General features: G+C 39.9%; 2 protein-coding genes across 2 annotated transcripts; both read right to left on the reverse strand.

Moving 5' to 3' along the window:
- Positions 1-720: 720 nt before the first annotated feature.
- On the reverse strand, positions 721-18,718 carry LOC147331212 (potassium voltage-gated channel subfamily A member 2). Its single transcript, XM_086293379.1, has 2 exons — positions 17,967-18,718; positions 721-17,003 (listed from the first exon to the last, which is right to left on the reverse strand). Exon 2 carries the CDS (start codon positions 16,864-16,866, stop codon positions 15,370-15,372), a length of 1,497 nt encoding a protein of 498 aa, XP_086149505.1. The 5' UTR covers positions 16,867-17,003; positions 17,967-18,718; the 3' UTR covers positions 721-15,369.
- Positions 18,719-26,470: 7,752 nt separating this feature from the next.
- On the reverse strand, positions 26,471-32,734 carry LOC147331213 (potassium voltage-gated channel subfamily A member 3-like). Its single transcript, XM_086293378.1, has 2 exons — positions 29,410-32,734; positions 26,471-29,309 (listed from the first exon to the last, which is right to left on the reverse strand). Exon 1 carries the CDS (start codon positions 32,072-32,074, stop codon positions 30,524-30,526), a length of 1,551 nt encoding a protein of 516 aa, XP_086149504.1. The 5' UTR covers positions 32,075-32,734; the 3' UTR covers positions 26,471-29,309; positions 29,410-30,523.
- Positions 32,735-52,380: the final 19,646 nt, after the last annotated feature.

Consider the following 52,380-nt stretch of genomic DNA (forward strand, 5'->3'; position numbering starts at 1 on the left):
ACAAGCAAAAACGTGTCAGTCCAAATATGTCGCCCTATAGTTGCCCTAATACATTTTTCTAAGCTATAAAACAAGAATTACTAAGTTACCCAGGAAACTAAGCTACAAAATAATCTTAGAATTATGTTTTTTGTGCTACTTCATTCCAAAAATAGTACAAAGTCTTCTTATATTAATAACTGTGTAATAGTAACGCACTTTTTCAGTGAAATGTAAAGCCTCTATTTAATTTACCTCTTCATCCAGCCGTGAAAGAAGCTTGTCTGCACTCCGTCACGCACAGAGTTTGATTAAATATCTGACCGGGCATTTGCAGAGTCTTAAGGAGCAGTTGTAAATCTCTCCAAAGCGTGAGGTTTCGACAGAAGGGAGGGCAGTTACAGTTAAATATACAAGACAGATGTTTTGAACAACAACAAAATTCGAGTCATTTAGTCTTGTGCAGCATGCAAAAATAAACACAGTAAACGTTATCTCATGTTGATAACGTTCATTAAGCTTTTTGCACAGGAAATGCACAGTGTGTAGGGAGATATCAGTGAATGTAACACTGTAGTAATCAGCAATAGCAACAAAATTACTGCACACAGGGACAGTAGATGTCACTGTAAAACTTCTTTGTGAGTTCTTAGTGGAAGCTTCTTCTTTTCAGTCGTTTGTCTTGTCCATCTGTCCTCCCGTCGTCAGTATAACAAGCCTGAAAGGAAAGCACACCTGTGTTTATGCAGCACTGGGATCGTTTTTCTCATTGCTAGTAAAGTCCTGAACCTGTCTGTCTGCCTGCCAGGTGCTCTTGTGTGGCTCACTATCAAATTTCACACCCGTGCGTAGGATTCACTGGTCACATGCCAGTGTTTTTTCTCTGCGCGCTCACCTTTTTGCCCTCACTTTGGTCCATTTAATGGTTTTTTTGAAAGTCAGTTGGGGTTGATAGACTTAAGGGAGAAAAAGAAAATAAAACAAATGAAACTGAAATTTTATTTATTTATTTTTTGTTTTATTTTCATGTCTATCTGTGTGGGTTGAGCCACTACACAGACACAGGTTCATTTCGTATCATTTAATCTTGATTTTATATGACTAAAAATTGCTTTTAACTCTTAGCTGTGCTAACCTTTTTGCTCTAGTAATAGTAATTTTGTTTTATTAGTCATTTGCCCAGCCTAGGAACCCCATAGTGTAGTGGGTTACACATTTGCCTAATGAGCACCCTGGTTCAGTTCCACATGGTGACACAAAAGCCCTTGTGATTTGCGTCAGGAAGGGTATCCTGTGCAAAAAATCTGCCAAATCAAATACACAATGCTGCTTACTGTGCTTACAAAAGCATCTCTCTCTCTTTCTCATTTTGGATCAGGTCTGTGTTAACACAACTTCACAATGTTTCCAGGAGAGGACATCCTTGCAAATTTCCCCCAAGGTCAAGCTGTGTAATGCTCAGAGACACTGCAATAAAAACCCAAGTGCTTCATCACAGACTTTACAGGCCTCAATTATCATGTTCAGGGCTAAAGTTCATGACAGTACACTTAGAAAAGGACTGAACATGTATGGGTTGTTTGGACGTATTGCCAGCAAGACTGGAATGTACAACACCTCTTGCCATCTGTCAAGCATGGTGATGGAGGAGTGATGATTTTGCAGCCACATGATAGAACAGAGCATGACTTTCTCTGTATTAAGTCAAATGTGAGGCAATTTGTCTGACAGCTAAAGCCAAAACTGGGTCATGCAACTGAACAATGATCTCAAGCACAGCTGCAAATTAACAAGAGAATGGCTGAAAGAGAAAAGTATCAAAGTGTTGCAATAACCCAGTCAAAGTCCAGGCCTCAATCCAATGGAAATTCTGTTTGGCACACCACTGGGACAAAGTTACAATGATTTCATGGCCTGAGATATCATGCATTCATATTCAATATTCTAATAACTTGGGTTCAGTGATGGGGAGCAGTGAACTAGTAATTTAACTATATTTTGTCATAGCTTAGTAATTCAGATAATTGACACCAATGACTGAATTTCTTTCATTTTTTTATTTTTATATAGTTAAATGCAGAAAAAACATTTTTGTTGGAAAGGGGATGTTTTTTAATGTTAACCTGGTAAAAATAAGACACAATATCTAATAATATTATCAAAACTGAAGCTTAATAAAATAATTTCACCTAGTCTCAGATACTGCGTTTGGACACTTTAAAACAGCTTAACTTAATAATACAGACAAAACTGTACCATACGACTTTTTGCTTAGCGATTTATTCTTCTAGAATGTTTTTTTTTTAATAAATCCACTCTGATCATGCTCTGTTTTTCATCACATTTCAGTGTAAACATTGCAATGCAGTAAACTGTTCTATCCCTAATAAACGTGATTAACATTCAGCACCTGTCTTCCACATAATGCAGGTTCTTGTCTCTGAAGCCAACATAGGCCTTATCACCACAGTACAGCTCTAAAACTCACACAATATGCACGGTGCAATCCTCTGCTTCTAATTCACTCTCCTGGAATACCACTTCTGTTTGGCTTATAAAATATTTCTGTACCAAACTCTTGTCTTTAATCCTCGTGAGGTCTCTGGTTGCTTTGTTCAGCCTCCGTGTATTCGTATGTGTAGGAATTAGATACCTCAGCATGTGTGACAGAGGTGCTGAAAAGCCCTGCTTGCGGCCATGTTGGTGGGGACAGATGGACAGGTATTCAACTCTAAACACTGGGTATCTTCTTATCCAGTGGAAAGCTGTTGGCCATTGTTGCCATGGTGTGGCTGCATGGGCTGCTGCTTCAGGAGAATAGAGAAGCTAGCCTATAAATCTTTCAGCCTGCAGAAGTCAAAGCGGTGGTTTTCACACACCACTGTGGTTCTAATAATGAAAAACTAGCTAATGGCAGTTTATTGAGAAGTGCTGTGTTTACACTTCTATACTTTCCTTTATAAATGACTGAAAAACATCCCAGTTTAACCTCTACGTATCAATGGTATTGAAGTACCATCCATCATAAAACACAATTTCACCCTACTATTATGACTTTGCATTCCTCAGTGGTACTTGATCACTCTCTTTGATCAAACATGAATAATGAATGAAGGCAACCTTCTTGCACCTGACATGAATGCTCCACCCTGGAACTCAGCTCCAATTTCTCAAATGATAATAAGCCATTTAGGGTCAGAAGGCATAGAAAATACTTCTCTGCCTTATAGTTCACTGCATTAATTGCTTATTTTTCAGCAATCAGCAATCAAATCAGTTGATTGCTGATTGCTTCGGGGTTTTAACATATTTAGTCACTCTTACCTTTTACTACTAATTATTCTGCTGCCTCAAGTGGCAAATAGCTGGTACTGGCTTAAGGGATAATCCAGTTGTTTTGAGTATTTTCAAGTGTCGAACTGGACACCTTGGCAATATTTGACAGTCTATTGGTTATGTGCTCTGAAAGCATTATGCCTAGAAATCAGCAATGAGGTGAATTCATTTTTTATCCAGATTATCTGCACTATTAGATTTGGCACTATATCTGTGGCCTGATTGCACTGGAAGAGTGTACACATATAGCAACATACAATACAATGGGTTGAAAGATAGTGAAGAAGTTGGTTTATACATAGATAACACTGTGTGTTTACCACAGATAGTTATGTAACTGTTGTACCTTTAAACTTCATTTTCCCTACATTTTGTTTACAATAAGTGTAAATGTAGGCTGCCTTCTTCATTTGTAAGATAAAATGAACTTGATGATTAACATCTTTTACAAGCAGTGTAAAGCAGTAAAGGTTGTTATTAATCTGAGTTATCTTTTATAGAAAACCTATGAGTATTTTTAACTGCCACTGCTGTTGAAACCCCTCACATTTCATTAAACTCCATAAAAACAAGTAGTGTTGTCGGAGTGTTTCTGGGCAAAGAAGCACCAGCAGTGCCATCTGTACAATGAAGATGATGCTTTGTTTCAGGCCCCTTCATCAAGTGATCATTGCATACATAATGAATAAGCTCAGTGGATGCAGTGGGACACACTGAACCACACATGGAGCTGCCTTCATTCTGCTGCTCAGCCCGTTTTCTGTTTGCAACTCTAAATTAGATTGCCTATTAAGCACATTTGAATGCCCCCTTTTCATCAAGATTTAATTTCCTTCAAATGATTCCTCTCTGTTTGATTCGATGTGATAGAAATCGTATGTGCCGAGATAAGACAACCAACATTTTCTATAAGGGAAAGGTTTGCATTTGCAAACCCAATAGCAGGAAAATGCATTTTTGTTGAAAAATAGAAAGTGCACAAGCTGTGAGAATGTGAAGGGAAGACAGTGAGAAAAAGCTGGTAGGTTTAACCTCCTAAGACCCAAACTCTTTCATGGGATGCATTTTTTATTTCTCTTTGCTATTTGGTTGATTGGGACCTGATGAATGTAAAAACAAAGAATTACCAGATTTTTTTTTTCCACATATGAGGACATTCGTTTTAAACTTTGATAGAAGTGATTTTGATAGTGTAATGTCCTCGTAAGTGGATATCAGGCCCTGTAGAGCAAAATTTAGCATATTGGTCTAGACAACCTAAAATGTGATGTCCACATATGTGGACGACAGGGCCTAGGCGTTTAAAACAAAAAGTATACCGTTCCTGCTTTGTAAATGGTAAATGGCCTGCATTTGTATAGCGCTTTTCTAGTCCCTAAGGACCCCAAAGCGCTTCACACTACATTCAGTCATTCACCCATTCACACACACATTCACACACTGGCGATGGCAAGCTACATTGTAGCCACAGCTGCCCTGGGGCGCACTGACAGAGGCGAGGCTGCCGGACACTGGCGCCACCGGGCCCTCTGACCACCACCAGTAGGCAAACATGGGGTTAGTATCTTGCCCAAGGATATTTGGCATGCAGCCAGGAGGGGATTGAACCACCGACCTTCTGATTAGTGGCTGACCTGCTCTGCCACCTGAGCTACAGTCACCCTTTGTGCACAATCTCAGAGTTGGATGTGGGATGTAAAAGGGGGAAGAGGCCTAGGGACTGAGATGTTGATAAAATATTAACTCACACAGGATATTTAAAGCCTCTGACATTCTTTCATTGCTCAACATGTTAGAAATGGCCTCCACAAGATGTGTACACAGCCAGCAGTAGGGATGGACTTTTCCCCTTAGGTTAAGTAATCAAGAAAGATCAGCGATTGATCAGAGTGGACTGGACTGATTAACAAGGGGTGACAGCAAGTTTAATGAACCTACAGTTTAAATGAAAACTGCTAATTTAGATCATTGATATCTGCCATTTTAATTACAATTAAGCAATGCTGAGCATACTGTGTTCACTTATTGCATTCAGTGAGTTTTATTTCTCAACTTCGATTAACATTCACTGAATTGCAGTGACTGCATAAATGTTTTATGGACACATTGTGTGGTGCATTTATAGCATTTATTGGTGCTCCATTCTTGATCATGGCTCACTCCAATGGCAACTGTAGTTCAGATACATCACACATATTTGTACATGAATTACTTTTTGTTTTTGCCATTTACAGAGAAATAATTTTGGTAACTAAATGGAAAATATATATATAAAAAAAAATATTAATCTAAACTCAGACTTGGTGAAAGTGATTGGACAGGGATTTGTGCCAGTCTGTTTTATACTGTTAAATATTAAGTAATTGCATGGATAGCTTTAAAAACAAACAAACAAGTAATTAAATTTTTTGAGAAACAAATCTATCACTAGATGTCACCCATTAGTCAGCGAGCTCCTGTTTTAAAGCCTTTGACATTAAACCCCAATGTGATGAGCAATGGGCAACTCCAAGAAACTGCAGGATCCCCATTCGGTAATCAGTTATAGTAGACCCTAAAACACAATCTTCTTTATTTTCACTATCAATTTGAACATTATTTGAAAAATAAACATTATTATGGAATAATCATTCGATTATGTCTTAAGATAGACTTTAAACTAGCAAATAACACAATAAACTCAGCAAAACTTCACTTTTCAGACTTTGAAGCTACACCCATCCTGTCTGTATAGTTCATGGGGGGTAACAACATTCCTAGCTCTGCCCAAAAGTTAGAAATATCCAAAAGAAAAACTGGAGTTTTAAATTTAACTACATGGAAGAAAGCGATTAACCATCTTCTCTTGAAAAGTGACTGATGGATTCCATTTAAAAAAATTTTTAGAGTTGCACAAACTCTTGATAAATGATTTTTTTTTTAAATTTAGATTATGTAACTGAAAAATATATAGATATAGTTAGTGAAAAAGCACACATTAAAGAGCCATTAGTTACAGTTTATAAGCTGTGACATATTTCTGGCACATTTACCTCCCTCTGTCTCTTACATTGTGCCTCTGCTCTTTCAATGATAACTTTGGCCTCTTCAGACCGTCTTCGGACAATCTAACAGTGTTGGGAAGGTTACTTTTAAAATGTATTCCATTACAGAATACATGCCCCAAAATGTATTCTGTAACGTATTCCGTTACGTTACTCAATGACAGTAACGTATTCTGAATACTTTGGATTACTTAATATATTATCATGCTTTTTACAACAACGTGAATGTACTATTGCTGTGTGATTTATTACTATTACTGAAGGTCCGCGACTCCGAACTGTAGTAAAGGGACCTCTGGCTAATACGGCGGGGTCCCTGTAGGCTCGTAGCCGAAAAATAGCTTTACTTTGTTGTGTGGGTCAACTTTTCTTGCGAGAGACAGAGAGAGGCGTTGAAAGACTGCTCCAACGGAACTTATTGTTTTCGGAGGAAAACACGAACACGGTGTACAGTCGAGTCTTAATAGCTTACTTACAACTGGGCTCGTCAGGCACTCTTCTCGGCTGCAGTGGTTATTATTATATTTACATGCTTCCAGCTCCCGTTTTTCCTCGATGACAACTCGTACCTTTCCACTCCCCTTTTTCTCCCTCCTCGCGCTCACAGACAGATAACGTGTATGGCAGTCCATTCTCCCTGCAACATGGACTACACTGCCCATGATGCTACATTCTTTAGAGCTATGCTTGTAGCATTCTGCCTGTTAGCTTAGCACAACAACAACAACACCCAGGAAACACACAGTCGCAGAGAGAGAGAGCGTCGCCCTGTAACCATGGCAACCGTAACAACAGAACGTAGCTGTCAAACAAACCCAAACAGTCCTGACCCACGACAAAATGAAACAGGAAAGTACCGCAGTGTAATCCATTTATTTCAACAAAGTAACTGTATTCTAAATACCACCCTTTTTAAACGGTAACTGTAACGGAATACAGTTACTCATATTTTATATTTTAAATACGTAACAGCGGTACATGTATTCCGTTACTCCCCAACACTGCAATCTAACATTAAGATATAAACAGCTCAGAGCTCCTAAACATCAACTTCCTTTAGCTGTCACTGCCTCAAATGATAGACTGCAAAACCAACTTGTACAAAGATTAAACATACAGTAGTCTACCGTGTTTAACTGTTCTGGTGTATCTCAAGTTTGTGGGTTGTTGTGCATGCCCCCAGCACAATACACAACAAACTGAAATTTATCAAGGCCATTAATCACTGGTTTCTATGTGACCTACACCCCCGTTCTTCATTATGTAAAATCTTCTTTTTTTAATTGAACACAGGTTTGTTGAGTTTGTTTAAATCAGTTGACTTCAGAGTATCTGGCCATCAGTAGGATGTTTTTAACCCAGCCCATCTGTTATCCCAGATAAGTGGAATGTGCGGTCTAGTGTATGAATGTATTGATTCTCCATTGACTATGAAGGAGAACGGTTAGACGGTCCTACTCCATCTAAACTCCCAGGGCTACATTATGTATCTCATTAGACTCAATTACTGATTAGACAATCAAGAGTGTTTATGCAGAGAACAGCCTAGTATTTTTTTTTTCAAGCAGCTGTTTAAGCAAGCTCAAGTCTAATCTTGAGCTACTTAGATTTTACACTTTTTATTTCTCTATTTACCTTTTTTGTTATCTCTAGTTTCCAGATGTCAGATGTAGGGACGTGAAAGATTGCACATAAAACAAAACAATGTTTTATATTTTATTTTAATATAGAGTGTATATAAAAGCTTAATCAGGGCCTTCCAGCCTTTATCTCTCTTAAAATTTACAGAAAAGCATTTCCCACTGCTACTTCAGTTGTTCAAGGGCAAAACTAAATTTGAAAAGTTTGAAATATTTGGTATATGTGAGAAAACAATAAATTTTGATTTTTTTACTGGCTTTGATCATCTCATGATCCTTCAGAGGGAGGCTGACCCTTCAGAGGGAGCTGTGAACCACTAGTCCACTTTCCTTAAGCCTGACACACTGTTTGTGCCCAATTTGACACATTTTGAGAATTGACAACAGTATAAATTACCTAAAATGTTACTTTTCAGTCAGAAATTTGATTACTTTTCCTAAAGTGACCCAAAATGTACAAAACGAAAAACATATTGAACCTGTTACAGATGAAATAGACCTTATATCTATTCAGATGGACTTTAGACCCACCATTGTGAGTCAAATGAAGGAAAATGGTAGTTTTAGGGAAATCCTGAAACTGTCAAAATATAAAAGGCATGTCTGTGTGTATTCCTATGGGGCAGTGGTGATAGAGTTAATATGGGACCTTCATATTGTCACAAGAGCTGTCTGTCTTTCCACCACATTTGCTCAGGTTCCTGCAGAAACAAGCACTTGCTGTTCTTTGGAACAGTGAAACAGTGAAGTACAGGAATGATCATATATGGGGCACAGAAGGAAGTCAGATTCAGAAGGTGTCTTGACAGAGACACGAGATCTGCACCTTGACCAAAGACCTATGATCTATGATAGACACGTGATATTGTTTGATATTACAAGTTTTTCCTTAAAAGCAAGTATCCTCCCTGCTCACTGGAACATTTTTTAAGACTTAATCATCCATTTATAAATGTCAGGCTATTTATGCATTTTGAGTTTAAAAATATAGCATAGAATTTAATGCATTCTTGCATTAAATTCTTCTTTGTATAGATTATACATGGAGTTAACTTTGTACAATGTATACAGTTAGGTCCATATGTTTTTGAACAAAGACACCATTTTTGCACACCACCACAGTGAGTTTTATATAAAGAAGGAATAAAATATTAAAATGAAATAAAAAAAATTAAAAAAATGTGCTTGTAAGAATGGCTTCGGGCTTTAATTCAAGGAGTTTTACAAAAACATTGCTTTAACTGTTTAGGAATTAGATTAAACAGAGCTGCCATTCTCAGAGGCTTGAAATTTTCTAATATGATATAATCATATTTTACATCACTCACAGAGGTATTCATCTGCTAAATTAATATTTAACTTTTAAATCTTTGGAATTCAATCTCAATGCTTCTTCCACAAGGTGTTTTTAACAAATTGATTACAATTACAGACTTTGTGTAGTTTCAGCAATGCCACCCTAGAGGGCAGTAATCATTTCTTCCATCGCTAAATCGTTCTACAACTAAAACTGAATGCAAAAAACCCTTCATTAAAAAAAAAAAAAGCTAAAATATAATAAAATGAAATAAAATAAGCATGTGTCTTGTACACTGCTCTAAACAGCTAAATTTAACAATTTCAAAACTCATGACACTATTTCCAGGACTGGATTTAATTAGAATAAAGCTTAACACCTTGTAATAACAGGGTGTGGTCTGATGCTGGGCAGCCCTGTTGGATTAGCTCCAAGTCCCACAGCACTCGTCTCCTAATTACAAGCTGGTAAGCACAGTGCAAGCCTGTATGACTACTCATCCATGCTCCTGTGGGTATGCTACCATCCCTGACAAACAACACACAGTCTCACTCGTTGCTCCCTCACAACAGTTCTGTGGCAGTGGCAGCAACCTGCAGCAGGGCTTTGTTCCTGCTGCCTGTGTCCTTGCTCAGGCTGCTCTGTCCCATCTGCCTGTCACTGTTTGCCCCGGTTTCAGCAAAGAGGCTGCAGAGAGCTGCACTGCATCGCTGGATCAAAGCAAGACTAATGACTAAAGCAGAGCTGTAGCTACAGCACCAAGGCCCCAAGTGCTCCTGTTCACAATGCATTGCTGTAGTTAAAGCACAAGTGGACTAAAGATAGAAGAGCACAAGGCAGCAGCTTGCAAAACCACTCAGGTGTAGATGTGTCTGGTGAGAAGATAACACAAGATATCATAAGAACTCAAGAATAAAAGAGTACTTCATAGATATATAGGAAATTTCAACGGCACATTTTATGGATCTAAACGAAAAAAACCTCAAATAAATAAATAAAAAAACCTTTATTTAACTGCATACAAAACAAGCTGCTTTTATTAGTACATTTTTTTTCCTAGTATGGATTTTTACATTTGGATGTCAAGACCAGAGATCCACAGAAAGTTCACTGAATGATTGAAGGATTTCTTTAAAATTCTTTCTTTCTCTTCACCTTTCTGTGTCTCTGCTCACATTCTCCTCCTTCTCCTATCTCTTCCACCAACAAAAAGCTATTAATAGAACACCCTGCTCTCTCTTTTAAACTGCAGGGAGCATATTCCGTGCACTTAAAGGGAGGCAGAAACTGAAGATACCAGGAGGCATCTGAAAATGTCCTCTACACTGCCCGTGGCTACAAAGATGCCGGCTGTCCTAAGAATAACAACAAAGAAGCTTTTGATCGATTTACGGCATTTTGTATCAGCACAGATGCTCTTCAGCTAAAATTAGCACCTCAAATCATTTTCAGACTAAATACCTTGTTAACATTGTGACGTGTGGGGAAAAAAGGGTGGATAAACAGTTAAAAAACACCTCTGCTTGTACTGTGTTCATGCCAAAGTCAATAAAACACATGATTTTATGACCAAAAAGGGGCAGAAATGACACACAATAAACACACACAACACAATTTCAAATGAGTTATTATTGGCTTCATTATTGATATTACTTTTTCATGGTTATGATCATTTGGAAGGATTATATGCCTTTTTTAAAATTCTGCATGTTTTTCTTGTCCATAGATTGTCCTTTTTGTTGTAAAGTGATAGATAGATAGATTATTATCTATTATCTATTATCTATAGATAGATAGATTATTGCAGATAATACTATGTTTTAAATTCAGACTTCACATACAGTATATAGTACATGGTTTTTACTCCATCATCCATTGGTTACTATTTACATTATTCTGTCATAGTTCATTTCATAGAAAGAAAATCCATTATCCACTGTATCAACATTGATGGATGTTTTCAGGCCTCTATGAAATGGGGAGGACAAGGGAAGAGGGGGGGGGGGGGGGGGGGTGAAGTGAACAACTGTACAAATTTCAGTGGATGCCACACTATCAGGCTCTGGGGTCAAAAGAAAAAAAAAGTCTTAAACACACACATGCATTAAGATTGCATATTGACTGTATTGTTTCCTGTATGTATGAGCCTTGTCACACAGAGCTGACATCGCGGTTCAAACAAACCCCAAAGATCAGAGAGCTCATATTCACATTCAGCTAACATGTGAGTGTTTGACATACAGCAGCAGAATATTGCAAAAGTGTTTCATTTTTGCTTTGAGGTTTCTTTCAAATGCTTTGTCAGCTCTTGGGATCGACATGGAATTTATGCCCGATAAAACAGAAAAAATGTACTGAACCTTCTTTCCCCCCCAAACTACCAGCTAATAACAAATCTCTGCATAGATTTCTCAGTGTATTCACTGTTGGGCACCCTTCTCATGGAGTGGATTTGCTGGTGGGTCCCTCAGCAGGTGAGAGATGAAACTCTTAGAGGCTGTGGTGCTCCCCATAAAACAACACAACTTCATGTATAATTGACTTTGTTTAGACTGAAAATTTAAAAAAAACAAACAAACATTGTGCAGATTAAATCTGTAGGTTTACAGATAAGCATGATTCTACTTGTCTTTGTGCTTTAAGCAGAAATAATTGCTGATATACAACTACAACATTGTGAACTCCAGTAAATGAGTTGCTACAGTGAAGTTGGCTGAGGTACAATAGCATGCCTACTGTCAAACAAATAGTTAAATGCTAACGTGTAACATTTATGTTAAATTTCTGTCCAACAAAATGGTAAAAACAAAGAAATGACAATAGGATTTGACGCATTGGCATGCATAGACATATTTTTTGGTCAGACTGTGAGTGTTTTCTCTTTTCCCCACATACAAAGATATGCAAATGGCTGTTGCATAAATGCAGCTATACAACCAGGCTAATACACTGACATTCAGCAGTTCTCCTTCTCTCTCCCTCTCAGACTCACAGAGACACACTCACACACACACATGCACACAACTCAAACACCCAAACCAATACTCAACTATTGATCAATAAGCTCTTGGTTAAATTGTGGAGCTCCAAAGAGGTTAATTCTTTCTTTCTTTGCGTTTTTTTAAGAGATAGCGTGTATGCTTTTCACACCACCACCTCTACCATATGATCTTGAGAATGTTGCTAATCAGCTGGTTTTTGTTTTCGGTCCTACTTTGAGTTATGACCTTTTCAGGATCTCAGTCCACCTTCAAGCTACTCTTAAAAAAGCAACACATGCAGTTTACTTACTAAAATTCCCTAAAAATGTTTTGAAGATACAGAAAAACAGATTTGGACAAAGAGAGGATGTCAGAAGCCTCGGGTCAGGCAGTTGGACGAGCACATATTGGCAGCGATGTTGTTAAATCACTTTGCTCCTGCAGTTTGAAACTGCAGTGAGCAGAATGAAACCCTTAGAACAGGGCTGCCCAATCCCGGTCCTCGAGAGCTACCATCCTGCAGCTTTTAGATGCATCCCTACTCCAACACAACTGAATCAAATGAATGGCTTGTTATCAGGCCTTTGCCAAACACGATGGCATGCTGAAGAGGTAATCAAACCATTTGATTCAGCTGTGTTGGAGTAGGGATGCATCTAAAAGCTGCAGGACGGTAGCTCTCGAGGACTGGGATTGGGCACCCCTGCCTTAGAATAAAGATGTACATCCTGACATGACAGAATTCATCAAGACAGTTCTTGCTACAGACCTCCTCCTAATCCATCACCTTTCTAATTACAGAAGACATCCGTGAAAAGATGTAGAAAGGCAAGAGACTCGGATATGAAGTCCGAGGACCCTTGGGTTAGACAGTATCTGCTACACTACTGCTAATTATCACTTCCCATATTGATGTTACTGCCTTTGACTGTTACCTTGGCAGTGTTGAGCAAACAGTGGAAAATCTTACCTGAAAACAAGAATCAGAACCTAATTCACATTTGATGGTAACTTTTAAAGACAGATTGTGCTTCTGGCATCAGAGTGTTTTCAGTGGACAGCCAGACTCTATTTAGATTCTGGCCAATTTAATGTCAATAAAGGCTTTCTGAGAAAAGATTCTGGTTAGGGATGACACAGTTCAGTACCACACTGCGTCTTTCAACAACTACTTCACAAAAGGCAGTTTTGTATAAAGTGAAGCAAACGTCTAGTGTCTAAATCCAGGACGTGTATCAGGTTTGCTGAGAACTCACCAGCAAAGAAAATGGCTAGTGGAAGTGTGTCTTTGGCACAGGCTCCGACACAGGTGAACAACAGTGTTCATAATTATCATTTAAAAAAAAAAAACATGGCAATGATCTGCACATTGTGGAAAGACTCTTGCTTTCTCTTAAAAGTTTGATATTTTAGGGTTTTTTTTAATTCTCATAAAAGTATATGAGCATTATATATATGTGTGTGTTTTGTCTGTATACATTTACTGTTTTATACATAAGAAATAAATATGTCTATTGTAATAATTATACTCTTTTTGTCTTAGAGGCTTCTTCTTTGAGCTTAAACACATGCTAGGAATGTTTCTGAGGTCATGCAACACTAGGAGAGTAGCGTAAACCCAGATACAAGGCAGTTTGGGGGAAGCATTTTTCTATACACTAGTCCTTAAAAGTTAGTATTTTGATCGTGAGGACGTGATCATGTGACAAACCTGTGAGAAAAAACACCACTGCAAGTCTATCACATCTGCAATTGCGATAAATGTCCAAAACTAGGGTGTGAGTTAACGCTCAAAATCACAGCTCGTAGCTCAGTTTACAGCGACCTGGCAAAAGTTAATTGGTAATGACTTCTACGTGGAATGTTAATATTGACAAGGATACCATATCCTGTTACATGTAGGATTTGGCTTTATGATTATTTCTTAAGAAATCCTCTGACATAGAGTTTTAGGTTCTTGTAACAGCTACCTGCAGGCATCCTTTTAAAAGTGTGGATTTGTACAGAAGGCAGTGTGCAAACAAATATACAGTGGTGTGATGAAGCAAGTGGCAGTCGAGAAACAAGTGGAAATTTCTCAGTCAGATAAAAATGTCATGCAATTATCTACTGACTACGTTTACTAATAACAGCACCTACCTACTGGCTATCAGATAAGTCACAGTTAGTCTACCCATCTATATATGAATAAGTACTTTATGTGTGAAACTGTGGAAAACAAACAAAACAAGAAGAAACATTCAAGTTGTCCTCAAAGCTCTGCAGTAAGACCAGTTTGGGTGAATGGAGGGAGAAAGCTTGCATTGCAATACGTACAGTACATGTAAGACCAAAGCAGTGAAAATTCAAGGCCATTCTCAGTCATTCATCAGATACTGATGTCTACTGGGAACAAAGGTGTCAAACCATGAGCTTAGTGCTGATGGCTGTCATTCATCCTTGAAATTATGTGGTGTACTTAACCACCAACCTCGTCACAAGTCACCCACAGGCCGTGCCAGCGCTGGACTGGGCTTGCTTTATGCTCGCACGTCCTTTTTATCTCTAAATAGTGTAGCATAGGACAGTTTTGTTTCACTGGCTCCAGGAAGCAGCATATGTAGCGCACAAGTAGGGCTCTTCAGAAGCGCATGGCAGAGCAGTGTGCCTTGGGAAATGAGGGATCAAGGGACAGGGGACTTAAGCGGGACTTGTGTGACTTTTTTTTTTTTCATTTTGAAAGCGATTCTTTTCTCACTGTGTTTTCTCCACTTTCTTTTTGTGCACTACTACTGTGAGCGGGAAATTTGTAGGTCTTATCATTTACTTTTCAAAACAGTCACACAGAAAAAAGCCAACTCCATGCAGAAATGCTAAATTTTCAATTTCCACTCATTAATGAGGAGTTTTAAGGACAAGCTGTGACGAGTGAAGACAGGATGGGCGTAGAAGAAGTGAATGGTATTTGCAATATTTTTCAGTCAATCATCAACAGCATGAATTCTATTGCCTTGATATTTTCAGCACACATAAGATGGGAGGATGTATGCCTGTCCCACCCAGATGCTCAGCTCCACATTTCCCACTGTGACAGGGAGGAAAATATAAGATGACTACACATCTGTAAGCATTTTGGTGATGTTTACATAGTTTGTGTTGGCCAGCGTGCAGTTGGCTGTCTTTAGGTTCTCCTCCTGAAAGTCCTCGTTGCTGTTGTTCACAGCCTCCTGGATCTCCATATAGTCCGATTTACTGATGGTGGAGCCACTCCGACTCTTTTTCAGCTCCTCCGCTGAATCAGCTTTGGTCACGTTGACCTGCAGATACTGCGCCTGTTCTTCACCTTCAGTCTCACGGTGATAGAAGTAGTTAAAATTTGACACAATGACAGGCACGGGCAAGGCAATGGTCAGCACACCTGCAATGGCACAGAGGGAGCCCACAATCTTGCCACCAATCGTGGTTGGGACCATATCACCGTAGCCGACTGTTGTCATTGAGACCACAGCCCACCAAAACGCATCTGGGATGCTTTCAAACTGTGACTCTGGCTCATCTGCTTCAGCAAAGTAGACAGCGCTTGAGAATAGGATGACTCCTATGAAGAGGAAAAAAATGAGGAGGCCAAGCTCTCTCATGCTGGCTTTCAGGGTCTGACCCAAAATCTGAAGCCCCTTAGAGTGACGAGAGAGCTTAAATATTCTGAAGACTCGCACCAAGCGGATGACCCTGAGAATGGCTAAAGACATGGCTTGCTGACCTGCTTGACCATCCTCTGGTCTGTCTGCTAGCTCTGTGCCAAGAGTGATGAAGTAAGGGATGATGGCAACAATATCAATAATGTTCATTATATTACCAAAAAATCCTGCTTTGCTGGGGCAGGCAAAGAAGCGCACTAGAAACTCAAAGGAGAACCATATAATGCAAAGAGTCTCTAGGATAAAGAAGGGGTCAGTGAAGTAAGTGGCTGTGTAGCTGATGATTGTGGTGTTGGTCTCAGGCGAAAAGACTTCTGCTTGAGACTTATGCATTTCCTCTTCATCATTACGGAAAATGGGCAGTGTCTCCAAGCAGAAGCTGACTATAGATATGAGGATGACCATGACAGAGATTATGGCAATAATCCTTGCAGGACCTGAGCTCTCTGGGTACTCAAACAGTAGCCATACTTGTCTCTGAAACTCGTTGTCAGGAAGAGGGCGCTCCTCCTCCTTGATAAAACCCTCGTCTTCTCTGAACATCTCAATTGCCTCCTCACCCAGCTCATAAAAGCGAATCTCCTCTGAGAAAATATCTACGGTGACATTGACTGGCCTTCTTAGTCGGCCTCCTGATTGGTAATAATACAATATGGCATCAAAGCTGGGTCGATTTCTGTCGAAAAAGTATTCGTTCCTTAGTGGGTCAAAGTACCGCATCCTTTTTTTGGGGTCCCCCAGCAGAGTCTCTGGAAATTGGGAGAGCGTTTTAAGTTGTGTCTCAAAGCGCAGCCCTGAGATGTTGATGACCACCCTCTCACAACACTCATGGTCAGCCTCTGGGTCGTAGTCCTGCGGGTGACCCGGGTGCGCCGCCGCCTCGTCAGAGGGGTCGGCTGTGGCAACAGTCATTCTGCGGGGGGAGGAGGCCTGCACTTTTCAGTGAGTCTGGGTCCTGCAGCCTGAAGAACTGCAGGCGGAGGCCAGGAGAGGGAGGGGGCTCAACACTGTAAAGACCTGACGGCCACAGGATGTCACCTAGGATCTGACTGCATATAGAACAGAGAAAGCAAAGACAGACAGCAAGGTCAGGTAAACCTGAGACATGATTCAGCACTCAATACTTTTTACATTTAGTGCAGAGATGTAAGGAGTTTGCGTAAGCCTGAAGATCAAACAACTCAAAATAGAAGAAAATGAAGCCACCCTCTAAAAACTGTCATAAGATCCGATATGAAATTATGTAAAGTTAGACTGTCATGAGAAAACTGTCAGAGCTAAAATGAACAAGTGGAAACTTGAGGATGTCACTCCTGCTCTTGACTTTGGAAAATTAATATGTAAATAAGCAACCCGCCTTGCATATAAATTACTTCAATGCAGGTAAATGCAGGGGCTAAGGGGCAAATAACACTTACAGGAGCTCATAAATTAGGACACTAATCTGCTGCAATGAACAATATGTGTTGAAATGAATGGGAATACCTTTTCTAGTGAAGCCAAGCATGAATATGGCAATGCAGCAGACACCAAATTCATACAGACAGCTTCCTGTCTAGAATATCATCGAAAACCACTGCAGTCTAAACACCAATGTATGTGACATGCTTAAGATTCACTGTTGTGCCAAACAAATGCAATACACAGCTGCAACATAGACATGACTTCAGTCTAGTTTTGATGGAGCATTTTAGTCTTGAAATGGTGCCTGTTACTGAAATATTCAAAAACATCTATAAATAATTTATCCATAGAAGGAAAAAGGTTCCAAGAGAAAAAACTGTATCTCTCCTCTGCATCATCTCCACTCACAAAGTAGGAGCACAGTTTTATAAAATAAAATAATAACGCTTATGACACACACAGCAAATACATAACTACAGGTTTACTGGTCACTATACATTCTTCTGCTGCAGCGCAAATCATTCCGCCAACTACAAAATGCTACGACTCGTGTTCACATTTAATGGAAATGGAAATGATAGGTAAAGCTGCTTTAATTTCATACATACGTGCAGACATCTTTTTTCCCATCTGGATGTGATTTGATGCTCCTGCTGGACGCTGGTATTAGGGAAGTGAATAACCAGCTGCGCTCACCGGGCGATCTGATTCCAGTGCAGGTATAAAATGAATTTCCAATTTGGGACAGTCGATGATATTCACCTCATGTTGTCTGCGGCATCCTTGCCGTGTACACCGGGTACAGTATGTGCGGGTGTGTCCTCGCTTTCCCCTCCCCGACTCCTTTCCTCCGGGTACGCTGTCGTGGGATGGCGATTGGCAAAAAAAAAAAGAAAAAGAAAAAAGAAAGGAAGAAAAAAAAAAGGAGGAGGGAACCGATCAAGGAGGTGCTGGTGCTTCCCTTAATAACCAAAGGTGCTGGGATCAGCAGAAAAAATCTTCCACCACTGTTCTCCTCCAAGCATGTATGACTGTGTGACGAGCTGATGGCTGCAGACAGCCTCAAAGGTAAATAGTCCCCATAAGGTGCTCAGAAAGGCAACATCTGCAAAGGGGGGGACAAGGCGAGGCGCGGGGGAGGAAGGGAGCTTAAAAATATAATCTTATTACCACGATTTAATAATTTGAAGGCGTGTGAAAATAATTTGGTTGCTCAGAAGAGTTAATCTATGCATGCGTCAGACAGTCAATTTACATTTTTATTTATAATTTAGGCATAAATTAGCATCTCCACCAGATTCCAGACTGAGATGCAGACATGCTCAGGCAGTGCATCCCAGTATCTAATGCAGAGACAGTTCTGAGAATCTCCTAATAGCCTACATGGTGAGCAGAGCAGCCTCCTCAGACACTGACTTGAAACGACATGCGTGAAAGAACCGCCCTACGTAGTGGGCTAGAAGATTATGCAATTTCACTGAGCAGGAGACCCACGCACACACGTGAACACACATGTAAAGTGGCCTTTATGGCCCCTGCATGGTGTCAGCACGGTGGGAGGCGAGAGATTTTTACATGAAGAAAAAAAAACTTTCTGGGCAAAATATCTCTGTTGTCAGCTTCGGCCGCAGGACTGGTATATAAAGCTTAGTCAAACCTGCAGTCAGGCATTGCTATGCATACCAAGAGACGGGCTGGTGATGGAGAAAGGCAAGGGCGGAAAAACGCGCTCCCCATCTGCACTATAGCTTAGCGCTCACCTTATCTGCAGTATGGGCAATTTAAAGGGGTACGCAGCTCCACCACTATTCAGCTGATGGTTAAAAGATGCGATCTTCTCAAATTGCAATGGCAAAATTAAGAGTAAAAAAAATAAATTTCATTTCTGCATATTTAGTTTATCTTCGAGAAGTTTTCAGGCATTTGATAAAAAGCTGATATATCAACCTGTGGCTACTGTTTTAGGAAATATGTGAGCATGTTCATGCATGACTGTTATTGCAGAAACAACATAAATGCTTGTGGGAGGAGCTTTTTTGATAATCTTTGTTCTCTTGTGCGTTATTAGTATAGTGGAAGTAATAACAGCTTTACTTCTTTTTTAATGCCTGTTCATGGCAGTTACACTCGCAGTCTTTCCTGGCAACACAATTCATGAATAATAGATAGAACAGAGGGACTAAAATAGAGCAAATCCTCCATCATTGCCCCTTGCTATATTCAGAATAAAGAACAAACTCTGTCCTTTCATCACTATTGATGATCACTACCCTCACGGCCCCCCTCCTGGACCCCCTGCAGTTTGCATATAGAGCCAACAGGTCTGTAGACGACGCCATCAACATGGCCCTACACTTGATCCTGCAGCATCTGGACTCCCCAGGAACCTACGCCAGGATCCTGTTTGTGGACTTCAGCTCTGCCTTCAACACCATCCTTCCAGACCATCTCCGAGACAAGCTTTCCCAGATGAATGTGCCTGATCCCATCTGCCGGTGGATCACTGACTTCCTGACGGACAGGAAGCAGCATGTGAGGCTGGGAAAGAATGTCTCGGACTCCCGGACCATCAGCACCGGCTCCCCTCAGGGCTGTGTTCTTTCTCCTCTGCTCTTCTCCCTGTACACCAACTGCTGCACCTCCACCCACCAGTCTGTCAAGCTAATCAAGTTTGCAGATGACACCACCGTTATTGGACTCATCTCGGACGGGGATGAGTCTGCCTACAGGAGGGAGGTTGAACGTCTGGTGTCCTGGTGCAGCCACAACAACCTGGTGCTGAATGCCCAGAAGACAGTGGAGATTATTGTGGACTTCAGGAAGCACACAGCCCCACTCCCCCCCATCATCCTGACTGACACCCCCATCACCTCTGTGGACTCATTCCGCTTCCTGGGTACCACCATCACCCAGGACCTGAAGTGGGAGCCCACCATCACCTCCGTCATTAAGAAAGCCCAGCAGAGGATGTACTTCCTGAGGCAGCTGAAGAAATTCAACCTGCCAACACGGACGATGATGCAGTTCTACACTGCAATCATCGAGTCCATCCTCACCTCCTCCATCACCGTGTGGTACGCTGGAGCCACTATCAGGGACAAACAGAGACTGCAGCGTGTTGTGCGCTCTGCTGAGAAGGTGATTGGCTGCAGACTCCCATCTTTGCAGGACCTGTACACCTCCAGGACATTGCGGCGTGCAGCTCGGATCTCAGCTGACCCTTCTCACCCTGGACACAGTCTGTTTGACCTGCTCCCCTCAGGCAGGAGGCTCCGGTCCATTCGCACCAGAACCTCTCGCCATAAGAACAGTTTCTTCCCCTCTGCTGTTGGACACATGAACAATAACCATATGACTGTTCCCGCTACTAACACATGACCCTACGCTGTGTTCACTGCATCATTCCATGATTGGCACTGATCACCACCTGCACTCATGTATATATCTTTCAACGTAGCACTCTTAATTCTTATTCTCATGTATATATCTCATGTATAGCTCATGCACATATCTTTCTACGTAGCACTTTTAATTCTTATCCCTACTTTTATTTTTTCATGTCTATTTAAGTGCTATTTATGACACTATGTTTGCACTGAAGCACCGCAGCAATTTCCTAATGTTGTAAACCTGCTCAACATTTGGCAATAAACCCCTTTCTGATTCTGATTCTGATTCTGATTCTGATTCTGATACCTGAGCTGGGAATCAATACTGGAGCTGGGAATGAAAGCGCCGTGGCCAGAAGTGACCTCCTCAGAAGCCAAAGGTCAGTGGGATTCCCTTGGATGAGCAAGGGAGGGAGGTGATTCAGGAGAAACAGGCAGTGGGGCAGACAGCAGGATGATTTGTGTGAGACCTGACTCTGCCAAGGCTTGTCCTGCCAGACCCCGAGACCATCATGGCTCCCAACCTCTTCCCTGCTGTCTGTCTGCATGCCTTCCTGCTGCCACACAAGCTGATACCTCTCTGTATCTCATAATGGCTTTCCCAGGTTAGTTATGACAGCATGGTCATTATTTATGAGCTGGGGGCCTGTTAGAAAGACTGCAAATGCTGTCTTTGAAACTCATTTTCTTACTATTAGGTGTTTTTCTTAAATTAAAAAGTGAAGGTTGTCTACACTCTAAATGCTCTGTGTGCCTTAATCATATGGGGATGTTCAAATGGCTGGCTGGTTGTATAAGTTGGCAGGCGAGGGTGTCAAGAATGAATTTGTTACCAAGAGGTATTGATTTCAGCATCTCCATCAGATGTTTTTTTTGGCTCACTGACATGCAGAAGAGAAAATAAACCTGAGAACTGAGAGACTGAAGGGTCATTCTCACTGATGGATTAGAGGACCAATATGTATATATACATTTGTATATATATATATATATATATATATATATATATATATATATATATATATATATGTACACCAACAAAAAATATATACCTACAAAAAATGTTTTTTAATGTTTGTAATGTTTTTTTAAGAAAGGTAGGTAGCTTCAGAAATACTGGAAAATCACTGGAGGATTAGCTGTATTTAGTGTTTCCAGGTGACACAAAAGTGAGCTTACAGTGTAGCAATTGGTACTGCCATTTAGCCGGTACAGTCCCTGGAGTGCAGTGGTCTTTTTATTGATGCTGGAGGTCTGTGATGCCGCCTTACTCCTTCATACTGCATTGCAGCAGCCACAGGTTTCCAGCACACACACAGACACACACAGGAACAAGGTTTTAAACATAGGGTCCACCATGGATCTCTTCAAAACCCTGGCCTGCCTATTACAAGCTCCATAATAACCAACATAATGTGATAAGATAGAAAACAGGAGAACAGACGAGATCGGGCGTGTTCAGGGTGGTATGGCCGTAAGCCGTAAAAAAAAAAGATAGAAAACAGGAGGCTGCATATCGCATTCATGTTTGGATTTTCTGCTGCATTAATACAGATTTTCTGCTTCCAGATATGATGATGCAACACTCTCCTGTGTAATTCCTCATTAACAAATTCTGTCATGCAAAATCATCAACAAGACTCCTAGAACAAGAACCTTGCACTAAATCTTATCCTATATATTTTGTGAATTTTCTCCTGATTCTTTTCACTCCTTGGGCTATAGAGCAGTCCAACAATTTTGCTGCTAAAGACATTTTTCCAGTGCATCTTCAGTGAGACTCAATTTATTTGGCCCTCTGGGAGATGAGTCATTTCAGCATTGCTGCTCAGGAACTGAGTTGCCCTGCAAAAGAGGCAGGTTACACATACAAATATGGGACCAGGAATGTGGACACAATAAATAAGTGGCTATGGTACATGGCTATAAAGCAATATAGCCCCTTTTGTCCTTAGTGTCCCCTGGAGCTAACAGTACATCTGAGGTAGAAATGGAGAAAGGGAGGATAGGGAGGACGGAGGACTCTGTAAAGAGAGGGAGGAGAAGAAAAAGGGAGGGAAGGAGAGAGTCATGCTCGTCAGATTGAGGCCCAGCAGGAAGAGGGCAGATGCTGGAAAAGAGCCAGACAACAGGAGAGAGACAAGGACACTGGCCCACTGCGGTATACTGCCAAGCTCCAGCACTCTTAGCCAGATCTCAGAAATATGCACATACGGCCACTACACAAGTTAATTTCTCAAAACTTACAGGCTTGTAGATTACCTGTAGAAGTTTGTAACGTAACAAAGCATGTATACTGCATGAGTTATGTTTCTGTCATGCAAGACAAAAGTTAGTACATGCATCATTTTGCATACACAAGAACACCTGCAGAAATGACAGCAGTATGGTCCTGATGCCGTAGGCCCCGGTCTGTATGGGCCTGGGCTCCCTTGCCTTGGTGGGTGCCGAAGGACAGGCGTGCCTACTGGGGTCAGCGGGGGAGTTGGCCCCAGGTAGGGGCATCTTGCTCCTCCCTTCTTTTCCTCCACATCCCCGGCTGCCTCCCTCTTCCCGCTCCAACACACCCACCCACACAAGTAGGGCCTTGGGGTGCGGGTGTGTCACCAGGGTGCAGGGGAGGCATCCCCCCCCCTCTGGCCCCTTCTGGCCACCTGTCCCTCAATTTTATTCCACAACTTAGACATACACATTACTGACACTCTCATAACACATACATATAGGGCCTTGAGGGTGGGCACGTTAACGGTGTCCAGTGGACGGTCTGTGTATTTAACCCCACCTCTAGCACCAGTGCCCACCTCTCAATTTTAAATCCATGTAGACATTGAGGATTCTCGGGAGGGGCCGTGCTAACACCTTCTGCTCTCTGGCAGCAGCACCATGCTCTCCCGTGTTTTAAATGCACCTTAGAACAACACGACGCAACACTACACATGAGCGAGAGGAGGGAGGTTGGGGTCTTCACACACCCCTGTTCTCTGCTGGCCATTGGGGCGGGGGGGCTGGGAGGAGGTGTTGGCCATCCGATTGGGATCTGGGATTCGGGGCCTCCCTGCTGCTGCGGAGCCTGGGGTGGTCTGCTTGCCTCCACCCCGGGGGAAAGGGTAACATCTCCTGGGTCTAGGTGCCGTTTCCCCCTCCAGCGGCAAGGGTACCTGGACCCGGGGTATAGAGTTTGTTTGGGGAGTGTGATTGTGTGTAGAGTGTCCATGTATGTCTATCCCTACATTGGGTGAGTGCTGAGTATTTGTATATGTGTGCATGAGGGTGGGAATGCATGATTGTGTCTGTGTGTGTTTTTCTCTTCTTTCTCTTTTTAAGTGCCCTTTCTCACTGTCCCTCTTCCCTTCTGTTTTTCTTTTCCTTCATCTTTCTTTCTCCCCTTCCCATCCCTCAGTCATGTCTGTCCCGTCTGTAACAACTGAAAATAAAATAAAATAAATAATAACAACAAAGGTCGATCAAATGGACCAATACGGCAAGGCCGTGATGATCCATTTGGCAAAGTAAATCCACTGGGTATCCTTGTTGGTCTCCAGACAACAATTCTGACGGCTAAAGAACCAAATGGGACAGGCAAAAAAAAAAGAAAGAAAAAAAAAAGAAATGACAGCAGTAAACTGCCCAAAACATTTTGACTCCATTCAGTTCTGTAAGCCACCCTGCTGCTGAAAGGAAGGTCTATGAGTCAGTAAATGAGTGAGTCAGTGTCACTGTTGCAGGATACTCTGATGTTGCATTATACAATGCTTCTGTATGACAAAGTGAAATTTAAGTCAAGGTAAGAGCTTGCAGGAGCACTAGGTTATATTACACCAAGGTCAGAGAAGAAATAAGATACTCTGTGTATCGGGGTAAGAGGGTAAAAATAAAACTTTATGTCAGTAAATGTAAGCTTTCTTTTACATGCACAGGAAGGCTCTGTAAATCAAAGTCATTACTTTGTTATCCACCCTTGAATATTTTGCTAAAGTGAGGTTTTGCATCCTTTTTGTAAAAGTTGAAACGGTGCATGAAAGAATTTGCTTTTTAAAAAACATGTGTATTAATGTCTGACTTCCAGTGCTTGACAAAAAGTGCAGCACAGGTGACCATTATCAGATGTGTGGGATTTACAGTGACAGCTACTATGTCACTGATGATGCAATGCCCTGGTTTTTGTTTGCAAGTGAACCAAAACATGTGCCCCTGCCTTAAGCAGGAGTCTGGTCTGCAGTCGACAATGCTGCTGAGGGATGCAGCAGCCACTCTGAGTCACAGGACACCTGAGCGGTGAGTCAGGGCTGCACAGTTTCCAGGGTCACAGTGCTTCAAACTTCGAACCTCACTCAGACGTGACTATTCTTTGTTGATCTAATTCATCATAGATATGTTGAGATAAGGACAATCCTAGAAATAGTATCAATACCAGAAGAAATTGTCCCAAGTCAGCATTGTCGCTGTAGCTGGGTGAATCGTTTGCACAGCCTCCTACGGTTGCTACAGAAACCATTTCTAGGGGCAGCAGAGGGAGGATTTGGACTGTGACATCACTACAGCATTTTTGGTGCCAACAAGATATTTCAGGTAAAGTTACAGCATGATGACAAAGCACATTTTATCCGCTTGCAGTCAGGTGGATTAGTTAAATATAAATGTGTTTAGGAAAAGTGTGAAGTCTGTATTTTCCATCTTTCCTGTTTCACACTTTCACATCTGGTGCATGTTTTACAGCATATGGTGCAGTACCCTACATTACACTACAGTACTTTGACTCCTAGCTTTCTGTGTGGCCTGTGGGGGGATGGATATACGTATGCTTTCTCTAATATGCTTTCTGGGCTTTTCCTTGTCTCACTGAAAGCTCTGAACACTGAGTCTTGATGCAGAAGAGTGAACTTTATGAATAGCCCCCAGAGTGCCATTATGTGTTCTCAAAAGAGCAGATGGATGAATGGCACCGAGAGAAACAATGGCAATATGTCTCATAGTTTCTATTTTTGGCAACACTGAGTTACAGTTTTAGGGCAAATACCGTACTATAAAAAACATATCATCAGCGCAGGAAGGAAAATGTCCAGTGCTATGAGTAATTGTACCGGACACCGCCATTTCTCATCTGGGTGCTTCTATAAAGTTCAAGGATGACATGAGGCAGCTCTCCTGGCAGACACTCCCCATGTTGGCATGCTGGGTATCATCAGAGGTAGCACGCTGCTGTGAGGCATGACTCCTCTCATGTGGAGAATGTTGGCATGATGAGGGCAGCAAAGAGATGAGAGAAAAGGGAAAGCTCCAAACAGGTCTCCTCCAAACCCCCCACCCAGAACTGAACACAATCCTGGATTTACATCTTTGAATCCGCCTGCAGCAGCAGAGTCGGAGAGAACCAGCCGTGGAGCTGTCTGCGATTTTCTGTCTGTGTGTGTTTGTGTACTATGCATGTAAGCTCAAGTGTATGCACCTTCCCCTCCCCAGTGCTTTCTTTTTTTCTAATGACCAAGATCCCACTACTGAGTGCAGTGAGGTATACCAGCTCTCACTGTCTTACAGCTGTGGAGTACTCCAGCATGCTCATTCCAACCACATGGACATCCACAGAGGAGAAGTGACACAACTTGGCACATATATCAAAGCCATAAGTGTACATTAAGGATGAGTAATTATTTGGATTTTAATTCTTGGTCTGCAGTGAATAGAAAAAGAAGATACAACGATACAGAACAAGATTTTGTGTTTGCATATTTGGCTTTTTTTTTTTTTACATTTACATTTCATTTAAGTAAAAAGTACAAAAGTACGACATGTATTGAAAAAGGTCCTGAATTGTAAATAAATAGGTTGACATGTTAATCTTTATGTATTTGTTGTCATGTTGCTATATTCTTAGCTCTAAATGCAGAAATGAACAATCCAGTGTTTTATCAATTTAGAGCATAACAACACCGATCTCCTAATAAGATAATCTCTAATGTCGTTCTTACCTTTCACAAAACCAAAAAATTAATAGAAGATATGTTGTACTGGAGATGTATCTTGCAAGCACAGCTGTCGAGCTTTGTAGATGATTAATGGTAGTGGGTAAATCACAAGATTCGTTTCATTTTCTCCTGGTTAAAAATACATTAAAGAAGGGGGAAAGAGAAAGTACAAAACCACTCAGCAGTTCTGAGGCAATGCACCTGGAGCTGCAGGACACATGGTGTCTTGTCTGCAGAACTGAGAAAACAGAAAACTCAGCAAAGAAGTGTCTAATGGTTAAACCAAGCCACCTTACTTTAAAGTATGTTTAAGGTGACTTTAAGTCATCTGTAGGTTTCTGTACCTTTTCAGATGTTAGGTTCACCTTTGTTACACATTTGTGCTTGTGTTTCTGTGAAATCTCTAACAACAGCTTTGAAGAGAAATTAACTTGTTAACATGGATCAAATTTTATGATACCCAGGCGGTCTCAGTCAATTCTGTGATAACACCATTACAAAGAAATACTTTTGTAGATCCCTTTAGAAAACATTACAAGCAGGAATATATCAATTTCATGATATAATCATAGCAACCTTTCTGAAAGGCATTTCACAAGGCTATTGTTACATCCCTTTGCTTTTTCTTGGTTAATGTTTCATCATTTTGTTTATTTGTTTCAATGCTGCACTGGGAACACAAGATATGGCTTTAAAAGCAACAGTCCGGAAACAGGATAGCATACTGCAAAGTCAATTTCAAGCAACCTTGGTGTCCTTTTTAGTGCTTGTGCAAAGTTTTTTCCTTTTTTTCCCTAGCTCTAGCTTGCAAACTGTAATTCTCTTTGTCTCATGGGAAACATGAGAATTATGGGTCACACTAGACGCCTCTGGATTTTAAAGTAGTTTCCTGACCTGCACGACAAATCCTAGATAGTCACATTTGCTGGTTCTAGGACAAGACACTGTATCTTCCTCAGCGGTGCACGTGTAACAATAGTAAAAATAACAATAATCATTGCTAGATTCACAATTTTGTCTTCAGGAAAAATAATATTTTTATCTTCCACAGATTGAATATAATCCATAGATGCACATACAAAGTACTTATAAGTGGTTCTTCCTCACTTTACCACAAAAAGAGTTTGCAGATAACATGAAGGCAATAAATTTCTTCAATGACAATAAATTATTGTTCTTACCATAAAGTCTAATTTTATAAGGCCTATCATTTTCAATGTCTGTTGACAAGATGATGTGAATATAGCCTTGAGGTCTTAGTGTTGACTTTATACAAAAGATGATTAAACCTTTAAATTTATTATGTTATGCTAGTGTATGGAAAAATGGAAATAACACCCCTGTAATCAGTCATAAATATATATAACTGAATATTAATGTTTCTAAAAATGTTAGCAAAAACATTTAATCTTCTTAAAATAGTGGTTCTGCATTTAAATTCCAGATACGTGCTGTCAGCCACCTAATAAAGTGATTTTTTACTGCTTCTTATTTCATTCACAGAGGAAAAAGGCACCATAAATTTAAACCTTTAATGAAGTTACTTCTTTTTTGGGATCGGTTCTTCATCTGATAGATCAAAGTCTCTTATGACAAACTTCCATAAGTCTCCAGTAAACATAAACATAAATAGACTCGTTTAAGATTTTGTAAGGGTACTGGGGCTTAAAACCCACAATCAAAACCAGTCACAGATACAAAACGTTCAAAAGGTTTTTTGGATTTTTTTAAAATTGTTAAAAATGCTGTGAGAGGACAATATTACATACAAGTTGGTCAAAAGAACACACTGACTATTTGACAAATCTTTAAATGTGTATAAAGGCACCATATACCACATATTCACCCCTCAAGACTCTATCTTCCAAGTTCAATGTTTAAGCCCTGCCTGAAAGCAACAATTGTACTGAGCCACTAGAGGGCAGTACTGAGCTATTTACAGGTCTATTTCGTCTATCAAGGTTCCACACCACGCATCAATTTTGAAATCAAGCATGACTCCACAGACTGTTCAGAGGCCTTAAAAACAAGTGAAGTACTTAATGATACATGACGCACTTGATGAAAATGGTGACTTTTAGTGTGATGTCCCAGTACTTAAAGATGCCAATTACATGATACTGAGAGAGCTCCAGATCCTCCAAATAAAAATAATTAATGTTAAATTTTTATGAGAAGATTGTTTAGCCAATCTATATATTTTTCATACCTTTGCTAAAAAAAATCGGCCTTTAAATGTTAAGGTGTCACATTTTAGTTATGCTATTCTAAAGATTAAATCATTAATCATTTAATATAGAAAATGATCAACAAGTGAATCTATATGAAAAGAACTACAACTCAGCTCTAAAATTAACAGAAGCAAAGTCATAATTGAACTTTTGTAACTGAACTTTTGTAAACTTCTCATTTATGATGCAAACACTCATGTATTATTAGAGAAAATGCTACTCTGTAACGAATTGTTGGACTGACTGGAGTTTTGCTTTCTGTTTAGCTACACTGTACCAAAAAGCTCACGTGCACAGTTCTGCAGGTGGGAGATGAAAGGCAGCTGACATCCGTTGGTGTGCCAGCTCACATAATGGCGCTTTTACATCTGAAAAAGAGAGCAGCATTCAGTAATACAGTGAGACTGTAGCCTTTCATTGTGTTCATGTAATCTGAAGCTGTGGGCTTCATTTTCCCTAAATAGTTACAGTAATACTGCTGCTTGGTTGATTCTGCCTTAACCATCTTTAAGGGAAGCGATGAATCGCCAAACCCAACCCAAAATAATATGCACCATTTTCCCCTCCAAGGACAAGAAAGCAAAACAACAGTTTGTGAAGATGCAACACAATGCCACGGAAGTATGAGAGGGGGTTACCCAGGAAACCACCGTAGCCATGGAGACTGCATCACAAGGCGGTTCAACAAGCGGAAGGCGGCGATGCGCCGCGCGTTCTACCTCCCTTTATCCATTCTGTCATCACTGCGCACATGACCTCAATCACACAATTATTCACAGTTTTCTTGTTTTCATGCTCCTCCTGCTCGCTTTGGACAAAGTTTGCTAAGATGCAGCACATTTATTCTAAAGAATATACGAGTGACAGGTGGGACCTGAGTCAGTTCATTTGAGTTTTATTCAATATAGGCTATATAGGCAGTTCTGGATTAAAATACACTGTACGAAAAGCTCAACTCATATTTTATGATAAGCGTTTCCATTAACAGCACTCTGCGTTTTTATTACCTGAATAATAATCCGAACAACATGTGGACAGGTTATGATATTAAATATAACCGAAACAGGCATTGGGCTATATAAATTACCATAGTCTATTGATTTCCACGAAGCACAAGACGTCGTTTTTGGACTGGTGGGTAGATTCAGTAGAAGACTATATGCTACACGTCTATCCCAGTCATGAACACCAACAACGGTCGCATTATAACATCAAGATATGTAGGCATCGTGTGGCTTTATACGCTGAAAAATGTCTGTTTTAACAAGCTTTTTTTTTATTGTTATTATTTCCTCTGATTTGAAGCAAACACTTTTCTGTGCGTGATTTTTTTTCCTTTTTTTGCTCAGGTTAATACTTGTTGATCACGGAGAAACACTGAAAACAGAAAAATCTTCACTGAAGTATTTTTGTATCGTTTCCATTTGCTTTGGTGCAAATAAAATAAAGATTAATACCTTGTTAAAACAGAAGTTTACAGCTTTCATCCACAGATATGGACTGACACGTTACGAGTGGCTATATAAAAATATTATAGGTACTGTCTCATCATGCTTCATAAATGATCCATGGCGGGGTTCATTTACACGTCCGTGAAGATCTTTTTGATGTTCACGCAGTTCTGGTTGTTTTCGGTGGTGAAGTTGGGTTGTTTGAACGCACTGTTGATGCCCTCCTCTATCACCATGTACTCTGACTTGCTGAGAGATGAGGAGCTGCACGACCTCCTCAGCTCCTCTGAGGGGAGGTGCTCACAGCTACCTGTAGTGTGATACTGTGGGTACTCCTCTCCATCAGTCTCTCTGTGGTAAAAGTAGTTGAAGTTGGACACAATCACTGGCACGGGTAAGGCAATGGTTAGCACGCCTGCTATTGCGCACAGAGAGCCCACTATTTTACCACCAATAGTGACCGGATGCATGTCCCCATAACCAACTGTGGTCATGGTGACAACTGCCCACCAAAACGCATCTGGTATGCTGGAGAAACTTGAAGTGGGGTCGTCTGCTTCTGCAAAGTAAACTGCACTGGAGAAGAGAATAACTCCGATAAAAAGAAAAAATATGAGCAAGCCAAGCTCCCTCATGCTGGCCTTGAGGGTCTGTCCCAAAATCTGAAGTCCTTTTGAGTGTCGGGAGAGCTTAAAAATACGAAAGACCCTCACCAATCTTATCACCCTCAGGATGGCGAGGGACATCGCCTGCTGACCGCCGTTGGTTTGCCTCTCGGCCAGCTCTGTCCCCAGAGTGATAAAGTAGGGGATTATGGCGACGATATCAATGATATTCATTATGTTTTTGGAAAAGGTCGTTTTGCTGGGACAGGCAAAAAACCTGACCAGCAACTCGAAAGAAAACCATATAATGCACAACGTTTCGATGACAAAGAAAGGGTCTGTGAATGGACTTGACGTGAAGGGAGCAGTGCCATTAACTGCGGGTGCCACTGTGGCTTGGTCTCTGTCATCCCGGAATTCCGGCAGAGTCTCCATACAGAAAATAACAATTGAAATTAAAATAACAAGCACTGAAACGATGGCTATCCCTCTTGCTGGCCCAGAGCTTTCAGGGTACTCAAACAAAAGCCAAACCTGCTTCTGGAAATCATTTTTGGGGAGGATGCGCTCCTCTTCTTTTATAAACCCTTCATCCTCGCGGAATTTCTCCATGGCCTCCTCACCGAGTTGGTAAAACCTGATCTCCTCTGAGAAAATATCAATGGGAACGTTAACAGGTCTCCGTATGCGCCCTCCTGACTGGTAGTAGTAGAGGATGGCATCAAAGCTTGGTCTGTTCCTGTCGAAAAAGTACTCGTTTCTCAGTGGGTCAAAGTAGCGCATCCTTTTCCTCGGGTCCCCCAATAGCGTGTCTGGGAACTGGCTGAAAGTTTTCAGTTGCGTCTCGAAACGTAAACCAGAAATGTTGATGACCACCCTCTCGCAGCATCCCTGGCGACTGCGCTCATATCTGTCCACCGACAGGTGAGGCGCTGAGAGCACGGCGGACTCCTCCAGCATGTTTTCCACCGTCATGACGCCCTTCTCCTCGGCATAACCCCGGTTGTCAGACTCGTTGCGTCCCCTGTGTCCCGCTGACGCGTGCGGAAGGATCACGCTGGAGGTCTGGTCATCCATACAGGTGGTTTTCAGTCTGGAGGAGCAGGGTGCGCCACGCCACTCCCAGCCAAAGCTTACAGCTTTGGAGAGTTGAGGCCGACGCCAGTTACAGCTCCTCCAACCATCACCTATCTCTGCCTATCCACACGCTGAAGCGCTGCACTCCCCTCTGGCTTTTTTTTTTCCAAACACGCCGACACCCACCCACAGCGCGCATATGTCTGACATACGTCCACCACCCGCCCAATCGGAAATTAACTTGACACTTAATGTCGAGCACCCACCCTTGTGTGGCGAGCCGAAAACACTTGATGAAATCAGATCCACACCTGTTAGATCCAAGTTTTATTCTTACGCTGTGAGCTCGTGCGAACCCGTTATTATCTTTATCACGTGGGAATGACAACAAATCAGCACGCCTGCCAGTTCCCTTTTAGCAAAAATAACATAAAGGGCACGAATCCAAAATGTATGCGATTCACCTCCAACACAAATGCAAAAAAAGAAAATCATAGAGGAAAGCAAAGTCCTCGTTCTAATCTTCAATTGAATCTTATTTGTCCTCTTTTCCAACAAAAACAAAACAAAACAAGTGTTGTTAGATACAGCTTCACTTTTCCAACAGAAATGACATCATAAGGATTTCGATAATCAACCGAAACAGAGGGATGTACCGGGGCAACTAGATACGTGCCGTTTTCAAGCAGCGCAGAAAATGAAATTCTTGCATTTCTGCCATGTGTCTTCTTTCTTGTTGAGGAGGTGTTGCTCTCCATGGTGCTGAAAACAAGCGCGCCCCAGTTGGTAAATCTATGCGCGCGCTCTTTATCAGCACTCAGCTGAGTTTATTACGTGCTCAATTTGTGTGTATTCGTTTATAGATGCTCTCCTGGATATTGCCAACATAGCACATAAGCTCCAGGATCAGTCACCTCATTTCCACTCGAAACGAGTGCCCTCACACACACACACACACACACACACACACACACACACACACACACACACACACACACACACACACACACAGAGAGAGAGAGAGAGAGAGAGAGAGAGAGAGAGAGAGAGAGAGACTTGCCATGTGTGCCATGTGTTGATAGAATCGCCTCAAAGAAGAGTCTGAGTGTCAGTCTTTGTTACGGCTGCGATTAATGACGAAAATGCAAAATCAGTGTTGTTTCTAATTCATCCTGACAGGCTTCATCAAAGGAGTCTGTCACCGTCTGTGGTTTAGGATGACAAGCAGGGTTAATGAGGTCAAATGGGATTCAAGGCTAATGCACAATGCACCCTTTTGTTGTTCTGCCATTCTAGGTTTTCATTTCAACATGTGAACACCAAAGGAAAAGCTGAGCCTCTCTTCTCCCCAAATGCGGCAACATCTAGTACTCTACTATGAACATACTTTAGAAAATCCTCTTAAAGCGGATGACACTGATCCAAAAAACCTACTGACCACCACTGCTTGGGAGGTGGGGGAGTGGGGGGACATCATAATATAAAAAAGACAAGTGGTATAGTTCTGTAGTAATGAATTTATCAAGTTTTAGAAAAAAAATCAGCTTATTTATCTTTTTAAGTAGATGTCTAAGAACAACAGTACCATTAATTCTCTTTTGTGAGGACCTGGAAGTAACACATTTCCCGAAGAAGGGCCTTTTCTTTTCTCCAGAGAAAATCTTGACTTGCCATGAAATATCCATTCTGCGTAATAGATCTAACAGTGTCTAACTGTTTTTTTCAAAGACCCACCTACCCCATAGATCAAGGCTTAATAAGATTTTTTTAAGAACCCAATTGGCACAACAGTCATGATACTTGTCTGTTTGTATTAATGGTAGTATGTATAAGCTAAGAAATAAATTACACCAAGGTGCAAAAATATTAATAACACAAAGGTATAACATTTTTGCCCCCAAAGTGTGGAAGCAAACAGAACAGCCTTAATGATGGTGCACATACACATTTTGTTCATTCTTAAAACACACACTGTCATGCCCAAAGTGATCAATAAAAAAGCAGAGTTACTTAACTTATTGACACTTGGCTGGTGTGTTTGTGACCATGTGATCATGCAGGTCACAAACAGCACCGCCATTTCTCCAAGTCAGTATCTCAGTTCTGGACACCCTCCTTTGTCCTTATGACTTTACATCATCCTCAGTCCAATATCAATCTTATCTCCTCTTCTTTGCAGGTCAGAATAAAATGACCCCCCTTTGACCCTTCTTGATCAAATATCTTGATCCAGCTTTGTACTACTTTCCACACTGACAGAAACCCTACTTCTTACTAATCTCTCATATTCTACAGCAACAGACTGCAACATCTGAAGAGCATTTCATTTTAAAAATCATAGTTCAATACAGCAATTATGCTGTAGAACAGCGGTCCCCAACCTTTTTTGCGCCACAGACTGGTTTATGCCCGACAATATTTTCATGGACCGGCCTTTAAGGTGTCGGGGATAAATACAACAAAATAAAACTAGTACCGGTACCGAAAAAAAGAAAATTTATTCATAACACACGTGAAAAGACCAAGGAAAACCGAGTAAACGATAAAAACGATAACAAAATAACGCTGAAAACCGATAAAAACCCAGAAAACCATACATTTCACACCTGAGCCTCAACTCTCGCGGCCCGGTACCAAACGACTTATGGACCGGTACCGGTCCGAGGCCCGGGGGTTGGGGACCGCTGCTGTAGAACACACAGTTATACACAGTTATTTCATTTAAATAGCTTTAACGTTACTAACATTTATTGTGAAAATGAAATAATAAAGTGACTCACTTTACCATTTCATGCTCTAGTTCTGATTGCAGACATTTAATAAATGTCAATACAAGTCAGCAAACACAGAGTCCTGATGTAGAATTTAGACAGTCAAAGATAACAACAAACAAACAAACAAACAAATAAAAAGAACAATAAATCTTTTAGCTGATTTTCCTTGGCCACTTTACATGGAGCCCAATAATGAACCATTGATTTAATTTATAGTGAAAACAATGCGTGTCTGTGGTTCCCATTACCTAGAAGAATTATCTGACAGGGCCTCAAATAAAAAAATGTTTGATAGCATATGAAACATTTTGATATGTGAAAAAACAATGCATAACAGAGAAGATATCAGTCCAACCTGATGTCAATGTAATGACAGGACCCCTAACCTGATCCAGATTTCACATTAGCGCTGATTCCAGCTTCCCAAATCTGAGGATTTATAGCTTTTTATATCTATTTTACTGTCTTTGACTTTTAGACAGGTAGTTGGAGAAAGTTGGAAATCTGAAAACACATACTTGGAGTGTGGGAAAAATTGACAGGCTAAAGAAAATGAAAGAAAAATAATTAATAAATGTATCAAGAAAGTGTTTAGTAAGTTGATAAGCAGTGGCTATAATCATCTACTTACAACAAAAATTATACTATGCTAATAAGAGGGAACATACTAAGAAGACTTTCCACAACCTGCTATACCACTACTATATATATATATATATACAGTGATGAGGATGATTATTGTGGGAATGCTCATCTAGGGCTTAAAGATAGAGTCATGAATAGACGTTGTTTTGCTTCTTCATTTAATTTAAAAAGAATAAAAGTGGAGTGCTGTGGGGCGGAACTTCACGTGGCTTTATTTTATATAACTGAATTTCTTGAAGTCTGGTCATGTTTAAGTAATTTTAGTGTAATCTCTAGTTACACCAATTCACTCCCACTCTACTGTTAATAACGTGCACATAAATTTGATTAAAAAAATTATCCTTTCCAGCAAGAATATCATGCTGCTATTAAAAGTCTCCCAGTGGTTGCAAATCAGTGCGCATGGGAAGTTTTGTCTGGGTCTTTGTCTCCATGGCAACAAAACATCAAGTGTTTTGTAAAAAGACAAGGAGTTAAGTTGAAGAAGTTACATAACTTCCGGTCCGACTCGTGCAGGAGCGGGTGGACCGAGAGTTTTGTTTTTTTTTTTTTCTACATTCCCACTGAGGGATGAACACATTACATATCAGAACTGAAAGGAGCCGGTCTGTTTGCATGTAACGCAAGTGCATTTTTTAACTGCAAGGCCACTTATTAAATGCAAATGAACCAGTTTAACATGAAAACACAGACATAAAGTTTCAACCCAGGACAGGAGAATCACTTGGACTTAAAAATAAATGCCCATTAAACCAGCTTTTGGCTTTTGACCCTGTGAGAAAAAAACAAAACACGTTATGGTGGGAGTAGCAAAGTTGGTTGTTTATATACAGGAAAAGTCATTTCCTGATTGCATTGTTTACGAAAGACAAAGAAAAATTAATAAAAATAAACTTTAATTAATAAATTCACCTTCAGATGCCATCACTAAAATAGCCAAGCTGTCAGACAATTTTTAAAACTGTCAACACTGCAGGAGGTTTGTCGTCTTTAACTTAAAGCCAAGAATTCTTGGTAGATTTTAGATATGTTCTGCACATGCTTATTTCCAATATCACATGCATTTATAAACGCTTAATAGCATTTCTATTCCACAAACTCACTCGCTTAATTTTCCAAGCCCTCTATCTATTGGCTGCCTGCTGAGAATAAAACAGACCTATTATGTATCCAAACCTCTGGAGCTGAAATCCGCTAAAGATAGCCTTTTATCAGTCTGGGAAGTTAGAAAATGACTTATTAACTCTGGTGGAAGCTGGAATTTTAAGTGACAATACAAATGATATTTTGTGTCTGGTCTGAAGGAGAATTTAATATAATAATCCCTTCCCAGAGATCATAACTGCATTTTTCATTCTTCAACATTGTCGACGGTGTCAGAGGAAAAGGAGGATGGTTTTCATCAGAAGTGACAGTGCTTGGACTGCTCTTTGAGTAATGAGGACCGAGGCTTTTTTCTAACTGTTCAGTCTGGTTCACAGGCTCACACTGGTAGATCAATAGAGGCAGGGAGAGAGAGAGACCAGCATCTATCGATCAGTGGTGCATTGGCTGCGATCCCGCACAGAATCATCGAGCATTCACACTGTCCATTGACACAGCTATCATAAGTCACAGTGAAGGTCGAGGTCATAAATAATGCAACAATGCTTTTCTTACCACAGTTTTGAGCAGCCACACAAGGGGTTAAATGCGGACTGGAACTGCTTGTTCCCCTGTCAGTCCATATCAAAAAAGCACTACGACAAATTCAATCTGATCAACTTCAGGCAGTTAATATGTCATAATCATAAGCTATCAAATACTAAAATGGCAAACCTGTTTACTGATAAGCAAAAATATTGTGTCCACCGTGTCTATGTTTCTGCTTATGCTGCCTTCATAGCTACCAACATCTTTATCTAAACCATTCCTTTGACCTTGCATAGTATGAAATGGACCAAGTCCATGCAACAGTACATGAATGCTGGTGAAGAGTTAACATTGTTGCTAGAAATATCTACCATCTGTTGTTCCTGAGGTGGCCCATTAGCTCTCCTACAGGGGACTCTTTGCCTTATGTGCTGGGCTACTGAAGGAAAAAACCCTCACTGGCTCTCTGTCATTCAGTGTTTGTCCTCTGCCTCCGTGTGTTTTAAAGTGATTGTAAACAAGGATGAAGTATGTGATGACATCTCTTGGACAGAGCATGTCGGGTGTCGCAGATTAAGAAGTGGCGATGCTCTCCTCAGTCGTCCTCCCACTCTCATTATATCATCTTTGAAGATTAGGTCAAGCTGGTACATTTGCTGGCTACGAGGCAGCTTACCAGATTTCTGGCTGAGTTTGTGCAACTTTTCTTTAAAGGTATCTTGCTGTGAAAGCTTGATGAGAATAAGTGTGCTCTTCTTTTCCTGCTTATTTAAAGGTTCTGTCATCCTAATACACTTTACGAGTTGTTGAATCTGATCAATGACGTTCACAGTTCGTATCGAGAACCATTCACCATCCATTCTGAAAACCTTGGGTGTGAAAAACTATTTACTTTGGAGTCTTGACTCAGTACTTGGATTGCCATATTTACAACTGTTCCTACCAATCGCTCTTAACCTCCTAGGACCTGGTGTCCACATATGTGGGGATCACATTTTGGGTTGTCTAGACCAAAATACTACATTTTGCTCTACAAGGGCCTGATATCCACTTACGAGGACATTATACTGCCACTGTTCTATTCAAATTTTAAACAAATATCCTCATATGAGAATCTCATTTTTCTCAGAAACAAAAATTAGGTAAAAAAAAAAAATCTGGTAATTCTTTGTTTTTACATTCATCAGGTGCCAATCAGCCCAGATATCAAAGAGAACTTTAAAATGCATACCATGGAAGAGTTCGGGTCTTAGGAAGTTAAGCTGTTTTGCTTTTTAACTGTTTCTCTCTTGCATAGGATCTCAGGTCGATTGAGCCAGTTTTAGTTAATCAGCTCTGCTGCCATGAGGCCAATTATGACTTGATCAGTTTTGACCACGATCTGGTGCCAAGCTCAGGGGTCAAAGGTTTCTCTAATTCTCTACAGTTTGGGATAAAGAGACGAAACCTTTTAGCTAAGTTAATGATGTAGTCTGGTACTATTTGTGAATCTTTCCAAAAATGCTTTCTGTTAGCCCCGAGGCTTATAATTTCTTTAGTTTATTGCTCACAATAACAGAGCTTGGTGCAGGCACAGTGAACTCACTTACCTATGAATACACAATAAGGTTTTCTAAGTCATTCACATAACTCTCTTGCACTGGGTCCAGAGTGATGGACAATGGTTCATCCCAAACAACACCTTCTGACATATTGTTTATAGTACTGTCTCTTCAGGTCTAAGGCCACCATCTAGAAAAAAAGACTAGACTCTAATTAAGTTGGATAATAAAAAACTTTTTTTTATTAAAGCAATATTAGTCATGTCAGCCTGGAGATTATACCTCACATCAGTAAACGTTTTTAATGATACTCTTTGTTTTTTATCTCCATTTTGTTCTCTGTATTTTACCACCTTGTCACTGCATTTTTATCTTTACTAGCATGGAAGTTATCACAAATCCGATCAAATGCAATCTTATCTGTTTGTCAAAAGTTAGAAACCCATTGTGGGCTGTTGTGTGCTGATCTCAATTCTGTGAGTGCCACTGAAAAAGCTGCAAATACAAAAATTTTGGAATCTGAAATTCGAGTGACCATCATCAATTCCTATATTTATACTAAACATGCTTTTCCTTCCTGAAACTTCGAATAGATAAAGTGAACTAGGATCCTTTATTGTACACAGGACTGCATCTCTCACTCTTTCCTTTTAACTCATCCATATTATAGAGTCCGCACTTTGCTTCGATGACCTTGAGGTTTCTTTGGTTTTCAAGCTTTTTCAGTTGCTGATGTGCGTCAGTGGCTGCCTCCGTTTCAATTTCAACTCTCTTTGGAGGTAACTGTGCAGCTGTCTGTGGTCTCTTAGCTGAAACACTTGAGGACACTGAGGGATGGTCTCAGCCATGGCCGAGTGCGGTGGCTTTGGGGCTGTGGATCTTTATATGGATCTAGCATATTCAGTGAAACGCCATGTGTTCTTTCGCTTTAGCATCAAATTCCTTTGAGTTCATAGTCAGGATTCTCACAGTCACTTTAGAGAAGCCATGTTTTTATGTCCCAGTGGTCATTACCATTAACATGTTATGGCTTTCTCTACCGATTTATTGTGATATTTTTTGTCTTTTCCAAGCTTTGATCAAAATTCGGTGTCCTATGATTTGTAGTAATGCTTGCTAATTATTGTGAATATAACAAAGACACTTAAAGAAAGACCAATCTCACAAATCACACCAAAAACTATAGAAATTAAGCAACTTAAAAAAACAACAAAATCAATTTTAGAATACAATTTTATTTATTATTTATAATACTATTAATTTAGAACAATATGGAAAATTGATGTACACTTCTTCTGTTGCCATGGCAACACATATAAGTAAGTCTTACTCTTGTAAATTGGTCTAAAGATGCCAGTCCATGACATGGCAGACAGATGGATAATCACACTATTACAGCCCACCCACAGCTTATTTAATACCCCCAGTTAACCTAGCATATACAGGGAGTGCAGAATTATTAGGCAAATGAGTGTTTTGTCCACATCATCCTCTGCATGCATGTTGTCTTACTCCAAGCTGTATAGGCTCGAAAGCCTGCTACCAATTAAGCATATTAGGTGATGTGCATCTCTGTAATGAGAAGGAGTGTGGTCTAATGACATCAACACCCTATATCAGGTGTGCATAATTATTAGGCAACGTCCTTTCCTTTGGCAAAATGGGTCAAAAGAAGGACTTGACAGGCTCAGAAAAGTCAAAAATAGTGAGATATCTTGCAGAGGGATGCAGCAGTCTCAAAATTGCAAAGCTTCTGAAGCGTGATCATCGAACAATCAAGCGTTTCATTCAAAATAGTCAACAGGGTCGCAAGAAGCGTGTGGAAAAACCAAGGCGCAAAATAATTGCCCATGAACTGAGAAAAGTCAAGCGTGCAGCTGCCAAGATGCCACTTGCCACCAGTTTGGTCATATTTCAGAGCTGCAACATCACTGGAGTGCCCAAAAGCACAAGGTGTGCAATACTCAGAGACGTGGCCAAGGTAAGAAAGGCTGAAAGACGACCACCACTGAACAAGACACACAAGCTGAAACGTCAAGACTGGGCCAAGAAATATCTCAAGACTGGTTTTTCTAAGGTTTTATGGACTGATGAAATGAGAGTGAGTCTAGATGGGCCAGATGGATGGGCCCGTGGCTGGATTGGTAAAGGGCAGAGAGCTCCAGTCCGACTCAGACGCCAGCAAGGTGGAGGTGGAGTACTGGTTTGGGCTGGTATCATCAAAGATGAGCTTGTGGGGCCTTTTCGGGTTGAGGATGGAGTCAAGCTCAACTCCCAGTCCTACTGCCAGTTTCTGGAAGACACCTTCTTCAAGCAGTGGTACAGGAAGAAGTCTGCATCCTTCAAGAAAAACATGATTTTCATGCAGGACAATGCTCCATCACACGCGTCCAAGTACTCCACAGCGTGGCTGGCAAGAAAGGGTATAAAAGAAGAAAAACTAATGACATGGCCTCCTTGTTCACCTGATCTGAACCCCATTGAGAACCTGTGGTCCATCATCAAATGTGAGATTTACAAGGAGGGAAAACAGTACACCTCTCTGAACAGTGTCTGGGAGGCTGTGGTTGCTGCTGCACGCAATGTTGATGGTGAACAGATCAAAACACTGACAGAATCCATGGATGGCAGGCTTTTGAGTGTCCTTGCAAAGAAAGGTGGCTATATTGGTCGCTGATTTGTTTTTGTTTTGTTTTTGAATGTCAGAAATGTATATTTGTGAATGTGGAGATGTTATATTGGTTTCACTGGTAAAAATAAATAATTGAAATGGGTATATATTTGTTTTTTGTTAAGTTGCCTAATAATTATGCACAGTAATAGTCACCTGCGCACACAGATATCCCCCTAAAATAGCTAAAACTAAAAACAAACTAAAAACTACTTCCAAAAACATTCAGCTTTGATATTAATGAGTTTTTTGGGTTCATTGAGAACATGGTTGTTGTTCAATAATAAAATTATTCCTCAAAAATACAACTTGCCTAATAATTCTGCACTCCCTGTATTGTAGGTTTGAACTTAGAACCTTCTTTCTGTGATGTGATAGTGCTAACCACAGCAACTAATCCATGTTGAACATACTGTAGTTTCAAGTAGATAAGGTCGTAATAGTGGAAACAATAGTGGCAATACATGTCAACTGTACTTTGAGAACCTTGATGCTAAGAATTTTGCATTATACATGCTGTATGCTTCTGTAAGTCTGCCTCACTGGCAAGGAATTGCGAGCAGCTACCATTTCAGCAATGCATAAAACAAGTGTGACACATACGGAGGACAACAAGTGAACTCGGCTTCACATTAATTCATGTGCCTTAATGTCATGGTGTTGCACTTTGAAAACAAACACTGAACGCATAAACATTACCAGTGCATACATATATAGGACTTAATTTTGCTTTGATGTGGATTACACACATGCATGCAAACAAAAGCAGACAGAGACCAGTAAACTCAGCCTTTCCCAAATAAAATTAAAGGTTTGTACAGAAACGCAAATCCCATAACTCAACTGATGAATGACAAATACTTGTGATTAGCATCATCTGACCTTTAACACAGACAGCACCAAATATGAATTTCTATCAGGCTCCAAGGCACAGTTGCAAGCAGCAGCCATGCTGTCCACAGGGATATGACTTAATGTCATCCAAATATAAAAGATTACAGCGGTAGTCATGGATGTGAAACAATACATGTTCTGTTGCTATTCCAAACTTCATCCCTGCAGTGACGTGTGAACGTCTTGGGTAAGAAAGAAGTCACATTCTGGAGAAAAATATCCAGCCCGCTTGATTAGAGGTCCCTGCTGAGAAACTCTGCCCGTCTATGACACCCTCCACCGTAATGGATTGATAGGGCTACAGAGAATGACCCCCCTGAGCACTGGCCTATTGCTTTATGCCTACCTCACACAAGTTAGTTCTCAATAACAAAGAGACCACAGGCATGGCTTGGATGCTAATAAAGTCACTTTGATTGATTGTTGACTGAGTTTGGTCGTATATTTTGCGAACAGGTTGTTTAAGGTGGAGCTATGACTAACAGAATTAACAGTGATGGGTCTCGGATTGACTGCCATACACATGTGTTGTGTTTACTAGCTGTTTTATACATGAAACATCATCATAACTATTATTACTTTCTATGTATGCTTTGTTTGGCTTAAGACTATGATTATGTCTGACTTTAAAGATTCAATCCACTATAATGCAAAGCAGGCAATTCTAATATTTGAGAAGATGAAATTACTGATTATTGCTGCATTAAATGGAGCAATACAGGAGCACAAAAATTCTGTACCTACAATTCCAACAGGTACGATTCAGGATTTGATCAACAAGTCATCACTATCATGCCGACATACTTGTAATTCTTTTTTATTTGTATTTGATAATTTCTTAATATTAGGCTGTGCGATTACTGCACATTATCAAGCTTGCATCTCCCTGAAAGAAGTCGGCGTGAGAGACATCTTTGAAGTGAGAACCACAGTTTGTAAGGAGCAGATGGGCTGACTAATGTAACTCCTGACTGGTGCTGTGTGTCTCACTGCCAAATCACACTGAGAGATGGCAGAACGGCTCATTTGGGAATGTAGCAGGCTGCAGCAGGAATCACCAGGAAAGAGGGGAGCAAGAGCTCAATTAAAATGGTTATCACAATAAACAACACCCAGCATATGCTTATTTAATCGCTGTCTTTTTGGCTGCAGACTCACTTCTCTTGTTTATGTGACAATTTGATATTGTTTCTGAATGCCAGAAGATGTGGAAATCTCCATGTACCTCTGCACAAGAACACTGATGCAAAACATCCTTAAGAGGAAGCATTTCATTGAAAGTGTGGGTGGCTTTACACATGAACTGAAATGTAGATAGTCTAACCAATATATTAGCTTCAGGCTTGAAGTAACCCAGAATTCACACTAGGTTTCTACTATCCAGACTTTCAATATGAAATCTGCCTTCATAATTACATTTCAGCTTTTTAAACATTTTAATTTTCACACTAGAGATGTATACACAGATTTAAGCACCACTAAAACAATTACTGCTGGTGCTATTGTTGCGACATAGCTAAATTCATCCACCATTTACTCTGTGATGTAGAGAGTAATTAAGCAGTTAACACTGGCTTACAAAATGTTTCCTCTAGTTTTACAAATAAACAGATATAAAGGTAATCACCAATGTCACTGCTTAAGGGCAATTTAGAAAATACATGTAAAATTTTATATTCCAAAATGAATGTGCTGTAAAACAATGCTATTTGTCAGTAGGATAAATAGTTATATGAAGAGATAAAGATATGTACTGATGTCTACAGTCTATAGCCATGTTTCAGGCCACTCTTAGATTTTTTTTTTTTGCCAGACTAGTTGCCAGAGTTAAAATTAGCATGCTTAGACTCAACAAACCACCACTGTAATAGGCTACATTGCGTGACCATACATTGTCTGCATGCAAATTTCAGTATACATCATTAAATATCCAACACTACCATTACCAATTTACAAAATGCCCATAATAGCATAATGCTACTGGCAATATTACAGGGAAAACAAAGTATTCACGGGGTTTTAATTAGTCCTGTAAAAATCTAAGCACAAATATATTGCTTTGAGGTGATCATGTAGTGCCAATCAAATACACTTGATTAACTGATCATTACCAAGCATAAACATCTCTGTAAAACAACAACAAAAACAAACAAACCAAAAAAAAAAGAAATAAAACAAACAAAAAAATCCTAAAGGCTATATGTCAGACTCAAATCACCTCTGTTAGCATGTTAATGTTAAAGTTCATAACATCCAAATAATCTTTTCCCTGAAAGAAACAAAATAGCATGGATTGGAAAGTTGCATTTGAACCAACCACTGCTTCTTAGAGAGCCCTGCAAGGGATATTGGAGAAAAGAAAAGATGAACTTTTGCGAGATCTCCGCTACTTTTTGATAGTTCTGTTTCTGTCCGTACAGAAGGGCCCACGGAGTAGATATGGAGGAGGATTTAAAGCGTTTCCCGCAGTCAAGAGAGGTCTCACAAGAGGACATCATGCACATGCAACAAGACAAAGCTACGGAGGCCCGCAAGGGACACTGTAGAAAAAAAAATGAAGATGAACTTTTGCGAGATCTTGCAAAAGTTCATCTTTAGTTTTTCTTCTCCAACTGTCAAGCACGGTCTTGGAGGGATGACGATTTAGGCTTGTTCGGTAGCCTTTTGAGTCAAATGTGCCCACAAACCTAAATGAAAGATTGGCTGAAATTCCTGCACAATGATGTGAGAGGCTGACAACGTCTCACTTCATAGTGAGAGACAAGTAAAAAAATTACTTTACGCAATTGCTGCCATAGGTGGTTTTATAAGCCACTCAGTTATGGGGATTTACTTAATTTCTCTGCATAGACTTTCTACATCGCAGGAATGTATATCAGCGACAATTTTATATTCTGTCAGTATTTTTGTGGCCAGTTTTAACATAGATTGCTCACTTTTCTGGATAGTTTTTGTAAAAATGTAAGACAATTAGACTGGTGCTACATCTAGGGCTGTCATCAGGAGAATTAGACTCCAACCTCAATATGTTAGACATTTTGGACCAAACTGCTGTGTTTTCTTGTCATTTGTGATTTTTCCATTTATTTACAGGAGAAGAAAATAGGAAACGGGCCAAAAATAGAAAATACATGTACTGGATCTGGCCAAGTCAAGCTAATATCATTGTGCAGACAGGTGGTGGCATAGCTTTGATGGTATTTAGGTTTTCCTTGTAGTAACCATGGTAACCACTGTAAAAAATAAAAAAGGGGAGGGGGGGGGATCCCAGTGCTTCAATGATGCAATGGGATTTTGCCAGCCCAGTATTCCAGGCTGTGAAATTAACACACTGAGATTAAATTTCACAGCCTGCTGCCCACTACACACTGTTCTCCAAGCAGCTGAATCCCCACATGTACACACACACACACACAATGCATATATATATATATATATATATATATGTGTACTGTATGGGATGCTTCCATAAATGCAAACAAAGATCACCCACATAGTGTCATGAATGAAAACAGAAACACACATACTGTCACCATGCTGAAGTATCACCGAAATAACAACCCCACGACTGCAGTTAATGATGTGGCTGTCTGCTATAGATGTTTTCCAATCAAATTCTCCTCTGGAGCCCTAGGTGGAGAAGATTCTTATTATGTACCTGCCACTTGTGATTCACTGTCTCAGCACTGGTACATTGACAGGAACATCATTTATACTCCAGTTATTCCACGCTGACACGTGCCGCCGATTGAGAAAGGGCTGTATAGATTAGAGTTGTCTGAAGAAAAAAAAAAAAATCATCTTTTAGTGTAATTCTGTTTTACTAGATACTGGCTTCAGTAAAAAAAAGTCAAAGAACACATGTAGGCAAATAATGACAGGTTTTAAAAACAACCTCAGATTAGCTGAACTAATTTAGAAGAGAAAACCAAACCAACTGTAAAATTATTACCCCAAGCAAGTGTCATCTTTCACAGTTTATACTTCAGTTCTTCTGTACTGGTTTTGCAGTGGCATTCAAAGTGCTCTAAAAGCAGACAGAAGTCTCTAGAAAGGGATTTAAAAACAAATGGGAAACAAACAAAAGATAAAACAAAAGCAAAACACAAACGAAAAGCAGAAACACTGACACAGAAGCACACCTGTAGTGCTGTTGTAATGTAGTAATAAACTGGAAGTGGTCCCAAAAGTAAAAATATGCAATACAGGCACCAACACATTACAAAGTTTTTCATTTAGCGAGTACAGTTTGACTGTCATTGTAACTAAATGGGCCCAAAGGCTTAATAAAAATGAGGGAAGAGGGAAAAGGCTTTCAGACATGTGGGGTATGATGATATGCACAAGTCAGGCTAGGCTGGGGACAAGCATTGCAATTTAGTTTAGGCTATAAATGCTGTGAAACCAAGACTAGTTTAATTTTTGTTCACCTCCAAAGGCTTAGATGAGTTCTTGCAATGCACTACTGAACAGTAAGCCTCATGCTCTTAAACCTCATCTTTGTGTTTTGAATCCTTGGAATAGCCCCTTAATATATCTGGTCCTATTGTGCCATTGTACACAATATGAGTAAAGATTACTGGCAATTTATGAGATTGTAGCACTTACAGGATTACAGGATTTTTGCATTATTGTGGTGAACTAATACACTGTCCTTAATCTGTACATTCCATCAATACATATTTCCAATAGCATTTCCAGAAAATCCATTATGTTATGACCTTGATTTACAATATCAGATATTACCATAAAGAATTAATAATTCAATTACTGTACATCAGATTGCATACCCTATAGATTAATACTGGATATACAGTAATGTGGGTCAAGATTTACAAAAAGATCAGAGATAATGATCCAAGTTGCAAAAGTTGCACATCTACATTTATTTTCACCTTTAAATTAGGTGACAAAAGGAAATTAATATTTAAGAATGTGAAATGAAATATATACTGAAATACATTCCCTGGAAAACTGTCCAAAACATCAGAATTTAGTTAAAAAATAATTAAAATTACATTCAAGTCCAATAATCTTTATTTAGACTGACTGCTTCCCTATGTCAGTAACCACTGACTACTTCAACAGCTTCACATAGGTCCAAGGATGTGAGACTGAAGCCGCATATCGGTGATGACAGCGACAGCATCCCCGCATGACTCTAGGTTGCAGGACCATTTACCTTCCCCGGCATCAGTTTGCATTGAAATATTTGCTGATAGTGCTGTAAGAGGATGGCTGAGGCAATGATCCAGGTCAGTGGAGATGATGACAGTGCCTGGGCACAGCTGTGGGAAAAGACCCAGTGAACGACCCATCCAGTGTTATTTAAAAAGAAATGCACAATATATTATTTAAAAAAACAGAGTGTAACGAAGTACAAATTCAATTAGCATATTTATAAGTATTTATTTCTACCAGTGATGTAAAGGTGAAAAATGTACAAAGTTTACAACACAGTTCAGAGGACAGATCACCTAAGTGTTTGATCTTATTTTGCACACTGAGCGGAAAGGTGTGAACCATCCCTCTGAACCACACTGTAATTTTCAGGGGTTATTACTGTTAACAAACCATAACAATCAAATCCAATCATCCCACATTCAGAGTAGGCTCCCCTTCATTTCTTTTTAATGGTAATGGATGAGCAATTCATCCTTTCTAAAAATCCAAACAAAAGCAAACAAAGCAGAAAGCTTTATGAGGACAGACTTCAAAGCGTGAGTTCTCATTAGACATGTTATGCCTTTGAAGAGCCAGCAATCCTCAGTGCAAAATCACAGATGGATATCTCTAAAAGCTCTGTTTTTGCCTCCCACTGGGGTTCCTGTAATTATAAACACATGAGCTGAAAGTGTTGTTTTTGCCTTTAAAAATGTAGCATATTTAGAACAAAGTGTTGTTCTGTGTGTCGGTATACTATCAATGACCTGTAGAATCAATTCCTGTACTGACACTTTGCTACTGAAAGCCAAAGTGTAGCTATAAATCCTGTTGAACTCTATTTATTTGCTCCATTAAGGGGTTCTGTACTTGTACTAAATCATGTTGCAATGATTTAATGTGAGAAAAATAGGGCAGTTTGGTGAAACTACTTATAAGAATGGTTTCCAGTTACCATCAGCATCATAACTCATTGAAAAATATTACACTGTGACTCAATATCAAATTCAACCCTGTAATATCCAGTTTTTAGTTTTATTGTCACTCCTTTCTTGGATTCTCTCTAAGTTCTGTTTTTGTCTCCACCAACTCCTGATGTATTTGAAGCATGAGTGCATTCTATGATCTCTAGTTTGGTGTCTTACTGCCTGTATGTGTGTAGTTATCAAGATCAACTGAAATCAGATTAAAACATACCGAGTTTTATATTTTAATATCTTTATTCTAGATTCTATACAATACTTTAGTTATTATTCTATGTTCCATTTAATATCTTATGTCCTATGTTTCAACATAGAGTAGTGTCTCAATTCCATTGTATTTAAGGTGACAATAAATTCAGTTCAATTCAGTGTATTTAGTGTGGTTACTTCGTGGTTCTTCCACAGCTATATACTCCATATGTTCACTATGTAGATACTGACTTTTACTGGCTGCTGTGATCATGGCTGAACATAGATGTGGAATTCAAAAAAAGCTCAGTTAAGCTGAGTGAAGCTCCAGATTTGGTGTTATTGTGCATATCTGTAGGTCCATCATTGCAAGCGATCCCTTTCACGTTATTGTTACAATGAAATTTTGACTTCAGCTAAATTATAAGGTTGGGCAAATTATCCATCACCCTCCCAGTTGTACTGCATCAACTGAGTAATTGGTCATTATATACGCCCAGACACACCAAAATACAGCATTGAAAGGGAAAAAAAAAAACATCTGTGAAGAAAGAATTGTTTCACATTTCAGAGAAAAAATTTTCATCCTCCTTTCTTAACTTGCTATCAATATGGAGACTTATTACACTTTCTTACTTACATTTCTTAGAGAAACAGGCTGCATTTAACCTGGACTGGTCATCTAGCTCAGTATCAACACTGATCTCATTCTCTAAGGAAATACTTCTTTCATATCCAACTAAAAACTTAAGAAATAACAAACAAAGGCAAGACTCTCAAATGATCACAGAATTAGCAGTTCCAGATTAGAGAGACATTCCTAAGTCAATGTGTGCTGTTTTGGTACAGACTAGCCAACCTAATTATTTACATAATGTTGTCTGTATAATTCTGTGAGTTTAATTGGGACCTCCATTAAAGCAAATTGCTTAAGTTTAATTTGTGCAATGCCCCAGGCAGCATGAAATCAAATTAAAAATATTATAGATGCTTTTTGAATTATTTTGTACACATCTGCACAAAGTTAAGCCTGTAGTGTTTGGTACTTTTAGAAATGGAATCTTTATTACAGTTTTAAATATTGGATTTAACAATCAATTTTAAAAAAAAATACAGTCATACATCATAAAAACAGATTTTTTTTTAATGAAAAATTTTATGGGACTCTTTACAGGACTCCCATGATTCATTATTCCACTGCTTGTAGAGCCACCTTTAGCAGCAATAACTGAGCTTAACTAAGGTGAACTCTGAACACTGTAACTGAGTTTTGCTAGCATTTTGTTAGCATCCTACCACAGTATTTCCATGGGTTGAATTCTGGATGTGCAACTGCAACACCTCGACTCTTCTTTTTCAGCCATTCTGTTGCAGATGTATTGGTGTGCTTGGAATATTTTTCCTGTTGCATGGCCCAATTTGGCCTAAACCTTAACTGCCACACAGATGATCTAGGAATTGATTCTCAAATACTTTGATATGCCGAGGATTGTTTTGTGATTGCAAAACAATCCCAAAGTTCTTGCAAGTTCTTGGGGTAAATTTACTAGAATGTAAATTCCTGGGAAGGGAGTGTTGTGTTAGCACACACACACCTCTGCTTTTATAGAGGTGGTCACACTTGCTGATGCCCAATTACTTGTAAATGCCTCTGAGTGCTACTTGTCCTAATTCCTATGGAAGCAGTAAGGGTGTACTTGATTTTTCGCAGTACTTCACATAATCATGTGAAAATTTTATTTTTCACACTGGTGTAAGTATTTTCAGGATAATTCCAAGTTGCTGTGGTGTTAAAGATGAGATGTGTATTTTGGTTTTTGGTAAACAAACAGCTAAGATGTAATATTATAATTCCCATAGCCTCCACTTTGTTATTTTCAATGAAATATACAGTATTTGTCCAGATATGATCAAACATGAGAAGTGTCGGGCTCATTTACTGGAGCGAGCAGAGCTTGCAGTTTTCACACAGATACAGTAATTCATGCACACAATGAAGACAGCAAAAAGTGACATATTTATTCAAAAACATCCGCTCCGACTTTATATGTGTCACATTTGATACCGCTCACATTTGTTCTCTCAGCACATCTCACTAAACAAACAAGTAAGAGATATTGGACACAGTGGCTGCTCATGCCACACCAAAGGGAGGTCTCACTCCTTCCTGCCTGTGCAATTGCCTTAGCTCAATGATTTATGAAAAGGAGAACAATCTGCACACAGATGGGACATAGATATAAATATTCTGACCAGTCAGAAGAAGGCCAGAGTACACTTGTATTAGCTCAGGTGATCTATAACTCAAAGGGAATTTGAACTATGCTGGATTCAAGTACAAAGAAAACTCCACCAGTAAATGGTTGAAAAATAAAGGGAAAATGCAAAAAAACAAAAAAGTTCTGAACCATCAAGTTAATCAGTCATACTTAAGATGTAATTTTTAATATATCCTCAATCAAAACTGAGAAATAATTCTTAAGATTTTATTATGATTTTTCTTTATTTTCTTCAGGCTATTTGATTGTATGTGGTGGAAGTTGGGACAGTTTGTTTGTCATGGCAGTTGTTTACTACCAACACCTGATCCAGCCGGCAGATTGCTGGGCCAAAACGGCAGCAGATTATTTTCCCCCTGATGTTTCCCTGGCGAATTAGAGCCAATTTTATGTGATGAAAAACCCTTCGAAAGCAAGATGCTCATTACACTGTTTTATTGATTTTAACAGTAAAGTCAAGTAAACTGTAAATCAGCTAGCAAGACTTTACTGGACGATGCTGTCAGAAATCGATGGATCTATTGAATGTCTGATACAATCAGCTGAATCTGTTTGCATTTAGCACCAGTGAACTCAAACTGACACTAAGCTGTGACAGTGGTCAAAAGTATGCCTGGTACAGTCTCAAGGGAGGCAAAAGGAAAAGCTTTGGATTCTCATTAGAACAATGTTGACATTTTTATACTATATATATATATATATATATATATTTTTTTTTTTTTCATAATTTGTCATGTGGATTCAGACTGAATTTTATTTGTGAATCACTGTCCTTTGATTAGTGGAGAGAGACTGACAGTGTGCTATGCCATCCATTGATTTTTACTTCCACCACACTGTGTCCTACATACTACATCCCACATTACATTGCACTCCTCTGAGACTGGGTGCAGCACGAAAAGCATGCAGCTGTCTATATATAGTCATCATTATTATGCAGCAATACCTGAGTATGAATAAAGCCTTTGTTCAAAGGTAAGTAACCTATAAAGCTGTCAATTTCTGAACACTCAACTGCATCATCTGACGCGCTCCTCTGCATATCTAGATCTGGTCAGATCATAATAAATTCTAGCCTAGGACTGCCACAAAGATGAAGTCAGTCATGTCTTCAGGGCTTCATTCTGCATGCCATACTACTGCTGCTGATTCTGCTGTTGCTGCTGCTGCTGACATTTTCTTTTCTACCAAAATTCCTTGTAATATGATCTTGGCAAAACTCCTTAACAAACAAAACGTAATTAACAAATTTTGAGTTCTCCAATAGCAATATAGTGTTACGCTATACATTTACTCTCACGTATATTGACAGGCTTAGAAACAGATGACATAATCAAAAGGAATGTTATCGGCATGAAAATCTAAGTGTCAAAAGGTTTTATTGGCATCTTATATAAATTACTAAAAACTATTTCAAAAGGACTTAAAGAAATCCCTATGATTCAGTAGAGTGTGACATACTCCTCTGCAATTAACATCAAAACCTGTAACATCCTAATTCAAATTAAAGACTAAATAAAAGTAGAATAACTGCA

This window comes from Aulonocara sp. 'chitande type north' Nkhata Bay, linkage group LG5, assembly GCF_057382095.1.
Source record: "Aulonocara sp. 'chitande type north' Nkhata Bay isolate Kocher_YH1m ecotype deep benthic linkage group LG5, A_spYH_male_GT1.1, whole genome shotgun sequence".
NCBI lineage: Eukaryota > Metazoa > Chordata > Actinopteri > Cichliformes > Cichlidae > Aulonocara > Aulonocara sp. 'chitande type north' Nkhata Bay.

Bases quoted from the DNA above. Each gene is read 5' to 3' on its own strand.
- LOC147331213 (XM_086293378.1), bottom strand. From the start codon at position 32,074: ATGGATGACCAGACCTCCAGCGTGATCCTTCCGCACGCGTCAGCGGGA.
- LOC147331212 (XM_086293379.1), bottom strand. From the start codon at position 16,866: ATGACTGTTGCCACAGCCGACCCCTCTGACGAGGCGGCGGCGCACCCG.